At 41.6% G+C, this 72,089-nt stretch overlaps 2 protein-coding genes across 2 annotated transcripts; both read left to right on the top strand.

Moving 5' to 3' along the window:
* The first annotated feature begins 28,034 nt into the window (after positions 1-28,034).
* On the top strand, positions 28,035-58,613 carry LOC127227992 (T-cell ecto-ADP-ribosyltransferase 2-like). The gene is made up of 4 exons (XM_051192392.1): positions 28,035-28,145; positions 55,004-55,075; positions 55,540-56,242; positions 57,260-58,613. Exons 2-4 carry the CDS (start codon positions 55,022-55,024, stop codon positions 57,337-57,339), a joined length of 837 nt encoding a protein of 278 aa, XP_051048349.1. The 5' UTR covers positions 28,035-28,145; positions 55,004-55,021; the 3' UTR covers positions 57,340-58,613.
* LOC127227991 (T-cell ecto-ADP-ribosyltransferase 2) lies at positions 30,303-33,515 on the top strand. Its single transcript, XM_051192391.1, has 3 exons — positions 30,303-30,366; positions 30,807-31,545; positions 33,103-33,515. Exons 1-3 carry the CDS (start codon positions 30,316-30,318, stop codon positions 33,183-33,185), a joined length of 873 nt encoding a protein of 290 aa, XP_051048348.1. The 5' UTR covers positions 30,303-30,315; the 3' UTR covers positions 33,186-33,515.
* Positions 58,614-72,089: the final 13,476 nt, after the last annotated feature.

Below are 72,089 nucleotides of genomic sequence, written 5' to 3'. Positions count from 1 at the left end.
ACATCATGAAGTAGAAGAGGGGGTATTTCCTACCAAAGCCCCCAGGGCAGATAATAGGGGGCAGCAGTGAGTGGCCGGAGAGTAGTAGGTTCCTAAAAGGCAGGGCTACTGCAGTGGGATAGAGAGCAGGGCTCACAATGATAGCTCTTTGAGAGACTCAGGCTGAGCCAGGCATGGCAGTGCACACCTAAAACCCCAGCACTGACAAGAGAAGGCAGGAGCATCAGGACTTGAAGGTCACCCTTGGCTACATATCAAGTTCAAAGCCAGACTGGGCTTCATGAGATTCTTTGGGAACAAAACAAGACACCTGCCGTTTCCAGTCCAGCAGAGCTCTGGATTTCCACTGCCCTTAAAAGACAGAAAGATCTGCATACCAGTTGAAATGGGCCACTAAAACTGCTGGTATGTCTAGGGATATACCAAAGGGTCGAGCGAGTCAAGAAACCTGATTCCAGGCAGAAAAGTGTGGCTACTAGAGTTTTCTGGGCAAGTATCTAGGCATCTGAACTGAGCAGGAGGCCAGGGTGATGGGTAGAGGTCTGGGTACCAAGCACCTCTATGAGATGCTCTGGGATAAAGCAAGTACAAGCTGGACAGATTGAAGAGTGTGGCCAGAAAAAAGGGTGGGATAGGGGTGGGGATGGGGAAATGGCCCAACGACCTGCCTTTGGATCCATTAAACCCATATAAAAGCCAGTCTCGGTAGTTCAGGTGTCTGCAAACCTAGCATGCCTATGGGAAATGGGAGGTAGACACAGGAGAATCTCCAAACCTTTAAGGACCAGGTATCCTGACTTATGAAGTGGCAAGGAGACCCTGTCTCAAACAAGGTGGAAATGTGAGAAGCAGAAGCTGTCTGGATTCTCTCCATGGTCTTTTTCTGAAATTTCTCTGGAAAATAGAAGCACTGTAGACACAGGAAACAAAAATTCAAAGGATGATTCCAGAGAGAGCTTTTCCAAGGAACTTCTGCAATCTTTGAAAATTCACATCACGCCTTAGAGGGAACAGAATGATCAGGTAAACAGGAAAGGAGAGGAAAGATGCTTCCCATCCCAGCCTGTGTGGATCAAATGATTCTCACCAGATACCAAAAAGAAGCAAGGTCTCACCAGGCAGCAGAACATCCATTAACATATGAATAGAACTCAAAGTAATATCTGTCAGCACAAGTTATTGATTTCCTGAGCTAGAGACTTGAGAGTGAGGAGCTTGGAAAGCACACTCCCATCCCCAGAGGAACGGCCTCTCACCTCACACAGAGCTGCACCAGGATATCCAGGCTGCACACAGATGGGGGCTAGGAGGCCAAACACAGAGTCAGCAGCGGTGACAGGTACCCATCAGGTTGGACAGTAGAGATTTTTATGACCCCCAAGGATTTCTCTGGTAGGTAAGGAGAGTCTAACCAGGCATTTACAGGAGGGGGGTGGGAAGCTCCTCTGCCTACTTTATTGATTATAATGCAGTGCTGGAAAGGTTTGAAAGATTCATATTCTGAACCTTTTATTCTCTTTCCAGGCTCAGAGAGTATGGTGCATAGACATGTCTCCCACCTGGTCACCTGGTCCTGCTGCATAGACCCTCTTATGCATATTTGTTGTCCATTGCTCTTCAATACAGAACAAATGTAAAAGAAAAGGCGGGACCTCAGTGCTTCCTAAATTTGTTACAAAAATGTCAGAGTGTGAGAAGTAGAATCTCTTCTCAGTTCATAGTGTGCTGTCTTGTTTTTCTTGCACAGAAGGCTGTAGCTCTCCTAGTTTACACATATATTTGCTTAAAATTTTTCTTTTTAGGTTTGCTTATTTTATGTGTATAAGAATTTTGCCTATATGTATGTATGTGTACCATGTGCCTACCTAGTGTCCACAGGAGTCAGAAGAGGGTGTCAGATCCCCTGGAACTGGAGTTACAGATGCTGGGAGCCACCTGTTGGTGCTGGGAACCAAACCCAAGTCCTCAGCTCTTAACTGCTGAGCCATCTCTCCAGCCCTACATAAATTTACTTTTTGATGGTGAACCTAAGATCTTGAACTTGGGGCTGGAGAGATGACTCTGCAGTTAAAAGCACTTGCTGTTCCTTTAGAGGACCTAGATTTGGTTCCCAGCACCCACACGGTGTCTTACAACCATATGCAAACCCATTTCCAGGGGATCCAGTACTTCTTGTGACCTTCTCAGGAACTGCACACACATGGTGCACATACACACACACAGGCAAAACACATGAAATAAATATAGGTCTTTAAAATACGATCTTAGATGTTGGCACTAAGCAAACATCCTGCTGTTAGCCCCCTCCCCAGCCTCAGGCTCTCCTTACTGAGCTTCGTGAATAAATGACCTATTTGGGGACTTTCTGACTAACACACAATCTGTGCATAAGTTCTTCATTGTGATTAGTGACTTTGTACACCTTCAGTGATAGCACTGAACACGTGTGTTGTAGGCCACAAATAGAAGTGAAAGAAATGAGTGGTCTACGAGGACCCTTCCATGTCTTTGGAGAGTTCCCTAAGCTATGCCAATTCCTAGCTAGCATCTTCCTCCCACTTATACGAAATGGATAGACAATACTGACAACTCACACGACAACATTTCCATGGCTTTGGGCATTTCCTGATGCCCAAAATGCCCACAGGAGGTCTAAACAATCCCCTAGACCTGAGTGTTTGACCTTGGTGAAGTGTGTGACCTTAGAATATTTGGCAGCATGCTTGGTCTGTATACTCTAGATACTACACACCATGCCTCCTCAAGTTATGACAGCCAAAGGCATCTTCAGATATTGCCAAATAAATATCCCCTTGTGGGCAAAATCACCCCTGGTTGGCAACCACTGTCTTAGACAAACCATACACCTTCCCCACTGGGATGTGTAATTGATCACTAAGTTTTATGAATTAGCTGCAAATTCCATTTCCTCTCAATTTCCAATGTCTCTGGTCTCCTAGGGAAATGTACAGGGAAGAGTATCCTTAAGGCATGAATGGAGCCAGGAAATCTTACCAGAAGCTGAAGTGCAGTGGCAAATGTCAGCCACTGGGTGGCGTCTGTACATCACCAACTCTTGGCAGGGCCAATTCTTTCCAGATGCAGACAGATAGAACTGTCCAGAACAAAGCGCTAGATTAGGCCTCACCCACTTACAGAGTATCTACTGTGTGCCAGGCACTGCAGATGGCATTTCACCTATAATAATAAGGAGTCAACCTTTACTGAATAATTGTATAGAATACACCAGACCTTTAGTTCTATGTAATGTGTGGTTATCACTTTGAATTCTAACAATAATCCTAAATGTAGAATTAGTCATTATTCATTATCTTATTTTATAGACAAACAAATGAAGTACAGGGGAATTAAGAACCTTGAGTACTGGAATGTAGCTCAGTGGTAAATCATTGCCTGGCACGCATAAAGCCATGGATTCAATTCCCCAGCATAGCAATAAACAAAACAAGCAAACAACAAATAAATAGAAAAATGTTTAAAAATGCCTAGTTATTGCAAAAATACTCAAGAAAGTCAAGTAACTGTTGAGCATCTACTACCTTATAGGTGTGAGTTACTGTTTGACTCAATGTTACAGGAAAGGATCTAAGAATGTGAACACTAAAATCCGCACTTGCACAGCTTGTCTAGTCCATGTCCAAACTCAAGAGATAGGTATCGGCTTCCAGCACCGTCCACTGCATCATCCTGGAACACACAGAAAGGAGCCTGAGTTTGAATCTCTTTCTGACATTGTCTCCCTGACAATCTGCTCTGTGACAGGCCCTTTAATACACCTGCTGTGTGGCAGGACCTGCTTGCTCAGGGCATCTGAAGGTGAACCGACAGACCAGACCTTGCTTTCAAGGAGCCTGCAGTAAAGGATGTGGAAGGGAGACAGCTGCTGAATAGCCCACTCCAGAAGTCATGAGGCATCTGTGCTGAGTGCTGGAAGGCAAGAGGAATGCAGCAGTGAGTCCTGGAAGACGAGAATTGGTAGTGAGCCAGATGTAAGTAACAAACAGGCCACGGAGACAAACACAGCTGCTATTCTCACTTATAACCAGCATGGACTTCGAACTGGATTGCCTGGATTTGAACTCTCTGTCCACTGGGTATTCATGTGTCACTGGGCAAGTTTATCATTTGTAAATTGGGAGCACTTGACTCACCCTTTAAGGCTATTGTGAGGATTAAATGAGTTAGCCAATCTAAACACTTAAGAGCCACGGTACATGGTGCTACCTATGACTTGCAAAATATAATTATACCATTTTACACATTTATATTTGATTTTCTCCACTTTACAAGTCAATGTTCTCCACATCATTAGAAACTTCTTTGTAAATATAGACCATGTGAGCATTGATGTCTGATAAAGCATGGAGGGGAGATAAATCTCTCCCCAGTGGCTTTGTGGTCACCCTGGAGAGAAAAGGTGGGAGGACTTTATCCTCGCTTCCTCTATACAGCTTTTTATTGCTGTTCTGGGAACATCACCACCAACACCAACAAAGAACAAATCAAACTAAAAATAGAATAAAGAGCCCAGCAGCAGATCAACATGGTATTTATGACAGACTCCACCCCACTTTTTTGGGCTAATTAAAAAAAAATGGGTTGATGAGATAACTATGTTAGAAAAAGGGTCCTTGACCCCTTTACACAGTCATCAAACGTTAATTTAGAGTGGGCTATAGACTTCAGCGTGGAGCTAAAACAAGGCAATCAAGTTTCTTGGAGAACATAGATGGAAAAATTTACTAAGAAGGGCATAGGTAAGTTGAATTTCATTAACATTAAGAACTTCTGTACACGGGCAGTGGTGGCACACACCCTTAACCCCAACACTCAGAGGTAGAGAGAGGCAGAGGCAGAGGCAGAGGCAGAGAGGCAGAGGCAGATGCAGAGAGGCAGAGGCACAGGTAGAGGCAGAGGCGCAGAGAGGCAGAGGCAGAGGCAGAGAGGCAGAGGCAGAGAGGCAGAGGCAGAGGCAGAGGCAGAGGCGCAGAGAGGCAGAGGCAGAGAGAGGCAGAGGCAGAGGCAGAGGCAGATCTCTGTGAGTTTGAGGCCAGCCTGGTCTACAAAGCAAGTTCTAGGATAGCAAGGGCTACCAAGAGAAACCTTGTCTCAAAAACAAAAACAAACAAAAGAACTTCTGTGTAGCTGGAATTTTCTTTGAGCCACCAGCTAGCTTCCAAATAAAGACATGAAAACTTATTCATTTTGAATGCTTGACCTTAACTTGGGCATATTTAACTTAATTTAACCCATTTCTATTCATCTATGTTTTGCCTCAGGGCTTTTTGTTTTGTTTTTGTTCTTTTGTTTTTTTGAAACAGGATTTCTCTGTGGCTTTGGAGGCTGTCCTGCAACTCGATCTGTAGACTAGGCTTGTCTTGAACTCATTGAGATCCCCCTGCCTCTGCCCCCTGAGTGCTGAGATTAAAGGTGGTATGTGCTACCAGTGCCCAGCTGCCTCAGGGCTTTTTAACCTTTCTTTCATTCTGTTTGTCTTACTTTCCTACTCCCTCTGTATCTGTCTGTCTGGCCCCTGGCATCTCTTTTCTTTCTTCCCCAAACCTAAATTCCTCCTCCTACTTACTCCCCCTGCCCGGAAGTCCTACCTATACCTCCCCTCTTGCTATTGGCTCTTCAGCTTTTTATTAGACCAACCAGGAGCCTTAGGAAGGTAAGGTAAAATAGCAACACTTCTTTACACAATTAAACAAATATTCCACAACATAAACAAATGCAACACATCTTTGCATAGTTAAATGAATATTCTACAACAAACAAATGCAGCACATCTTTGCATAAACAAATATTCTGCAACATTATCCCCTTTCAGGTTTTAGCTTTAACATACAGAGACTGTATACAATAAGAACAATTATCAAGTAAGAATTACACTTACACTACCCAGTCCATATGCACTTGGCAAATTCAGAGAAAACACTCCATTATCTATCCTATCTTGGTGAGTCCAAAGTTGTGTACCTGATTTACTTTCTATCCTAATTTGTATTACCAACCCAAAATTATCTTTTTAGGCCTCAAAACATTTTTTAGATAAATAATTTAAGCTTTTATGTTTTTCAACCTTATAAACTTTACATCTCTTATTTAAGTTTCTTTTCTGAATTTGGTAAATAGGAAACCTATAACTCTCTCATCTTCAACTCCATCAAAGACTCAGGAAAGTTATAATATTACTTGAGTAGAAAGGAAGTGCAAAGCAAGCAATTTCCAAAATTATAGAAATGCCTAGACAATCACCCAAGGTCTGCCTTCAATGTTGAGGCATCCATCTTCCTCCTGCAGGTCTAGAATATCTGACAGGATTTTTCTGTGCAGCCTGAATTTTGAAGGACTATCCCACTTTGCCTTGGCAAAGTTCAGCAGTTGATGGGGGATGTCCTTCTGTATGCTTGCCTTTAGCTTAGGCTTGTCACACTAGCTCTTTTAACTTAAATTGTTTCTATTCATCTATGTTTTGCCTCAGGGCCTTTTAGATTCCTTTAATTCTGTATGTCCTACTTTCCTACAAGAATAACCTTAAATTTGTATCAATATACAAAAATCTATACCAGTGTAAGATATTTGAGATGAATAGTTGTCTTTTTTTATCCTATAATCCTATATCCCCACTAAATGATGACAAACATCCATAACCCACCAAATGACCATAACCCTACCTTTTGGGTATGTGGGCATTGTGTTCTCTAGACTGTTTTCTCTTGTCTGGGGGTGATAGCATCCCCAGGGGACCCTGAGAAAATTGAGATAATGGTCAAGTACTAAGAAAACTATCCATAACATTTGTTGTTCAGTCTCTGTGTAATGGGAAAATGTAGGCTTATTTGAAGTCCTAGTTGAAGTAGTATGTGAGGCTGGACCATCTCAGCCAGCAGCCTTGAAGTTGTTCTGAATGCAGAACTCTGAGGAAATGGCAACAGAGGCTGGATCACCTGGACCACTGTTTTCATTAGTTCTGGCCCCCTTGCTCTGAAAATACACAAACTTTCATTGGCACAAGTATGGACTGTTCATTGTACACAAACCAGAAAAAGATGATTTTTTGTTTTGTATTTGAGCAGGTAAAAGACACCTGTCAACTTTATAAATTTGAACATATAACCAGACCTTTATTTGTGCCATATGAAAGGATGGAATGCAACGATAAGTCACGAGGACTCTGTAACCAACATTTGTCATGTCTCATCCGGTCTCAGAGCTGTTCCCATATCAAGGGATCAGCATATGTCACCTGTCTTGTAGTTTTTCTAGATTTACTTCTTTGTGTCTGTAGCCAAGGTTTTCAGGGGGTCTCCCCCAATCAAATCTGGTCTCTATTAATTTTGAAGAAATCCACAGTCTTTCATTTCCTGTGGAAACAAAAGGATAACTTCCCCCCCAACACAATACATTTTCTGAATTCCATTTTAAAGCTAAGACATCTCTAAAGTATCTAGGCTGATTTAATCCAGCAGTTCTTTTTATAATCCCATGTCTTTCAGTAGCTGCCATTTGTTCATCAGCATTTAAAAAATTCAAAGTTAACAAAACATCATACAGGATTCAGACTCCCTGTATATTTCCAATCTTTACATGGCTTATTCTTTTTTATTCTTTTAAAAAAAAGACTATTTAGTTATTTTTAAACTATTTTTTCTTGTGACTGTCTATATTCATTTTCTTTTCTTTCTTAAGCACCTATGCATACTATAACCTGCTTAGAGGAGTTTTTATTCTGGGCCTGTTTTACTGTGCACCTTAAACTTCTAAGTGGCATCTAGGCCTTCTGCCACGAGGCTCTGGCTCTGCTTGCTCCTTGGGTCCGTGAGAGCTGAGGCTTAAGCCTGCCAGCCAGTCCGGGAGCTACATTTACCTAAGAACTGCATTTAACTACCCCAGTTCCAGGAAGTTGGTATCGACACTGTGGCAGACATTTTTACTTAGCATGCTGGCTACTCAAGTATTCTGCTGCACAGTAGCGCCTCTTGAATAAGCAGTATACTTTCTATCCTTTCCCCTGCCAGATTTCTCAGGCTCTATGTAGAAATTCAGGCCTCATGTTGGGTGCCATTTGTAGCTGAAATTTTCTTTGGGTCACCAAATCAGCTCCCAAATAAAGACATGGAGAATTATTAGTTATGAATGCCTGGCCTTAGCTTGGGCTTGTTACACTAACTCTTCTAACTTAATTTAACCTGTTTGTATTCATCTATGTTTTGCCTCAGGGCTTTTTAACTGTTCTTTCATTCTGTATGCCTACTTTCCAACTTCATCTGTGTCTGTCTGTGTGGTCCCTGGCATCTCCTCTTTTCTTTCTTCTCCAAGCCTAAATTCCTCCTACTTACTCTCCCTGCCTGGAGGCCCCACTTATACCTTCTCCCTTGCTGTTAGCCATTCAGCTGTTTATTAGACCAATCATGTGCTTTGCTCAGGCAAGGTAAAACAGAAACACATCTTTACATAGTTAAACAAATATACTGCAACACTTCTGCACATCAAAAGACACCATTAACAGAGCAAAAGAGAGGCCACTATATAATGAAATCATCTTAGACCACTTAAACATATAAAGTGTATTAATATTTATATACTGTAGTATATAAATAAATCATATATATTAAGCTGTCTATCAACTTTCTATCACCAAAACAAATACCTGAGTTAATTAACTTTTAAAGTCAAAGGGTTTGGCTGTATATATAGACAAGAGTAGAGCCTGAGAGGGAGAAAGAAAGGTTTGTTTTAGTTCATGGTTTCTGAGATTTCAGTCCATGACTGCTTGACTAGTGACTTTGGGCCCATGACAGCACATCATGGTGGGAGCATGTGGCAGAACAAAACTGCTCACCTCATGGCCAGGAAACTAAAAAGGAAAAGGGAGGCCCAGGTCCTATTGTTCCTATTGAGGACATGTTCCCAATGTCACAAAGATCTCCCATTAAGTCTCATTTCTTAGAGATCTACTACCTTCAATGATACTACTAGAGACAAGGCCTTTGGGTGTACTTCAAATGCCAAGTATAGCAGAAATATTATCAGCGAGGAATAGTGAACAACTAATATGTATGAGAAAACAGACGAATCTCAAAGACTTAGTGCTAAGGAAAGTTGCTGTGCTCTAGCCAAGCACCAAAGGAGGGAGAATCTGTGACTTTATCACCCGTATGCCAGCAAGTGCTGAGTGGGATTGTTGATCCCACCCTCATCTGCAGTGAGGCACCGAACTCCCTGCTCGAGGGACAGCAGGGAAGGTGGAGTAGTGAGCTGCTGTCAGCTCATTCCTGCTGAACCTTAAGATTCCCTCACCCTGCAGTTAGTGCAGAGACCATGCAGGATGCCAGGGCTTTTGTTTCCCAAAGGCACTCATGGGAAGCTCCCCTCCTTTTGCACAGATGGAACATGGGGGTTGGAGGCTAGGTAGAGAATTTTGTACCTACACTTGGCAACGATGAAGTGGAACCTGTAGCCCCTTATGCCGCTGGAACAGGATTAGAGTCTCAGCATGCAAACACCAGAGATTTCTAGGTTTAAATCACCTACTTGCTACACCACGATGTGCTTGCCTGCTCAGGTTTTCACTCACAAACACCCCCAGTCTGGGTGTCATGAACACCAGAATTTATGTCTCAGCCATGGTGACTGTGACATCCATGCGTCTCCCTTCCTGGGCTTGCAGATGCCCATTTCTTGCTGGATCCTCCATCACAGGTAACTCTGTTCTCTAATGAGAGGCAGAGAGAGAATAAATGTCCAGTGAGGCTTGAGTCCTGGACCCTGACTGGGGTGGTGAAGGAACACAGACACATGTACAGGAAAGCTGGGATCCTGTGGGGGTCTGGGCCCTGATGGAGGTGTACCTGCTACTTCCAGCTACCTGGAACCACAACTTGAAACCTTAGTGTGTTTATTAAGCATAGCACAGGAACAAATTATCTAGTCTGGGTAGGAGGTACAGATGAGCAGTCTCAAGCTGTAAACACCCAGGAAGATCAGTTTTTGTACACACTGGTAACACCACTCTCACTGGAGCCCCCAAGGAAAGGTTTGACATCCTTCTTTAGCCTGGTCATTCAGGGGAAATAGCTCTGCCCTGCCCATGTCAGAACTTCACTCACTCAGGACTCCTTACAATTCTCTCTCTATCTCTGTCTGACACTGTCTCTCTCTGAGACAGGGTCTCCCTTTCTAACTCAGGCTGGCTTCAAAGTTGGGATTCTATAGAGTGAGGAATAACAGAATTTGTCACCATAGCTGTTTCTTCTTCTGAGAGCATTATTCTCAGCAGACCGCAGCCCTACCCTCATAACTTCATCTAACCCTAGTTACCTCCCTAAGGCTCCTATTTCAAATGCTCTCACATTGGGCGTTAAGGGAGTTAAGAGATGAATTTAACAGGGAATCAAGCATTTAGCCTACAGAATAAACTGGGAACAAGGAAAACCCCAAATTGAGCATTGAAAAGACAACCTCTATAGTGCCTGGGGAGATGGCTCAACTTGTAGTGTTTGCTTCACAAGTGTGAGGATCTGAGTTCAGATTCCCAGCACCCACATAAAAAGTCAAGTGTGGGAGCAGAGACCTGTAATCCTGTGGCGGAGGCAAAGTCAGTCTCTCAAGGCCAGCCAGACTGCTGAATTAGTGAGACAGAGGTTCAGCAAGAGACTATTTCAAAAAGTAAGGTGGAAAGTGGCTGAGAAAACACCTGACATTGACCTCTGGTCTCCCCATGAGCATGAGTAGACATGCATACCCCCACAACACACACATTCTCATTCTCTCTCTCTGTTTCTCTTTCTTTCTCTGACACACATATACACACCAGCTTATTAATACCAGCAGCAAGATTACAACAATTTTAGAATTATCCAGCAAGGAATAAGGAATGAAATTATGTTATTTGCAGGAAAATGGATAAATAATAAATGAAGGAAAATATAAGCAAATAAAAACAGACTTTCCTTCCTCTATGTTTGTATACAGAGTTAATTCCAGGACAGGTGAAAGTTACACAGAAAAACACTGTCTCAAAAAATGAAAAAATAGAAGTAGAAGAAATTGAGTAATAAAAAAGCCACGTGAAAATGGAAAGCACACAGAGAGTCTGGATACTGTATGCTATTGTGTTGTCTTTGAATTGTTTGACTGTGGAGGAAATAGCAACAAATGTTAAAAAGAAATGCTGCTGGATTAATCCAATTTATATATTTTAAAAATGCTTTGACTTCAAAATTTAAATCCAAGGACAGGTTACTGGGGAAAAGATTTCTATTTTTGTTTCCACAGAAAATGAAAAGCTATGGATTCCTTCCAGACTAACATGGTTTGATCAAGCAAGACCTCCTGAAGCAGTGTCCCAGGTGATCCAACATTCAAAACAGCTGGGACATGTAGTGAGATAGTCCTTCTGTGGCACTGACCACGCCCATTGGGGGGTGGAGCCATGGGCGGAAATGACCTGTGGAAGGAGGTCGGAGGAAGAGCCCGGAAAAGCTCTCTTGCTGGCGGGACTCAGAATTCCTTGGTGTTCATCTGTCTAGGTTGTAAGTTATTTCTCCCTGAATAAACATCTATTCGGCCTATTTGTTTATCCTGATCCTTATTTAACCGCAATAGGGACAAGGTAGCCTTGCAGACTACAGCCAGGTTTTCTGCATCTTCATAGGATCCCCAAGATAGTGCTCTCTACCAGCAGGAAGCACTTTGGAAAGAACGATACCCAAATTCCCAAATATTGTTTATAAATGTTTATTTTCATTTAAATGGGGTTGGTTATAAATGGTTAATGACCACAACCAATATTTTTTAAAGGCAGAAAGGGCATTATGGTATAGAAATGAATACTTCGTTTTGGAATGGATTTTCATTTATTGATACTATTTAAGGTCAATTTTGTGATTATGTATATTTCTCCTCTTGTTTAGGTATTGTATTTATATAGCTCACTTAAAAATATAATAGAGATTATAGATAGTCACCTATAATAGTCAAAACTTATAGTTAAGTTTTCTAGATATACAGAGGTATATTTCAAAAGGGTAGGTATTCTTCAAACCTTTCAAAGACATACAAAATATGCCATTTAAAATGCTTTAGGGTTTTTCTTAACAGTGAGGCCCAACTGCTCCTGGCAATACCACCTGTGTCAGAAAGGAAGGTGGACATCAAAGAAACTTGTTATGGACCTTGCTTTCAATATGGCAAGACTATTTGGGCAAGATAATTCTCTTGTCTGGACTGTTTAATTTTATGCTGTATAAACTGGATACACAGGACCAAGAGAAAAGTGACTGCTGAAACAAGATGGACATTGCTACAGGATTCCTGCTTCATGGAAGAGTCTGCCAGACAGTCTTCAGGACACAGAGAAAAGTGACTGACAAACTGACAATACAGGTGGAGTGGACTTTCCTGCTTTGCTGAGGAGTCTGCCAGACACACTATGGCCTACAGGCTGAAGATGGAACATTAGAGAAGAACTTTGGGTGACTGACTAGGCGAGTTGTCTCTGTCATTTCTAGAGTTTATATATTATCCCTCTGTGGTCTTTAATGGAGTTGAAGACAGATAGTTATGGTTATAGTTTTCCATAGTTAGGATTAAAGATAAGTTATATGTAGAACTTTAGACTCACAAAGATAGAATAGATGATGGAATATTTTCTTTAAATCTTGCTAAACGTTAATGAACTGAACATTGTTAACTGTGGTTCTTATTTGATAACTGTTTTGTTATATATTTTGCTATTTAAGGTTAAAACCCTTTTTATTAGACAGAAAAGAGGAGATGATGGTAGATGCCATTCTGTAAATATGTTTCTCTTATAGGTTAATGAATAAAGCCCTACTGGCCAATATGAAAGCAAGATAGGCAGGACTAAGAGACAAGGAGGATTCTGGGAGATGTAGTAGAGGAGAGTCAAAATGTAGGGACTTGAGAAGAAGGTTCAGACCCTCTCTCTGGTAAGATAAGACCATGTGGAAACACTCAGATTAATAGAAATGGGTTAATATTTAAGACAGAGTTAGCCAATAAGAAATACTAGTAACAGGCCAACAGCTTTATATCTAATACAGCATCTCTATGTACTATTTGGGGCTGATGCAGCTCTGGGTCCAGGTTGGCTGGGAAAAACTGCTCATAACAGTTTTGTTTAGATAATATTTTATATTTAAATTTGAAACAAGCTTGTTTTATATATCAATTCCCAATTGCCTAACCCTCTCCTCCTCCCTGTCCCCTCCAGCAACCCCCATCCCATTCCCTTTCTGCTCCCCAGAGAGGGTGATGCCTTCCATGGGGGATCTTCAAAGTCTATCATATCATTTGCAGCAGGGCCCAGGCCCTTCCCCATGTGTCTAGGCTGAGGGAGTATCCCTCTATTTGGAATGGGCTCCCAAAGTCCATTTGTGCATTAGGGATAAATACTGATCCACTACCAGAGACCACATAGACTCCATAGTCCTCCTAACTGACACCCACATTCAGGGAGTCTGGGTCAGTTCTATGCTGATTTCCCAGCTATCAGACTGGGGTCCATGAGCTCCCCCTTGTTCAGGTCAGCTGATTCTCAGTGGGCTTCTCCAGTCTGGTCTTGACCCCTTTGCCCATCACTCCTCCCTTTCTGCAACTGGATTCCAGGAGTTCATCTAACCAGCTTTTCTTAAATTATCCCATCTACCATTTGCCTCTGGGCTTTCACCTTTCTCTATTCTATATATCTTTCTTTACTTCTTACTCTGTGGTTGGCTGTGTGGCTGGGTAACTTGTCCTTGGTGTCCTCTTCTCCTTCTCCTTTTCTCCTCTACCTTCTTCCCCTCTCCTTCTCTTATTTATTCTCTTTGCCTGCCAGCCTTGCCTATCCTTCTCTCCTGCCTAGTTATTTGGCTGTTCAACTCTTTATTAGACCAATCAGGTGTTTAGACAGGCAAAGTAACATAGAGTTAAACAAATGCCACACATCATTGTATCATTAAACAAATATTCCACAGCATAAATGAATGTAACACATTTTCAACTAATATTCCACAACAGGGATTAGAATATATATATATATATATATATATATATATATATATATATATATATATCAAGTCTGGGGCCTGTTTGGCTACCCTGCCCCACCTGAATTTTTAAAAAGCACTGTAAACAAATAGAAATAAATATCTAAAAACCATTTCAAAGCCGGGCGTTGGTGGTGCATGCCTTTAATCCTAGCACTGGAGAGGCAGAGGCAGGCGGATCTCTGTGAGTTCAAGGCCAGCCTGAGCTATAGAGCGAGTTCCAGGACAGGCTCCAAAACAAATCAGAAAAACAACAACAAAAAAAAGCAAAACAAACCATTTCAAGTAATTATAGGAAGGTAAGAAAAAGAAAACGAGGGGCAGGATACAGAAAACAAGAAATAAAATGTTAGATTTAAGCCTTAACATGCTAATAACTATGAGATGGAAGTGATTGAAGGACAGCAGTTAAGATGCATAAATAGCCAGGGTAGGCTGTAAAGTATGACTCAACTATATGCTCTCTACAAGAAATTCACTTAAAATATAATACTTTAGGTGAGTTAAAAATAAATGGATGGAAAAACTATATGTATTCACATATATATTATATATATGTGTGTGTGTATGTATGTATGTATTTATACATATGAGAATAATTTTAAAAAGGTAAACAGGCTAGAGAAATGGCTCAGTGGTTATGAGCACTTGTTCTTGTAGGGGATCTGGGTTCAACTCCCAAAACCCATTTAGAATCTCACAACCGTCCATAACAGAGAACAACAGAGTGCAAGTGCTCATCTCCAAACATTCATCAGCAACCCAACACTTACACCTAAGGCTCCGGGAGCATCTTAGAAGGGGGTGGTGGTGGAAAAGGCCATAAGAGCTAGAGGGCCAGAAGTCTGCTACAAGACTGTCTTCTAGATCTGACAGGGAAGCTACACCCATAAAATCTCAACAATATACCTAAACAAGAACTGAACAACGACAACTCCAGTCGATGTGCCAAAGTGGATGGGTAAATCTTATAAGGTTCCACCCCTAGATGAAGAGTTACAGGCAGTTAAACACTGCTGAGAGACAGAGAAATAGTCTTCCCCAGGGATGAGCCCCCTAAATGGTTATCCATTTTTAAGTGATCATACAAGTAACACTGAATGGATTCAGTTGGAAAATGTGCGTGCATGCATGCGTGCGTGAGTGCATGCGCGTGTGTGTGTGTGTGTGTGTGTGTGTTAATTGGGGGGACACAGGAAAGGTTGTAGAAAGAAGGAAGGGGTAAATGCTGTAATTTCATTCTTTTAAAAAGCGAGAAAGAAAGCCAGGTGGTAGTGGCACATGTCTTTAATTTCAGCACCTGGGAGGCAGAGGTAGGTGGATCTCTGTGAGTTCAAGGTCAGCCTCGTCTGCAGAGTGAGTTCTGGGACAGTTATGACTGTTTCATAGGAAAGAAAAAAGCAAAACAAACAAAAAACCAGAGAGAGAGAGAGAGAGAGAGAGAGAGAGAGAGAGAATGACAGTCTAAAGAGAATGGCCGAAAGTAGCCTTTGAGGGTAAGCTAGCTGTGATGGTACTAAAAACTTGACAGACTCAAGAAGACATATAAAACAAGTGTTTGGTGTGACTTGGAGAGAGCATCTTACCTGGGTTAATGGAGATGTATATTTCAGGGGTGGGAAGATGGCTCATCTATTAAAGTGCATGTTCTACTCTTACAGAGGACCATCTAGTTTGGTTTCCAGCACCCATGTTAGCAGGCCCACAATCACCTGTAATTCCAGCTCTGTGGTATCTGATATCTTCTTCTAGCCTTTGAAGGCATTGCAGTCATGTGCACAACCCCTCCACAGACATACACATAGTTTAAGAAATGTGCAAAAATGTAAGCATCATCCCAAATGGGAAAATCCTGGAATCATTTCTCTGAGGTCAGGGAAGATACACAGGAATGCACTCATCCACCACTTCTAGTTAACACATTGGAGACTCTAGCCAGAGCAGCATAGGAAGGAAAAGGAATATTAGGGTCAAAATATTGATAAAGAAATTATGAAAATTCCATTGTCTGAGACTAACAAGTGCCAAAAAGTGGTGCTACCAACTTTCTACAAATATTACAGTGTTTGTAGATATAAGAGTAGCAAAAACAGTGGTTTCTCCACAGTGGCAGCAAGCTGCTAGAAAACATGGGCATAAAGAAACAGTACAGATGCTGGGTGTAGTGGCGCACACCTTTAATTCTAGCACTCAGGAAGAAGAGGCAGGCGGATCTCGAATCCAGCGTGGTCTACAGAGCGAGTTCTAGGAAGCCAGAGCTGTTATTCAGAGAAACCCTGTCTCAAACAAACAAACAAAAACAGACATGATTGAGAATTTCAAGCCCTTGGGACTTGATAGATCAATAAGGAAGTCTTCAAGATTTCTGCTTCAGAAATTATAGAGGCCAGTTCTTCCAAAATTTATCTGAAAACTTAATGTGATTCAAATATGTATCTCAACTGAGTTAGCACAGAACTAAGATGCCTTTAAAGATGTATGTAAGATGCCTTTAAAATAGACTTGGAAAAGTAAAGGTCAGACACGCTCACATGTGCCTGTAATCTCAGCATTAGGGAGGTTAAGACAGACCGCTTTGAATATAAGCCTAGCCTGGGTTACATACTGACTTCCAGGATAGCTTGGGCTACAGAGGGGACTCTGACTGAAAAATAAACAAACAAACAAACAACAAAGCAAGCATTCAACAGTGACAGGCCACAGTTCACTGGGCTGTTAATTCAGCAGCTAGATGGAAGGGAAGTAGAACTTGAGAAAGACCAAAAGAGGAGAGACCCACAGGTTCACAAAGAGTTCATCCCCAGGTTCTGTAAAGAACTTCCTGTCTCAGTTGACCAATCAGCTGCCTTGGGATAGAAACCAGCACAACATTTCCCTTTATATTGTTGATATACTGGTTCCAATCCAAAGAATGAAGTTGGGGCAGGAAATGACGAGGTCAGAACAGATATCCTTCACCCACAATTGACAGGGTGCAGAGAGACCTCATAAGATCCCAATATGTGGTTTCTGTCTTCTGTTTGGGGGTTGGGCTTGCTGGCAGGTGTAGAAGAGAGTTAAAAACAACACTTTCAATATTTGTAAAAGAACCAACTCAGAGCGTCATGTAAAAGAACCTGTATTTCACTCATAAGTCCAAGCCTGAATAAATCCATTTTTATTGCCTGTTTCTTTAGTTTCACTTTCTTTTTTTATTTTATTTAATTTTATATAACAAAGTCCAATTAAATGAAAATAAACATTTATACACAATATTTGGGAATTTGGGCATCGTTCTTTCCAAGCTACTTCCTGCTGGTAAGGGGCGCTGTCTTGGGGGGTAGTTTCACTTTCTATGTGTAACTACAAGCACCCACTTTGTTTTTGTTTGTTTGTTTTGCATGGTCACCACTTTATTTATTCAGTGTTGGGAATTTAACTTAGGGCCTCACACGTTAGGCAAGTGCTCTACCATTGAACTATAGCTCAAGCCTGAAGCCATCACTTTATTTTTAATTTTTAAGATTTACTTATTTTATTTATCAAGATACAGTGGCCATGCAGAAGCAGGAGAATCTCCGTGAGTTCAAGGCTAGTCTGTTCGACATAGAGAGTTCCAGAGAAGCCGGGCTACATAGACACCCCCCCCAAGATTTATTTTATGTGTATGAGCATTTTGTTTGCATGTATGTAAGTTCACCACATGCATGAAATACCCACAGATGCTAGAGACAGAGTCAGCTCTCCCAGGGCTGGAATTACAGCTGATTGTGAGTGGAGAATGTGGGTATACGAATCTAAGCCAGGGTCCTCTGCAAGAGCAGCCAGTGCTCTTAACTGTGGTGATATATTATTTATGATTTATTAAAGCTTGCCTGAAAATTCAGAAAGCAAAGTCAGTCACAAGTCATAGAAGCCAGGCACACACCTTTTATTCCAGCAGCCAAAAGCTAGGAGGTGAGGTATACACTTTTAATCCTAGGACTCAGGACTAAGAGGTACACAGATCTCTGGGAGTCCAAAGCTATCCAGATCTACACAAGATTGAATCAGTCTAAAAGGGAATTATAGTTCATACCTTTAATCCCAGGACTCATGAGAGGAACATAGGACAGGAGCAAGGTCTCCATATACAGCATTCATTCTCCAGCCACATTGAGAATAGGAATGCCCCAGCCCTGTTAGAGGTAAGAGCTCTCTGGTAGCTTGGCTGCTTTCCTTTCCTGATCTTCAGCTTGAACCCCAATATCTGTCTCTGGGTCTTTTATTTATCGTGTTAGTGAGCCATCTCTCCAGTCATCATGCGAGACTGTGAATTCTGGTTTTAAGCACTCATGATGCTTTGAATTTTTGTCACCAACACCATCATAATCATTATTATTCATTATTTTTTTTTGTTTTTTAAGATAGGGTTTCTCTGTGTAGCCCTGGCGGTCCTTGAACTCACTCTGTAGATCAGTTTGGCCTCAGACTCACAGAGATCTGTCTGCCTCTGCTTCCTGAAAGCTGGAGTGTGTTACTACTGCCTGGCAATTGTCATGTTCTTTGTCATTTCAAAACCAGGGCCAGAGAGAGAGAGAGAGATGCAAGTTTTCTAGTAACCTTTCTGTCTTATGAACCTTCATCAAAAGGCTCTATTTATTTATCAAACTCTCTAGATAGCCTTTCCCTGCCATTTACTTATTACTGTCTGTATTAGTATAATTCCAGTTTCTACAATGAATCCTGACCATTAAGTGGCATTATTTAAAATAGCTCCTAGCTAAGAGTCGTTGATAAAGCAAACAGTAATTGACATCAGCTACGTGATGGGGGAAACACCAAAGAAGGACAATCACAAACAAGTATCTGGATTACTTATAATTCAGAATATTTCCTAATCTTTGGTCTGTGATTATGTTCATGGAGCTTTTGATAAACCTTTATGCCCAAGACCAAAGCTTGAGAGAAACAAACAAGGCCTGGTTATCCCTGCTCTGATGGAGTACATTTGAAAGAGTGAGCTCACCATGAAGATTCTCCTTCAGACATAAGGGTAGTGGAATGATACAGCAGAGTGTGGGGAGTGAGGAGGTAGAGAAGCCTCTTCAGATATTTGTGAGTAATGCAACCAACATTGCTCCATTTCATTTGAAGAAGTTACTTTTAACCCAACCCTTCTCCTTTGGGTTTCTCCAGGACAAACAAAGTTGATGTTCATGATGTTGCTGATCAGGATCAAGAATAGCAGTAGACACTGTGAGCCCAAAGAGGACAGTCTGCCTTTGGCTGGCTTGCTTCTGAGTCATATTAAGGTAAAGGATGAACAAGTGAATGTAGTTGGACTTTCTTGTCTGAGTTTCTTTTGGGACCACCAGACCCCAAATAATGACATGGGGATTTACTATTAATAATGAAAGTTTGACTTTTAGTTTAGGCTGTTCTCAACTAGCTCTCATAACTTAAATTAACTTGTTTATATTAATCTACATTCTTCCATGTGCCTCTTTACCTCATCTCCATTCTGTATGTCCAACTCCCTCCAGGTCTCACTGGCTTCTCCTACACCAGAATCTAACCCTGAGTTCCTCTTTCTGCCCAGAAGTCCCACCTAGTCTTTCCTGCCTTAGCTATTTGGCCATTCAGCTCTTTATTAAACCAATCATGTGCCTTAGGCAGGTGAGGCAAAATACAGATACATCTTCACTCAGTGTAAACAAATATTCTACAAATGAGTCCAGTCTATATACCAACACCTGCAATGTGAAGTTTGATCCTAATTAGTCAGATATTAGGGTGTGAAAGTGGAGAGATTGGAGGAGCAGAACAGTCAGCCACTAAAGAGAGCTTTTACCTCTACAGAATCCTCAGACCAAAGGGGCAATCCTGTCTCTATGAATCCTCAGACTGAATGCTCTGAGCTCCTGTCTCCTCCCACCTTATATTTCTCTCTCCACCCAGCATATCACTCCTGTCTCCACTTCTCTAGTGCTGGGGTTAAAGTTGTGCAATCCCAAGTGCTGGGACCAAAGGTGTGAGCTCTGTTTCTCTTTAAGACTGATTCAGTCTTGTGCAGCCCAGGCTGGCCTTGAACTCTCAGAGATTAATCTGCCTCTGTCTCCCAAATGCTGGGACTAAAGGTGTGTAGCACCATACTCTGATCTTCAGGCAAGCTTTATTTTGTTGTTGTTGTTTGTTTTCTTTCTTTTTTTCTGTCTTTTCCTTTTTTTTTTTTTTTTTTTTTTTTTTTTTTTTTTGAGACAGGGTTTCTCTGTATTGTTTTGGAGGCTGCCCTGGAACTAGCTCTGTAGACCAGGCTGGCCTTGAACTCACAGAGATCCACCTGCCTCTACCTCCCAAGTGCTGAGATTAAAGGCATGTACAACCAACGCCCAGCAAGCTTTATTTGTTAAAGCACAAACAAAATATCACCATGCCAATGCCAGTTCCTTATGGCCTTATTTTTGCATATACAGATACACTGAAGAAACCAGACCCTCACTCAGCACCCTGCTTTAGCAGCCATGACGGCTGCAGAAAGACTCAGCAAGATGTAGACCTCTGACTCAGCACATGTCTGACCTTGCCAGACCTGCCCCAGTCACTAGGAGGTCAGATACCATCCTTGTGGCAAAGAACCAATCAGAAGTTAGCTGGTGGGTTCTGGACATACTTTATGGTATAAATGGCATAACGGGTGTGCAGAGCATAGCAACTGCCCTGGGAGGGCCTACAGGTCATAACAACCAGTTGACCAATCAACACAGGACAGGTTGCCCAAGCCTGGAAGTGTACTAATCCCGAGACTGTTACATACCCTCACTCCCCTCACTCACCTCAATAAATTCCCTGCCTCTTGACCCTCCAGGTCCTTCTACCTCTAAATGCTGTGTCGAATGAACAGAGGGCCCGAGTTAATACAGTTAACTTGTTAAATAATAAAACAGACTCTTTTCTTTTGCATCGGAACAGGTCCATTGGTGATTTTGGGGTTCCAAATTTGGACACAACATGAAGAAAGTCCACAAGAATAAAGAAAATGACCAATTGTGCTGGCTAGTTTTACATCAATTTGACACAAGCTAGAGTTATCTGACAGGAGGAAAGAAACCTTGATTGAGAAAATGCCTCCATGCCCATTCCCTATGGAGGGATACTATTTCAGCCGGGATACATGGAGGATGGTCTAGGCCCTCCCCCAAATGATGTACAGACTTTGATAATCCCCCATGGAAGGCCTCACTATCCTTAGGGAGTGGATGGGGGTGGGTTGGGGGTGGGTCAATGTGGGGCATGGGAGGATGGGAGGGGGATTGATATGTAAAATAAGATTGCTTCTAACAAAAAGAAAGAAAATGCATCCCTAAGATCCAGCTGTAGGCAAGCCTGTAGGGCACTTTCTTAATTAGTGATTGATGGTAGAGGGCTCTACCCACTGTGGGTGGTGCCATAATCACTGAGCTGGTGGTCTTGGGTTCTATAAGATAGAAGGCTTGATGATGAACAGTGATCTGGAAGTGTAAGCCGAATAAACCTGTTCCTCCTCAACTTGCTGTTTGGTCATGGTGTTTCATCACAGCAATAGAAACCCTAACTAAGATCCCAATGTAGAATGTTATACAAACAGAAGAACTGGGGAGTTTATAGGGTATAGGGTATTGAGGTTTAAGAGATGCTTGTGTCTATGACTCTCCACTTGTTTGTGAAACCAAAACTGCTCTTAAGAAAATAAAGAGCTTAACATGTTGATGCTGGTGTACAGAAGAGGTTCAATTAAAAGCCTAGAAGGATGTCTTGGATTAAAAAATATTTGTCAAAGACTAGGGCTGTAGCTCAGTGGTAAAGTGCATACCTGTAAGGAGTAAGGTTTTCCCCCCTGCCGGCCTGGACCCACCGTGGCACCAGCCCCAAATAATACACAGAGAGACGCTGTATTAGATATAATGCTGTTGGCCAGGTACTAATTTCTTATCAGCTAGCTCTGTCTTAAGTATTAACCCATTTCTATTAATCTAAGTAGTTCCACGTGGTCTCATCTTACGGGGGAGTGGGGCCGGCGTCTGGTCTCCCCAGTATCTCCATGCTGACTCTTCCTTACTACTTCCTCCCTCCTCCTAGTCTCCTAGTCCCTCCTATCTTGCTTTCCTATTGACCAACAGTGCTTTATTCATTAACCAGTATGAGAAACATATTTACAGAACGACATCTCCCATCATCTCCTCTTTTCTGTCTAAATAAAAATATTTTTTTAAATCTTGTTAAATGTTAATGGACTAAATATTGTTAACTGTGGTTCTTATTAGATAACTGTTGTGTGATATATTTTGCTATGTTAAGGTTAAAACCCTTCTTTTTATTTAGATAGAAATATTTTCACATGTAGAAGATATAATATTTTTCAAACTTCCTCCTGCTTGAGATTATACTTAAATAAAATAAGTCACTTGTTTAGCGAGAGTTCCTGAAAGTAGAGCTCAAAGCCAAGATTTACCTTCAAGTAATTTATTTGTTTCATTCCAGAAATCAAGGGTCATGCTAGAGAAAATACAAAGAATGAAGTGGGAACAGTGATGTCTTACTGAACTGGCCACTGTGAGTGACTAGTTGGCTACTATTTAATGAAAGAATATTAAACCATCCAATGAGATAAACGGGGAAAGCAGTTATTACCAAGTCCTCACTTCCATCACTCAGAACTGCTCCAAGAGCACAGTAATTTCCCAGCACTTCTGTGTGGCACATTTGTGAGTGTGGGATCTACGGACGCTGTGTTAGGGAGCACCCTATTATTCCAGCACTTTTTAAAAAAAATCTGAGCCTCACCCCTAGAGACAGTGGCTATTCACTCTCTCTTCTTGATTTTTCTATTTTCTGTCATGCTTCTTGGAACACAGATGACCCCATATGAGCATTGAATAAACCCTGCCAGAGGATGGAGGAATAGTAATGATTAAAGAAGCCTGGGTCCCTGGGATCTCACGGACTTGCCAAAACATAACCACTAGAGGGACTGAGGCAGACAGTTGTCAGAAAGCTTAGCAGCCAGGGGTCAATTGTTTTGGCTCAATCTACCTTTCCCAACAATGCTCTTAGTGACCTGCAGCCCTGTCTGCCTTGAGCTTTGTGGACATCCCACTGCAAACAATGCATTCGGTCACTCATCCTTGATTAATCCCCTTTTTGTGGCCAATCACACACTAAACCACAGTGTTACATGTATACATACATAGCTATCCCTTTGAACATTGCCTCTATATGGTGAAATGTCCAAAAACCGTCTTTGTGGCTTTGTGAAACCTGAAGCACATTTTTATTATCTCTAGTACTTTTTATATGTTTATTTTTATTTAGTTCTCTCTCTCTCTGTCTCTGTGTGTGTGTTTGAGAGAAAGAAAGAGAGAGAGAGAGAGAGAAAGAGAGAGTATGCCATGAACATGGGGATGGTGGTGTTCACAGGGGTCAGAAGAGGACATCTGATCTCTGTGAGCTGGAATGTTACAAGTGGTTATGAGTGATCCAACATGGGTGCTGGGAAACAAAGTATGGTTTTCTAATATGCTGTCTCTCCAGCCTCCCTTTCATATTTGTCAATTTAAATAAACCAAGTTTAGTGTTTATGTTGACAAAGAATTTGATCTCTACAGGGTCTTAATGGGGTTTCATCAGCTGATTGCTGCTGGATAATTTTGAACACCCATTTTGATTATGTTTCTATCTATATCTATCTATCTATCCTCTATCTATCTATCTATCTATCTATCTATCTATCTATCTATCTATCTATCATCTATTTCTGTCTGCCTGTCAATCCATCCACCCACCTACCTATCCATCCATCCATCCACCTACCTACCTGACTTGCTATAAATTCTTATATTTTGGCTTGCAGTATACTCAATAAACTAATTCATTCAAATTCTCTAGACTGTACAGACCAGCAATAATGTGCTAATTTTGTTTGGTTCAAATAGACAGAAAACCATCTCTTTCACATTTATTCAGTACTCCTGAAGAGCTCACACCTGTGGTCAAGGAGAGGCTAGGGACAAGCATGAGGCTTTATCTGCTAAGATGCCTTTGAGATTCTGGGATAGCTGGTTGTCTCCCCAGCATCCCTCCCTGGAAAACTTTCACACAGCAAACAAAGACAGTCTCAGATTGGCTCAAGTAAATTCAATGTGAAGAACAATAGACCTGACATTAACCTATGGCCTCCATATGCTCATGTACAAGTAACCAACCCTCAACAACAGAGCGCGCATGCACACACACACACACACACACACACACACACACACACACACACACACACAGAGAGAGAGAGAGAGAGAGAGATTGACTTTGTAGATAAGGTGTTCAGGAAGCGCTTTTGTGAAGGAAGTGATAAAAGTAAAATGACAAGCTATTCCAGAATGCAAAAGAAGTTTAGGATGCAACCAAATGAACAGAAATATATATAGAAAGCAAAACAAAAGAAACTCATAGAAAAAAGTTATGTGTCATGAGTACAATAGACCAAGTTGTGTGGGCTTATTTATAGAGCTGATGAGAAGGGAGCTTTAGCAGAGACACAGGCCTATAATCCCAGCACTTGAGAGGTAAAGGCAAGCAGACCAGGGATATAAAGTTCTCCTACGACATTATAGCTTTAAGGCAAGCCTAGGCTATCTGAGATCCCATCTATAAACAATCAGATTCTGCCATTATTAATGTTCTTTACATTATTTCTTCCATTATGAATTGTGGATCATTAATATACACACAGACTCGATCTTACTTTGTAAAATGTAATTAATTTTTGCTATGGAGCAACCAATTTTGGTATCTACCTATGAATTTTATTGAATCTTCTTATCATGCCCAAATTGCCCATACTTTTATCTTTTTGAGACAGGGTCTCATTGTGTGGTCCTAGCTCGCTTGGAACTGCTATGTAGACCAGGATGACCTAAAACTCACAGAAATCTGCCTGTCTCTGCCTTCCAAGTGCTGGGACTAAAGGTGTTCGTCACCACCACCTGACCTTCAACACTCACCAGATTTTCAATTCTTCCAGTTTATCTCAGTATCTGACTACAATTCTTCAAATTCACATTCCAGTATTTCTCCCTCTTTCCCACCTTGCATCTGTGACAACTAAACAGATAGCTCACATCCTTCTGAGGAGTCTAAATTACCCTGTCCCTGACTTTTCCCCTCTTAGAACCTAAGAATCATTGCAGGCTACAATCTGAAGACTTCCCATATGTTTCAGGCTGGAGTTTGGGAGCTGTGAACCAGCCAATCAGATCCCAGGTTTGTTCCTGAATCAAGGTGTGTGGAAGAGGGAAAGGCTAGCTATCATGTTGAAAGAAAGAGACATACCCATACCTCAAGGACCATCTATCTCTGCTGCAGACAGAGATGGGACGAACTTCTGAGCTACTAGGTAAAATGCTGGGAATTGCATTCTCCCACTTCATAAGGGCTTCAATGTCTTAGCCTCAGGAAACAAGCAGTGCCATAGAATCAAAAGATTTTGATCTGTCTACCTCTTGGGATCCACTTTCTGGATACCCTTGGGTTTCAATTTTTACTTTACTATGACATTTTTGTTTTAGGCATTAGATGTTTAAGATGCTGGATCTGTAGGCCCTCTTAGAGTCCAGGCTTGTTTCAACACATCAACAGATGCAATGACCAGCCCTCCTGGAAAATCATCACCAAGAGAGACCCCTCCTAGATTTCCCTTTACCAAGAGTTATAAAAGGACGACCCCTCTGAGCCAGTCTTGGGCAAGAAGGTGCACAAAAGAGGCTGGTCAGAAGTTCTGATCGACAGGTATGGTTTGAGCTGAATTTGGTGTGAATATCCTACAATCTAACTGCCTATACCACTGAAGAACTGAACTGCAACCATGTGCCTAAGCACTAACACCATGGCTAGCTCCTACCGTTGGTTAAGGTATGCCCATGCATTGTATTGAGTGTTAAAACATCCTCATGACATTTTTGTCACCTCCTTCTTTTCACAGTGACCTTGGCATATGGAGGTTTTGTCTACCCACTCCCCTCTTCCCAGGATTTTTTTTTTTTTTTTTTTTTGATTCAGGCTTTGAGCATCTTCTTACTGCAGGGACCTTTCTTAACATTCTCCCACCCACACTGTTTTTGAGATAAGTTCTCAGGTAGTCCAAGCTGGTATCAAACTTGTTATGTAGTCAAGGCTGTCCTTGAATTCCTGGTCTTCCTGTCTCCATTTCCCAAGTGCTGGGATTACAGGCACATAGGTCATCACACCCGGGAGGACTTGCACAATTTTCAGGTTTGCATTTCTCTGCCAGTAGGATTTTGTGCCTTTAGTTCAATACTAATCATCAGGACCAGACAATGATATGTTTTGTCCAATATAACATTGTGAGATTATCCAATAGTGTGGGAACAAACCAAAGCACTGGAGTCTGTGGCACCATGATTATCTGAGAGATCTAGACCAAAGAGAGAACTAGAGCCAGAGCAATAATGTGTACAGTCTCAGCCACTGAGGAGGCTTGAGACGAAGCCTTTGTACCAGCCTGGGAAACACTGCAAGACCCTGTCTCCAAAAAGGAGGGAGAGGAAGCAGAGACATAGGAAAGGGAAATAAGAGGAGGAAGGGGGTTAGGTTTCTTATTTGTTAGATCCTCCAAATATACGCCAGCATAAGTATACACTTCTAAGTTATATTTCTAAAAGTTCAGTTATGAAAGCTGAATGACAAAAGGTTCCAGGGAATTATTTTGGTGGAGCATCTTTATTTTATCTCTTCCATAAATATGATGGAATAGGAGGTTATAGGTTTCTGGTCACTCTGTCTGTTATGGTGTTTTCTACCTAATACGTTTCCCAGTGACTTTGTCTTAGTGACCCAAGAAGCTGATGAATTAATTACATGGATCTAGGATCAATCCTGAAAGAAGCAGGTAGTTCCCAGAGGAAGCTCCAACATCAACACTTTGTTCATATGCTTTAGCCAGCATACAAGAATATTGTAGCCAGGGGCAACTAAGGATGTAGAAATGAGTCTTAAAATTGGTCACCACTCAAGCCTGATGGGAATGGTGTATGCTTTTAATCTCAGCACTTGGGAGGTAGAGGCAGGTAGATCTTTGTGAATTTGAGGACAGCCTGGTCTACAGAGTGAATTCCAGGCCAACCAAGACTAAACAGAGAAATTCTGTCTCCACTCCCTCCCCCTACCCACCAAGATAGTCACCTCTCTTCACCTTTACCTAATTCCTATAAAGCACTCAGGCCATTTGGTGATGGTTTTGTTTTGTTGACAGGGTCTCACTATGTAGACCTGTCTGATCTAAAATTCTTAGAGATCCTTCTGCCTTAGCCTCCCAAATGCTGGGATTAAAGGTGTGAGTCACCACACAAAGCTTACATGTAATTTGAAAAACTGGTATATAGGCCAAAGGCCAACCAAGTATCCACATATCGCACACATACACACACACAGTCATCCATCCCCATCAGTCCAGTGGGGGATAACAGAAAGGAAGGTCCTGACTCATTGTGGTACAGACAAAGGAAAAGATGCAGGATGAGAATGCAGTTTGGTTGGTAGAGTGATATCCTAGCATCATCGGGTCCTGGGTTCTATTTTTGCAGTTTTAATCAAGTTCCACCATGTAAGCTACACAGATTTCCAGGGGGAATTTTAATTGGCAGGCACAATGCAGGAGTTCATCCTGGGGCTGAAGTGACTCAGATTGTATATCTTCAGTCTGTGTGGGGTGCAAGGGGCATCAGGGCCAGTGACACCCTGTGGCAAGGGACTCAGGAGTTCAGGTTATCCTCATAGACATAAGCCAGGAAGAGGTTAATCCATGCTAATGGGACCTTGTCGCCAGGAAAAGCAAAAATGAAAAACTTAAAACAAAAAAAGAGATAGAGAATACAAAAGGTATAGTAACAAGACACAATTTATCTAATTTAAGTAGTTCATAAACCATCTGGGATCTCTTTCAGATTTAACCTGAAACTGAAACCACATCATCCACAGGATGATAAGGTCACAGCACTGCCTTCTGCAACACTTGCTTTTAGAAGAGACTGGAGACCCAGCCACCAAAGACATGCTCAGGTACCTGACAAATCTGAACTCTGTCCACTGAAGGGGAAGGTCTCTAAAGTCGAGGGGATTCTGAGAAAAATCCGAGGGCTGCAGAGAGTGTAGTAGTGGGTGGGGGGGTGGCCTATGACTTGAGGGTTAAAGCCAGAAGGTCAGTCCGGGGCAAAAAATAGCCCATGTAGGGAGGTGGAGTCAGATCTAGATAAAGGGAGGACAGAAAAGAGGCTATGGATCTTTCCAGAAACTTAAAAATGTAATGCTGGACCACTGGCATCTGTGCACATAGGCACTTATGTATATAGACTTTTTCATTCCTGTACTTCCTGGGTTTTAAGGACAGTACAGGGATATGCTTAATTAATCCCATTTTCCTCCCAGCTCCACACAAACATGAGTTTCTATCTTCTTTTTGGTTTTATTTATCCATTTAAAAAAAAAAGTTTTAAAGACTATGTTCTTGCTATATAGCCCAGTCTAATCCAGACCTTGAGGTCCTTCTGCTCCATTTTCCTGCATGTTGGTGAACATAGGCTTTTTTGTTGTTGTTGTTGTTGCTGTTGCTGTAGGATCTTGCACATATAAAGCAGAATGGAACGAGAATGGAGTGAGTGAGGAATGAGGAGATGGGAATGAAGAAAAAGAGAGAGATGGATGTCTTTATTGAGGTCCGAGGTGTTAGCTACACAGATTTCCAGGGGGAATTTTAATTGGCAGGCACATATTGCAGGAGTTCATCCTGGGGCTGTAGTGACTCAAGCTGCATATCTGCAGTCTGTGTGGGGTGTGAGGGGCATCAGGGCCAGTGAAGGAGGCTGTACTTAGCTGTCCTAAAGAGAAGTAGGCACCAGACTTGTCAAAGGCAAATATCTGAATTAAGCACATGAGGAACTAGGGAGGGGAGGAGAGAATTGGAAACTTACTCCAGGCTGGCTGAGCCATGCTTCCTGAATGAGAAAGTCCCTCTGCGGACTGACCAACCCTACAGGATGGCTTTCTGTGAGCACCTACATCTGGGATTTCTCATACATGCTGTCTTCAAAGCAGAGTTATGAAGCTTAAGTTTTAAGACAAGAAAGGGATGGTTGTAGCTGAGACCAGAGAAAGAGCTAGAAAGTGGAGATATCTGCTATGTAAATCAGATTCACTGTCCAGCCGGCTATAGCTGATCCCGCTGTCCAGCGAGTCTAGGGTATCTCAGAGCCCCATCTCTCTCCACAGCCCAGTGCAGGAGTACAAGTGCATATCATCACACCCCACTTCCCCCCCATGGGTTCTGGGAATCAAACTCATCTCTATAGTTGCAACTGAATGTTGTCATCAGTTTTTGTTTTCTATTACATTACAAAATGCTTGGTACTGGAAAGTTTATAAAGTAAATATGCTTACTCAGTTCACATTCTCATAGCTGGAAAGTCTAAATATCATGACAATGCTGGCTAGTTAGGGTTTTCCTGGCAGAATCACAATAGGGCAGAGAAGCCATTGCCATGTGCAGAAGGGAATACATGGCAATAGAGGGAGCCAGAAAGGTTCTGGGGTCAGACTTGCTCCTGTAGGAACTGAGCAGGATTGCACATGTGAAATGATCTCTTCTGAAGGTGATTTTCTCCAGGACCTGGTCACTTCCCAGCAGACCTCACCTCTTAAAGGTTTCTCTACCTTCATATGGCCACACTGGGGACCTGCAAAGGACAAACACATCCAAATCACAGAACATGGTGAATATTAGTAATGATAGTGATAAACACTGACAGCATTAATGACATTTAAATGTACTGAGCTGAGTGTGAGCCACAAGCTAATCAAAAATATAGAAGAATGTAAGTATCTGTGCAAAGTAAAACTTCAGGGCTGATGACAGATCTGCTAAAATATGGCTGTTTTTCCCTGGAAACTACATGATACATAGTTCTGTGTGTTACCAGGACTGATAGATTGTAGATCCTTATTAGGGAGCAAGGATAATGGCCACATTTTTGGAAAGGAATCCAAGCAAAGCTGTTCACAGAGTCCTGATAAGCTATTCTTGGAGCAGTGTGAGCAGGAGCCCAGACCTCCAGATGTGAAATGGAGATTCAGTCATTAACCCAGAGCTGATCCATCAACAGACTGTTACAGTACTCTGCACACCCCTATTTCATTGTCTTATGTTTGCTTGCAGCTGCTGTTTTTGAACTTGAAGATGGCACCAAAAATTCACACGTTTCTTCTAACTTGGTTGTTAACCAAGCAGGTAATATTCTCAACCCACATCCTGTTGACCTTGCTTTCCCCTGCCCACATTTTCGTGATATTACACTTCACAGGGCCGAGGCTGTGGCTACAGGATGTTAGAGAGCATTAATCTTGAAGGTAAAGATAAAATCAGTAAGGGGCAAGGTTGTGTGTGAGTGATTACAGTAATATACCATGATATATGTATACGAAACTGAAAATGAGGCCTGTTATTTTGACTAAAATATTGAAGAAGAAAAATTATAATATCATAAACACAAAAGAACCAGAGATCTCAGCCTTGCCTTTTTGTACCCCTAAAAATATAATAATACTGTGCTCATGCATGTGCCATGTATGAAGTTGGGGTATGTGATATCTCATGCACCCAGCACCCAGCACATGCTGATAACTTAGCAAACTTAAGTTGTAACAAAGAACCCTACTTCTTCCTTTCAGGTGACAGGCCTGACTGAGCCTTCCAATCTGGACATGGCTCCCAATGCATTTGATGATCAGTATGAGGGCTGTGTCCAAGAAATGGAGAAGAAAGCACCCCAATTGTTAGAGGAAGACTTCAACATGAGTGAGCAATTAAGACTTGAGTGGGAAAGGGCAGAGAAAAAATGGAAGGCGATGAAAAAGACAAGAAGCTATCCAGAAGGTTTCCATGATTTCCACGGAACGGCTTTAGTAGCCTACACTGGGGACATTCACAAAGATTTTAACAGAGCTGTTAGAGAATTCAGGAAAGATTTCCATAACTTTCATTACAAGGCCTTCCATTACTACTTAACAAGAGCTCTTCAGCTTCTGAATAACAAGAGTTGTTACACAGTTTACCGAGGCACCAAGAACAAGTTTCTTTACAGCGGGAAGGGCTCTGTGCGGTTTGGGCAGTTTGCTTCCTCATCTTCAGCTAAGGCCGTAGCTGTTTCAAAGTCATTTTTAAGTGACCATGGGACATTGTTCAGGATTGAAACATGCTTGGGGGTTGATATTAAAGAATTCTCCTTCTTATCCTTTGAAAAGGAGGTGTTAATTCCAGGTTATGAAGAGTATCACAAAGTAATTGTAACACAAAATGAAAAAGGGTATGATGAAATTTCTCTGGACTCTCCCCAAAGAAAGAAGAGTAACTTTAATTGCTTCTATAGTGGTTTTACGAACATAGTCAATAGTCATTTGAGAAGTTCAGGTGAGTTTGGGACTGTGTTAGAGGTGGAGCTGGTGGGGACATCATGAAGTGGAAGAGGGGGCGCTCCTTACCAGAAGCCACCTGGTAGACCACATACATGGCCAAGGTGCCTAGAATGACGAAGGGTAGCATCGGTAAAGCCAAGGGCACACACCTCCGGGAAGGTTTATCAGACATGGTTGAGCACAGTGAGGGATTCAGGAAAAAGCTATTTCCAGGCCCAAGCAGTGCCATCAGTGAGTAGGTATTTATCCATCCTTTCAAATCAAAGCTTCCCTGGGGTTGGGGATCTCTATGGCTATATGCCCATTATTCCTTGTGGCCTGGGTTTTCTCATCATCCCTTCACCATGTGTCTCTTTCTAAATCATCAATATAAGTTTGGTAATTACTTTTAAGGCATCGTTCAAATATCACTTATCATAGTAATACTTCCCTAATATTTCCATAGAAAATTAATGTACCCTGCTCTCTGTCATAGGTCTGGAATCAGAAACAATGATAATCTGGAGTAATCAAACATCACTGGTTCTGTGACTCTTGGCAAGTTACCAGATATTTGTGCCTCCATTTTCCCATTTGAATGATAAAGACCCAAATGACAAATTTGAAAATTTAGAGAGAGGCATTCAACACATATGACTTGGCATGTAGATACGATTTACTCTTTAAACATGAATACGTATGTAAACATCTCAGTCATCAGATCCAAAGCCATGCTGGGAGTTGGCCTCAACACTCACAATAAGATCCCTTGGGTACAGTCTGGAGACCTTGTCTCCTACTTCCCACCACTCAGATATGCACAGTGTCTTGCTTACTTACGTCCAGGCTCCACTCTATGTTGTCCTAAGAGATTAAGTTTGACTGAGAGGCCAGGGAGCCATCCTGAAATGAGTTACAGTTAGACTACTGAGTGCTGAGAAATCATTGCTCTAATCAGCCCTGACACTCAGAGGGGTTTCTGGAAACATGAGAAGTCTTTGCAGCTGGAAGTGAAACTACAGGAAGTGATCACAGGGATCTGATGCATTTACATAGAGAAGTTCAGAGTTAGGATGAGGCCTGAGGAAAGCAAGACCCAACCCAGGTACACAGTCTAGCCAGAAAGACGCTGTCCATCTGGGAGAAACATTGATATCCAGTCCAGGCAGGCTGAGCTTCTCGTTCACACCAGCTGACATAGAAGGAATACACATTGCTGTAACAATGGACTTTCACAAGGTTCACATTCAGAAACCTCTCCTTGGGTGAAGAAGGAAAAGCACACAGGGCTCCCTAGAAGGCCAGGAAGAGTCCAGATAGAAAAGGTTTTTCTCCCCAGCCAGTGTCTTAGAGCACAGAACCCTGGAAGCTGTCAATCCATCAGTTTGTTCACCTCCTGGTACTTGAGTTCTTTAGGAATCCTGAGAAAGCCAGAGGAGTCTACCCTGACACACTGGCCCCTAGAGCCTACTCCCCTGGGTTTTGAGCTGGATGTAAAGTTCTGAATGTTTCGGAGACATCTGTGTCTTAAGACATCTCACATGGAAACCTTTCCTTCTCCTCCCATCTACAGGAGCCAGAGACAGCCCTGCATTCCTGCTGCTTGTGGTGCTACCTGGTCTCCTGGTCCAGCTGTTTTCTCTTGCTGAGCTGTAGTCATCTCCTGCCTGTAGTTCATGGTGCTGAGTGTTGAAGGGAGGCCAAAGGGCTAGAACTTGGCAGGTTCTCTAAGGTCTGTGGGAGAAAGAAGGCTGTGATCATTCTGGAGAAGATCTACTTTAACATTAACGAAGTCCATAGGAATCTAAAGAACTTACTGGATCTGTGGGTGAAATTTTATGTTCTGACTTTAAATTTACTACTCTTCGACACTTTTCTATCTTCTATCTATCTATCTTCACCTGCATTTATAGCAGTTATAATTTTAAAGCACACAATATGTGATGAATGATACAATATAGAGAAATAAACTGTCTATAACCACACCTTGATTTCTGAGACTGGGTATTTCTATAGGTCTTATTATTTGAGAAGCTCTCCTAAGGTATGAGGTCTGATACTCACACTGATACAAATGAAGAAGTTCATGTCGTATCGTACATTTGTCACAGATGACCCTGCAGGACAAATTGAGTGGATTATAAACATAAGTACTGATCTAGTGCCCCGAAAATCAGAAAGGCTTAGACTTACTTCTCATGAGACAAAGGGGATTGATTATATGTGAGTTTGGGAGAAACCTGTTGCTTATATGCTGGTTGTTCAGGAGTAAATACAAAAAATCACACTGGAGAGAGAGAGGAAGAAAGAAAGAAAGATAGATAGATAGATAGATAGATAGATAGATAGATAGATTAGATTAGATTATTGGTATCAGTCTCTGTTCTCTTGGCCCCCTTCACTAACTACTCTGCCATCAGCACTGACTATCCCTTTCATTCTCCTTCTGATTGGATCAATGTAGGTAACCTGAATCTGAGAATATTTGACTCATTCACTTAGATTAGTGGGGAATGTAACAGGCCCCCAGACCTTGGCAGAAATGATTCTGTGATGGAAGCACCATTAAAGCCATAAAGCTCAGAATGTAGACAGAACCACCCACCAAAACAAAAACAAACACTCAATGCATCAAAGTCCATAGTTCTAGGAAAGTGTCTAAATGTACTAACCTAGCTTTTTTGGCTTCTGTAGTTCTCTTTTTGGGTAATTTACTTTGTTAACAGAATATGTCAACCCACAATATGGTTTTTGTGTCTAAAAGCTCACAATGAGAAAGGCTTGGGTCTGCATTCAACTACCAAAAACCGACTGTAGTCACTGGCTGCCTAATAAAGACTTTTTATTGACTTAAACCAATGTCCAGTGTAACAGGACTTAGCACAACTGACTCCATCATGGAAGTAGCATTCAGACTGTAAAACTCAGCAGGCAGACAACACAATCTGCAAAAACTAAAACAAAGGCCTAATCCACTAAGGTCAAACTGTACTAAATCTTGCTTTTTAGTTTCTGTAGTTCCACTTCTGGCCAACTGTCCTTATTAATTGAAGCATGCAAATCCCCGGCATGGTTTTTGCCTTAAAAGCTCAGAGACAGGCTTAAAACCCTGAGAAAGGCTCAGAGCTACACTGAGCTCCTGAGCACCCAGTGGAGTCTCTGGCCATCTAATGAAGACTTTCCATTGGCTTAAACTCATGTCTGAGAAGTATTCTCTGATGGATAACCCACTATACCACAGCCTCTGTTTTGTGTCCTTGACTCTAAATCCAGAACCAGGTGGTCTAAGCTGCCAAGTTCTGTTGATTGTTGGGCTGGAACTTGGTCTGCTTATTCAAATACATTTTCACCAGCTTTCTGTTTTTTTATGGTTTTCTTCACTGCTTAAGTACAACTAAATAATAAAAGATCCAGAAATTGATATTGGGGTTCAAGCTTCAAGCTGAACAAAAACTTTTAATCTAATCCCCTTTGTTCACTTTCTTCCTGACCATAACCCAGAACATTTTGTATCCAGTCTCCCTAAACAATAACAAATATTCATAACCCAATGAGTTACTACAAACCACCCTCTCTATCTCTTGAGAATGCAGGTATCATGTTCATAAAGTTATTTCCTGCTGCTTGGGAGTGGTGGCATCTTTAGGGAACCCTGGAAAAAAATCTGGGTTGATTGTTGAGCTGTATCATTTTTGTCCAGTATTTTTGGACAAGTATAGGGCTTGTCTCAAATCTAGGGTAGAGCAGTCTGTGAGGCTGGATTACCTCAGCTAGCCACATCAAAATTATTCTGGGTAGTGTCTGTGAGGCTTGATCATCTCAGGTGGCTTCCTCAAAATTGCTCTGAGCAGTTTGTAGTCTCAAGCCGATATTTAGTTGGAGTTGTCCTGGTTATTGGTGCTGTCATAGTCCTGGGGTTGCATCTGTGGGGTTGCACCTTCGTTTTTGTTTATTTGTTTTGTTTTTCAAGACAGGTTTCTCTTGTGTTAACAGTCCTGGCTGTCCCAAAACACACTTTTTAGACCAGGCTGGTCTCAAAGTCACTGAGATCTGCATGCTTATGCCTCCCGAGTGGTAGGATTAAGAGCATGTGTGATCTCCAGCTGGCTTGGATCCAGTCTTCCTTTTGGAGATTTTAGAAAATGAATTAGGTAACTTTTTTGTGAGTAATTCTCCCCCCCCCTTTTTTTGGATGCTTATTTGTCAAAAGGTCTTAAAATTCCTCAACATGGTCCTTTTTATTTTCCGGAAAAGACAGAAACAAAACCCTTCTCCAACCCTAACTTTGGGGAGCTTCCTAATCTAATCTTTACCAAATTTGATTCATGGTTTCTTTTTTTTTTATTTTTCATTTTTTCAATTTAATTTATTATTTTACAGTTGATCCCAGTTCCCTCTCCTTCCCTTCCTCATTCCCTCCCTCCCTCACTTTCACCCTCTCTGCCCTCTCATATGCACCCTAACCACCCTCCCCTCCCATCCCCCCACCCCAATTCCATATGTAGGGGAATGCCATCCAGTTGGGGTCATGTAGATCTGACAGGTCATGTGAAGTAGGGACTAGGGCTTCTCTCCTGTCTTTAGGTTAAGGCAGTTATGCCTCCGTGGGGGATGTGTTTGCAAGATCCTTTTGTCCACCAGGGATACATCCTGGCTCCATGTCTGAAGTCCCTTAGACTGCTCAGTCCCTTTGGCTGAGACCCATATTCAGGGGGGCCCGAGTCAGTCCCATGCTGGCTTCTGGGGGTCCATTAGCTCCTCCATATTCAGGTAAGCTGTCTGTATGTGTTTCTGCAGCCTGGTCTTGTCCTCTCCATCTGCATCTGGGTTCTAGTTCAACTCAGTGTTTATGTATGGGTGTTTGCTCCTGTTTCCAGGTATTAGATGAGGGCTCCATGGATAAGTTAGTTGTTGATCTCACTATCCGGGAAGGGCATTTATGGTAGCCTTTCCACAGATGCTCAAATTGTTAGTTGGCAGCAGTCTTGTAGTTCTCTAGACCTTTCTTTGTGTTCAATTTTATCTTCAAACCAATATTGGCTCCCTCTTTTATGTTCTCTCTCTCTCTCTCTCTCTCTATCTCTCTCTCTCTCTCTCTCTCTCTCCTGTCTTCTATCCCTAACCGGGCTCAATCTTCCTGGTTGCATGTGTTTTCCTCTCCTCCCCCTCGCTTTCTCCTACTTCTCTCTCCATTCACTGCCCCCCCCACTTCCCCTGTGCTCTGGGGGACTTGTACTTTCCTGGTTCTGTGAGGAACTTTATATGAATCTCTTAGAATACACCTTGTATCCTAGTTCCTCTGGTGGTGTGAATTATAGGCTGGTGATCCTTTGCTCTAGGTCCAAAATCTATATATGAGTGAGTACATACTATGTTCCTCTTTTTGTGACTAGTTTACCTCATTCAGGATGGTTTCTTCAAGTGCCATCCATTTGCCTGCGAATTTCAAGATAACATTATTTTTTTCTGCAGAGTAGTATTCCATTGTGTAGATGTGCCACATCTTCATTAACCATTCTTCAATTGAGGGGCATCTAGGTTGCTTCCAGGTTCTTGCTATTACAAATAGTGCTGCTATGAACATAGTTGAACAGATGTCTTTGTTGCATGGATGTGGATCATTTGGGTATATGCCTAAGAGGGGGATTGCCGGGTCCTGTGGTAAACTAATTCCCATTTTCCTGAGGAACCACCATACTGATCTCCAAAATGGCTGTACGAGTTTGCACTCCCACCAGCAGTGGAGGAGTGTTCCCCTTTCTCCACATCCTCTCCAGCATGAGTCCTCATTGGTGTTTCTGGCAGGAGTAAGATGGTATCTCAAAGTTGTTTTGATTTGCATTTCCCTGATAGCTAAGGATGTTGAGCACTTTCTTAAGTGTCTTTCAGCCTTTTTGATTTCCTCTATTGAGAATTCTTTCTTCAGTTCTGTACCCCATTTTTTAATAGGGTTATTTGGTGTTTTGTTGACTAGTTTCTTGAGTTCTTTGTATATTTTGGAGATCAGCCCTTTGTCGGATATAGGATTGGTGAAAATCTTTTCCCAGTCTGTGAGCTGCCATTTGGTCTTGTCCATTGTGTCCTTTGCCTTACTAAAGCTTCTAAGTTAGAAGAGGTCCCATTTATTAATTGTTGCTCTCAGTGTCTGTGCCCCTGGAGTTATGTTCAGGAAGCGGTCTCCTATACCAGTTTGTTCAAGGGTACCTCCTACTTTCTCTTCTAAGAGGTTCAATGTGGCTGGATTGATGTTGAGGTCTTTGATCCATTTGGACTTGAGTTTTGTGCATGGCGACAGACATGGGTCTATCTGCAGTCTTTTACACACCCTCATCTAATTGTGCCAGCACCATTTGTTGAAGATGCCGTCCTTGCCCCATTGTATAATTTTAGTTGTTTTGTCAAAAATCAGGTGTTCATAGGTGTGCGGGTTAATGTCAGGATTTTCAATTCGATTCCATTGGTCTACCTGTCTATTTTTGTGCCAATACCAGTCTGTTTTCAGAACTATAGCTCTGTAGTAGAGCTTAAAGTCAGGAATGGTTATGCCTCCTGAAGTTCTTTTATTGTATAGGGTTGTTTTGGCTATCCTGGGTCTTTTGTTTTTCCATATAAAGTTGATTATTATCCTTTCAAGGTCAGTAAAGAATTGTGGTGGGATTTTAATGGGGATTGCATTGAATCTGTAGATTGCTTTTGGCAAGATTGCCATTTTTACTATGTTTATCCTACCTATCCAAGAGCATGGGAGATATTTCCATTTTCTGGTATCTTCTTTAATTTCTTTCTTTAAAGCCACAAAGTTCTTATTATTATTACTTGTTTTGTAAGCGTTACACCAAGCTATTTTATGTTGCTTGTGGCTATTGTAAAGGATGATGTTTCTCTGATTTCTTTCTCTGTCTCTTTGTCATCTGAAAAAAGTAGGGCTACTGATTTTTTTTTTTTTTTGAGTTTATCTTGTATCCTGCTAGTTTGCTGAAGGTGTTTATCAGCTGTAGGAGTTCCCTGGTAGAGTTTATTGGGTCGCTTATGTAAACTATCATATCATCTGCAAACAAATAGAGACAGTTTGACTTCTTCCTTTCCAGTTTGGATCCCCTTGATCTCCTTTTGTTGTCTTATAGCTTTAGCTAGAACTTCCAGTACGATATTGAAGATATATGGAGAGAGAGGGCAGCCTTGTCTTGTTCCTGATTTTAGATGAATTGGCTTAAGTTTCTCTCCATTCAGTTTGATGTTGGCAGTTGGTTTGCTGTATATTGTTCTTATTATGTTCAGGTATGTTCCTGTTATCCCTGATCTCTCCAAGACCTTTATCATGAAAGGGTGTTGAATTTTGTTGAAGGCTTTTTCAGCATCTAGGGAGATAATCATATGATTTTTCTTTTTCAGTTTGTTTATATGGTGGATCACGTTGATAGATTTTCGTATGTTAAACCATCCCTGCAATCCCAGGGATGAAGTCTACTTGGTCATGGTAGATGATTTCTCTGATGTATTCTTGAATTTGGTTTGCCAGTATTTTATTGAGTATTATTGCATCGATGTTCATCAGGGATATTGGTCTGTAGTTTTCTTTCTTAGTTGTGTCTTTGTGAGGCTTGGGTACCAAGGTTATTGTGGCCTCATAAAAAGAGTTTGGTAATGAACCTTCTGTTTCTATTTTGTGGAACAGTTTGAGGAGTAGTGGTATTAGTTCTTCCTTGAATGTCTGGTAGAATTCTGCACTGAATCCATCTGGCCCTGGACTTTTTTTGGTTGGAAGGCTTTCGATGACTGCTTCTATTTCATTGCGGTTATAGGTTTATTTAAGTTGTTTGTCTGTTCTTGATTTAATTTTGGTAAGTGATAGTTATCCAGAAATTTGTCCATTTCCTTTGAATTTTCAATTTTTGTGGAATACAGATTTTCAAAATATGACCTAAAAATTGTCTGGATTTCTTCTGTGTCCATTGTTATGTTCCCCTTTTCGTTTCTGATTTTGTTAATTTGCATGTTCTCTCTCTCTGTTTTTTCGTTAATTTGGATAAAGGTTTGTCTATCTTGTTGATTTTCTCAAAAAAACCAACTCTTCGTTGCATTGATTTTTTTTTTTTTTTTTTGTATTGTTTTCCTGGTTTCTATTTTGTTGATTTCAGCCCTCAAGTTGATTATTTCCTGGTGTCTACTCCTATGGGGTGAATTCGCTTCTCTCTGTTCTAAGGCTTTCAGTTGGGCTGTTAATTCTCTTATGTGACTATCCTCTTTTTTCTTCATATGGGCATTTAGTGCAATGAACTTCCCTCGTAGCACCGTTTTCAAGGTGTCCCCTAAGTTCGGGTATGTTGTGTCCTCATTCTCGTTGAATATTAGACAGTCCTTAATTTCTTTCTTTATTTCTTCTTTGACCCAGGTGTGGTGCAATTGCACATTGTTCAGTTTCCACGAGTTTGCAGGTTTTCTGCTATTTGTATTGTTGAATTCCAATTTTAAAGCATGGTGGTCCGATAAGATACAGGGGACTATTCCTATTCTCTTGTATCTATTGAGGTTTGTTATGCCACCTAGTATGTGGTCGATTTTAGAGAAGGTTCCATGTGGAGCAGAGAAAAAGGTATATTCTTTTATGTTTGGATGGAATGTTCTATAGATGTCTGTTAACCCCAGTTGAGATATAACTTCTGTTAGTTCTTTTGTTTCTTTGTTGATTTTCTGATTTGTGGTCCTGTCTAGTGTTGAGAGTGGTGTATTGAAGTCTCCCACTATAAGTGTGTGAGGTTTTATATGAGCTTTGAGTTTTAGTAGCATTTCTTTTACGAATGTGGGTGACTTTGTATTAGGGGCATAGATGTTCAGAACTGAGACTTTGTGTTGATGGATTTCTCCTGCGATGAATACGAAATGACCGTCTTCATCTCTTTTGATTAATTTTGGTTTGAAGTCTAACTTGTTAGATATTAGGATAGACATGCCTGCTTGCTTCTTGGTTCCATTTGATTGGAAAATCTTTTCCCAACCCTGAGGTAATGTCTATCTTTGAAGCTTAGATGTGTTTCTTGCATGCAGCAGAAGGATGAATTCTGTCTCCGTGTCCATTCTGTTAGCCTGTGTCTTTTTATAGGTGAGTTAAGACCATTAATGTTGCGGGTGAGTAAGGACTATTGATTGTTGATGCTTGTTTGTTTTAGGTTTGCTGTTGGCAGTGGTATTGTTCTGCTTTACCCTTGGTTTCTGGTGTAGTTAGATTATCTGTTGCCTACATTTTTGTGGGTATAGTTACCTTCCTTGGGTTGGAGTTTTCCTTCCAATACTTTCTGTAGGGCTGGATTTGTAGATACGTATTGGGAAAATCTGGTTTTGTCATTAAATATCTTGTTTTCTCCATCTATAGTGATTGAGAGTTTTGCTGGGTATAGTAGCCTGGGCTGGCATCCGTGGTCTCTTAATACTTGTAGAACATCTATCCAGGACCTTCTGGCCTTGAGGGTTTCCATGGAGAAGTCAGGTGTAATTTTGATAGGTCTGCCTTTATATGTTACCTGTCCTTTTTCTTTCGCTGCTCTTAATATTCTTTCTTTATTCTGTATGCTAGGTGTTTTGATTATTATATGTTGAGGGGTCTTTTTTCTTTGGTCCAGCCTATTTTGTGTTCGGTATGCTTCTTGTGCTTTCATGGTTATGTCCTTCTTCAGATTGGGAAAGTTTTCCTCGATGATTTTGTTGAATATGTTTTCAGCACCTTTGAGCTGGGCTTCCTCACCTTCCTCTATGCCTATTATTCTTAGGTTTGGCCTTTTCACGGTGTCCCACATTTCCTGAATGTTTTGTGTTAAGTATTTGTTGGATTTATGATTTTCTTTGGTCGATGAATCTATTTCTTCTAGTTTATCTTCTGTGCCTGAGAGTCTCTCTTCCATCTCTTGAATTCTGTTGGTTATGCTTGCATCTGTAGTTCCCGATTTTTTGCCCAGTTTTTCTATTTCCTGCATTCCTTCAGTTTGTGTTGCCTTTATTTTCTCTATTTCAGTTTTCAAGTCTTGAACCGTTTCCTTCACCTGCTTAATTGTTCTTTCTTGGCTTTCTGTACTTTCTTTACTTTCCTTAAGGGATTTGTCCATTTCTTCCACCTTTTTGTTTTTTTTGTTTTTTTTTTTTTTTCTTCCATTTCTTTAAGGGATTTTCTCACATCTTTGAGGGCCTCTATCATTTTTATGACGGTAATTTTTAAGCCGTTCCCTTCTGCTTCCTCTGCTTTGTTGTTGTATTCCGTTCTAGTTGGGGTAGATTCCCTAGATTCTGGTGGTGTCATGCTTGTCTTTCTGTTGTTAGGTGTTTTCTTGTATTGCTGTTTTCCCATAGCTTCTTCCAGTAGGTGTTGGTGGGGTCTCCCTCTCTCTCTATGGTACTTTTCTAGTGGGCTTATGTCGGTCAGAGGTTCAATATCTGTAGCTCTGGGTGGTCCAAGCTCTATAGGAGGTCTCTCCACAGACAGGGACCCGGGGATGGGGTCAGGGATGAGGATCCAGTAGAAGATGCCTGCAGAAACTCAGAGTGGTCCTGCAGAGATAGGCTGGTCTCTGGGAGGGGCCCGGGACTCCAGCAGAGGACTAGAGGTGGGGGTCAGAGACCAAGCAGGTGGGAATTGCGAGTGGTCTGCGTGAATAGGCAGGTCTCCTGTGTTCAGATTTGCTCCGAGAAGTCCCGCGAAGTAGTGTGGACTCTAGCCAATGGCTCTAGCCAATGCCTGGCAGAAGAGGACAAAGGCTGGGCTGATACTCTGGATGTTTCTGCACCATAGTAGGATCTCACTGGGAACTGGCACTCTCCACCTGAGGCCTCTTTCTTTAGCAGAGGCCCTGCTTTGGGAGACAAGGATCTTGCCAGCAGTGGGAACTCAGAGTGGACCTGCAGAGATAGGCGGATCTCTGGGAGGGGCCCTGGACTCCAGCAGAGGACTGGAGGTGGGGGTCAGAGACCAAGCAAATGGAAATTGCAGGTGGTCCTGTGGGGATAGTCAGGTCTCCTTTGTTCAGAGTTGCTCCGAGAAGTCCCCAAAGTAGTGTGGACTGTTGGCTCCACCCTCTGTCCCAGTGCTCAACCAGAGCGGGTGCAGGACAGTGGGCAGGGTAGGGCACCTGGTAGGGGGGGGGAGGCTCGAGGTGGGGATGGGTGGGGGTGTATCAGAGCTCCAAGGGTGCTCTCAATGGGGACAGGACACAGGAGCAGCGAGGGATTCATGGTTTCTTCTAAATTTTTGTTTTATCTTCTAAAGTTCTTTTATCATCTGGAGCATCATGCTTTTTTTACTATAGGCATTAGGATTTTTAATTGCTCTGGGAAGGAGTTTTCATGGTGACAGGAAATGATTGAATTGAATTTGGGATAGGGGCTTTTGAGAAGCTCCTCAAGGCATTTCCCAAAGGTAAAGAATTACCTTGAATGTCTCTTGTTGACCTATATTCATTATTCCTTTGCCACACCATCTGCATAATCAAGAATGATGGCAGTATCTAGGAATGCCCTGTTCACAACACCTTTTAAAGTGACCCTGTTTGTCACAATTAAAACATTCAACATTTCAATTTTTCTTTAAACCTCTTGAAATTACCTCTCCTATCCATGTATCACCATCATGGTTATAAGCTTCAATATTAATTGTATCTTGGATCCAATTTTCCAAAGGTGCTGACTTTGCTTTTAAAGGAACAATTATCCTTATGCATTGAGAATTACCATTTTCAAAAGCCATATTTCAATTATTATTTTTCTAGCTTCTGACTCTAATATCATTCTATTGACTGCTAATGACAGTCTTTGAAAGAAGTCTGTGAATACTTCCTTTGAGCCCTGTATAACTTTTGCAAATGATTCAATTTTATTTCCAATTTCTTCAGTTCTGTCCCAAACATTCAGAGCTGCATGCATGGCATAAACCCAAGAGGTGATCATCATATTGATATTCTAAAGTAGCAATTTCCTTCTCAAAGACTTAGAACTTGGGAGATAGTCATACTCCTGGCTTTAGCCTGTTGTTCAATAGTCTTATCCTCTTCTCTGAACCAGGAAGCCCGTTTTAATTGTGGTATGGGCTCTAAAACAGCTTTAATCAGCTCTATTCAATCTATATCGATAACTCTATTACAAGCTGACCACATGTTTATCATCTGCTTCATGAATAGTGAATGGGTGCCATATGAGACTACATCTTCCTTGAATTTCCCTAAATCTAACATTGTCATAGGCTTCCAAGTAGTTCCTATAGATCCTCTGTCATTTGGCAATTCCTGTAAGGTTACTGGATATATTAAAGTTGGTTCTCTTAAAACCTTAGATTCCCTTTTAACCTTAAAATGTAATGCTAAGTTTGGTTCCCCATTAAATTCCTCTGACTGTCTCTATGATCTGTTTTAATAAGTTTTTCTAAGACCTACATCTTGGTACTCATATCAACCAACTTTTTTAGAGATAAATCAAGAATTATCAAAATGTCTCTCTTAAGGTACTCCTTTTTTCCTAACTTCTCTGGAGGTGTAGATTGTAGGCTGATAGTTCTTTGCTCCATGTCTAATATCCATATATAAGTGGGTACATACCATGCTTGTTTTTCTGTAACTGAGTTACCTCACTCATAATGGTTTCTTCCAGTTCTATCCATTTGCCTGCAAATTTCAAGATTTTTCTCACCCCCCCCCCCGAGTAATACTCCATTGTCCAAAAGTACCACATTTTCTCCATCCATTCTTCTCTTGAGGGGTATTTAGGCTGCTTCCAGGTTTTAGCTATTACAAACAATGCTGCTATGAACATAGTTGAACAGATGTCCTTATTATATAATGTGCATCCTTTGGGTATATATCCAAGAGTGGAATTGCTGGATCTTGCAGTAGACTGATCCCCATATTCCTGAGAAACTGCCATACTGATTCCCAAATTAGCCACACATGTTTGTACTCCCACCAGCAATAAAGGAGTGTTCCCCTTTCTCCAAATCCTCTCCAGAATAAACTGTTCTTGGTGTTTTTGAATTTAGCCATTCTGGCAGGTATAAGATGGTATCTCAGAGTTGTTTTGATTTGCATTTCCCTGATGGCTAAGGATGTTGATCAATTTCTTAAGTATTTTTCATTCATTTTAGATCCCTCTATAGAGAATTATCTATCTAATTGTGTACCCTACTTTGTAATTGGATTGTTTGCTGTTTTGGTAACTAGCTTCTTGAGTTCTTTATATATTTTGGAAATCAGCCCTCCAGTACATGTGGGATTAGTGAAGATCTTTTTCCATTCTGTGGGCTGCTATTTTATCTTGCTGTTGACTGTGTCTTTTGCCTTACAGAAGCTTCTCAGTTTGTAGAGGTCCCATTTATTAATTGTCGATCTCAACGTCTGTGCTACTAGAGTTACTTTCATGAAGTGATCTTCTGTACCAATTTGTTCATGGTCCCCCTTAGAAGGGGAAAGGAACAATAGGTCCTGAGCAAATTGGGAGCACAGGGTGGAGGAGGCGGGGGTGGGGAGGTAGGAAAAAGAAAAGAGGAGAAAAGGAGCAGGGGAAAAGAACATGAGGGATCAGGGAGACTGAGTAGGGGGAAGAATAGAGGAGAGCAAGAAAAGAGATACCTTAATAGAGGGAGCCATTATAGGTTTAAAGAGAAATCTGGCACTAGGGAAATGTCCAGAGATCAACAAGGATGACCCCAACTAAGAATCTAAACAATAGTGAAGAAACTACCTTAAATGTCCTTCCCCTATAATGAGATTGATGACTACCTTAAATGCCATCCTAGAGCCTTCATCCAGTAGCTGACGAAAGCAGAAGCAGGCACCCATAGCTAAGCACTGACTGTACTCCTGGAATTTAGCTGTAGAGAGGGAGGAAGGTTGAGCATCAGGGTCAGGACCATTCTGGAGATACCCACAGAAACAGTTGACTTGACCAAGTGAGAGCATAGGGACCCCAGTCGTAAAGCGGGGGAACCAGGATTGCCTTGAAGCAAACCCTCTAAATGTGGGTCTGGGTAGTCTCTGGGACTTCTGACAGTAGAACCAGTATTTATCCCTCATGCACAAATGGACTTTGGGAGCCCATTCCCTATGGAGGCATACCCTCTCAGCCTCCTCCCACCACCAAATAATGTGACAGACTTTGATGATCCCCATGGAAGGCCTCACCATCCCTGGGGAGTGGATGAGGCAGTTGGGGAGCATGGGAGGATGGAAGAGAGAAGGAACTGGGATTGATATGTAAAATAAAATTGTTTCTAAATTAAATAAATTTTAAAAAATTATCAAAATGATAATTAACAGTATGGCAGTTCCTGTTAAGTGGAGTATCCCTTCATTTAATTGTTCCATTTTAAAATCATTCATTGCATAATCATACAGAGACCTAACTTTCTCAATTGTAATAGTGTTTTCCATTTTTTTTAATGTGGGAAGAACTCTTTTTAAACCAGTCCCTTCCTTTAAGAATTTCCAATAGACTTACTCGATCTGCCAACAGCATCAGTGAACTGTGAGGCTTAGCACATCCGATCTGTGAGCACTACCTCGTGGACATGAGCTGAGAGTATCAGCCCCCCATGGGGGTGGGGATGGGGGAGATGAATCCCAAAGTTGTTCAAAGTTTTGGGGAGAAAACAAAAGAGAACCAAGCTGGCAGGGCAGGAACTCAAGCAGGAGCCCCACCTGCAGCTCAGGCCTGGGCCTTGGCCAATGGCTTCAAGCAGCTTCCTCCCGAATTTGTAGCCCCCTGTTGGGCACCAATTTGAAACAAAATTAATAAAAGACCCAAAGATTCAAACTGAAGTTCAGAAAAGCAAAGCAGCCAGCCACTAGCTCTTAGCTCTACCTCAGTTCAGACCAAAGGTGTAATCCTCAGACTGTTCCTGACTTCACAGCTCTTCAGAGTCACTCAGTCTGCTATGCTTTTCTCAACATGGCTAAAGACTAACCCTTTCATGAGAACCTTTGTTTTTCCTTTTCTACCTCCCTAGTGCTGGGATTAAAGGCATGTGGTCCCAAGTTCTGAGATCACCTTTGAGTGAGTTGTTTCTCTTTAGGACTGGATCAATTTAATGTAGCTTGGTGTGGCCTTGAACTGACACAGATCCATCTGCTTATATCTTGAGTCTTGGGATTAAAGGTGTGTATCACCACTGCCTGTCTCTATGGCTTGTGGCTGGCTTTGCTTTCGGAACCCTCAAGTAAGCTTTAATAAATCATAAACAATATATCACCACACTATGCTTCTCCTTCATTCCTTTTCACAAGTTGGGAGTTTAGCTGGGTGGGGTCTTGCCCTGAGGTCTTGCCATTTATTCTACTTAACATCAGGCCTTTTTTAAAACTTTTTATCTCCTTGAGCACTAGAGTTATCGCCATTACAGTTCCTGGTGCTCTTCTTCTTAAAGTACACTTGAAATTTTCCTTTCTCACCTTCCTCCTTTGTATATCTGCATAAGAGTGACCACTAATCACCATATGGCACAGTCAATACCAGTCTGTCTTGAAATCTCTTCTGCCAATGCCATTAAACCAAAACTCTTCCATTTAGCCTCAGGCAAAATTTTTGGACAATGTCAGAAAACAGCCACATTCTTTGCCAAACTATCAAAACAATGGCCTTTTGAAGCCAAGGATGTAATTATTTCACTAGACCCAAGGTAAATGATAAATGGGTGACTACTGGAGAACAATTACACAGAAAGATACAAAGAACCATGGGAGCATTTCTTTGCCCTTCTTACTGGTTTGACTAACCCACCAGAAAGACCGGACAAAGGAAAGCCATGCCTCAAACTTTCCTCTTTCCACTTCTACCTGTCTGAGGCCATGCCCAAGGGGATGTGGCCATCATTACAAGTTCAGGGAAAGACCACACTACAGCCTTTGGGACACTTAGTAATATTCTTCTCCTCTCAAACTTCTTGGGATAGGGAACCACCAAACTTCAAATCATCCTCAGCACCACTGTCTCCCATGCTCATAGGAGTATGGCCATTAAACCTGCTTAAAGCATTCAACTGCTTTATTAATCCAAATTCCACATTCTGCCAACAAGCAGCATGATCAGATTTATCACCTTGTTTCCTGGTGTCAACTTCCGTCTAAGTCATTGTTTTATTGTTGTGAAGAGAAGCCATGGCCACCACAATTCTATTTTTGAGATAGGGTTTCCTGTAGTTCAGGCTCAAACTTGCTATGTAGTCAAGGCTGTCCTTGAATTCCTGGTCTTCCTGTCTCCATTTCCCAAGTGCTGGGATTACAGGCACATAGGTCATCACACCCGGGAGGACTTGCACAATTTTCAGGTTTGCATTTCTCTGCCAGTAGGATTTTGTGCCTTTAGTTCAATACTAATCATCAGGACCAGGCAATGATATGTTTTGTCCAATATAACATTGTGGGATTATCCAATAGTGTGGGAACAAACCAAAGCACTGGAGTCTGTGGCACCATGATTATCTGAGAGATCTAGACCAAAGAGAGAACTAGAGCCAGAGCAATAATGTGTACAGTCTCAGCCACTGAGGAGGCTTGAGACGAAGCCTTTGTACCAGCCTGGGAAACATAGCAAGACCCTGTCTCCAAAAAGGAGGGTGATGAGGAAGGGGAAGAATGGGGAGGGGGAAATTGGAGGAAGAAACTGAAAAGGAAATTGGAGGTGGAAGGGGTTAAGTTTCTTACTTGTAGCATCTGAAAAAGTGACTTACCTTTAAATATACTCCAGCATAAGCATAAGTACTTCCAAGTTCTATTTCTGGGAAAGTTCAGTTATGAAAGCTGGATGCACAAAAGGTCCCAGGGTATTATTTTGGTGGAACCTCCTCTTTATTCCTCTTCCCTATACATGATGGAACAAGAGATTGCAGATTTCAGGCCACCTTGACTGTTAATGGTGTTTGCTACCTAAAATGTCACCCAGTGGTCATTTCTAAGGACCCAGGAAGCTGATGCATTCATTAGAAAATCTAGGATTGAAAGCAGCAGGTAGTTCCCTGAGGAAACTCTAAGGCCACATACTCCAGCCAGCATAAGAGAAAGTTGTAGCCAGGAGCAAGTAGGATGTACAAATGAGCCTTAAAATTGATTGCCTGACACACTGCCTGGGGTAGTTTGCCATGGGCAGGTGGGAAGAAGCTAAGAGACTACTTAATGCCCCTAAGACCAAGTGGCAGAGATGGATTCATGCACAGTGCCCGAGTAGTTTGCCCTGTGTAGATATGAAGAAGCTAAGTGCCTGCTGTATGCCTTGCAGGGCCTGGTGTGGAGGTGGAGAGGTTAATTTCCTGTGGAGAGAGGCAGATCTGGATGGGAAAGATGGTAAGAAACACACTTATGTGGGAGGCCTGCTTCCCACCTGAGGCCATGGTGTGCAGTCCAGGGCTGTGGCCAAGGGTCTATGTTGATTGACTCCAATGATTCCAGTTACCACCTAAGGCTATGAGGACACCTGGAGTTTCGGATACCACATGTGGCCATTTTGGTGGCCAAGGACCATACCACCACAGGTACAACTCCTGTCTGAGTGGCTTGAGCTGTATCTAAGGGCAAGGTCTGTGTCTGTGACCCACACAGTCAGAGTCAGTATCAATGTCAGTGGCATGAGTTACTAGTGAAGGCAGTGCAGATGCCCCAGATATGGCCAGATGCCTGAGACCTCAATCTGCCATGGGGACCATGAAGATGGAGGGGAGCTGTCATGTTGCCATCCAGGGCCATGTTGACTTCCATCCTGAACTATGGTTGGGGGCCATATCTGGGTCCTTTGGTCTACTGAAGCCACAGGATCTGTGGCCCCCTCCATTGCCATCAGGTCCATGAGACTATTCAGAGTCTCTCTACTATCACCTGGGAATATGTTGGGGTCTGGGAACCTGGATGCTGCTGGGCCCATGCCAATCTGAGAGGTCTATGATACCACTTGGATCATGGTGAGATCCAAGCCAAAGGTATCTTCTGATGCCAAGCCAAACGAATCTTCTGATGGCCATGTCTGGGTCCAAGGTCCTGCTACAGATTGTGTCTGTGTTGATATCTGTCACCCCTGTTACCACAGGGGTCCAAGTGAACTGTGTGTTGAATCATGAGTTGAAGCACAAGGTTCTTGCTTGTTGGCCTCTCCCCGTCATTGGCCTGAGGAGAGCTGACTTGATTTTTGCTGGCCTTGGGATAACAGACTTTGATGACTGTGACATGGGAAAGACGGCCATGATCCTAATAGGAGAGCTGGCTCCCCACATTTGGGAAAGATGGCCCCAGCTCACAAATATGGGTGAGCTGGATCTATCCCTCAACTGGGGGGAGAGGTCCCACCAGCCTGGACTGCAGCCACTTGATACACATGCAGAACTTTGAGCTGGCACATACCAACATCTACCCCATCTACGACCTGCTGAAATGTGTGAAAGGACTGGTCCTGCAGAGCCATGACCACATGGTCTACATGACCCAGGGCAAAAGTGGGATGTGAGGAGTTCAGTTGCTATGCTGGAGGCCAGGAACATGAACAACAACACAATACACAATGAACATCTGCAAGGAAAGCTGTTTGGACAAGAGTATACCACATGATACACACAGCAGCTGCCAGGGCCAGTAAGATGAATGAAGAGGTGATGGAGAGGTAGAGACACAGGAACAGTGCTTTGTTTTGTTTTGTTTATTTTTCCTTGGTTTTGTCATGTGTGCTTGATTATTTTTTTTGTTATTTCATTTGTTTTTTAATTGAAATAGGTATTTTAATTGTATATTTTTATTCTTTAACATTTTTATTTAATTGATTTTAGCACTCTTTTCTTTTTTATCCTTATCTTATTTTTATTATAATCTTTATCTTATTTTTATTATTCCTGTTTTAGTTTTCCTTTGGGTTGAAACACTACAAGAGTGAGGGGCTGATGCAGAGGGGTGACTGGGAAATATGTGATATTGGAGTGCACACTGTGAAATTCTCAAAGAATTAATAATAATAATAAAATAAAAAAAAACCTTGGTCACCTCTTTTCATTTGGTGGTGACTTTGTTTTGTGGATAGGGTCTTACTATGTAGACCAAGCTGGTCTCAAATTCACAGAGATCCTTCTGCCTCAGCCTCCCAAGTACTGGGATTAAAGGAGTGAACCATCACACAAGGTTTACATGTAATTTGTAAATTTGTAATTTGTAAAATAGGACAAAGGACAGCCACCTTCTGCTTTCTTCACTATCTAGCACCCAGCTCTCTCCTCTCTCTCTCTTTCTCTCTCTCTCCTCTCTCTCTCTCTCTCTCTCCCCTCTCTCACGCATGTGTACGCATGCTACACACACACACACACACACACACACACACACACACACACTGTCCTAAGTGGAATATAACAGAAGGGAAGGTCCTGACTCATTGTGGAACAAAGGAAAAGATGCAGGATGTGATCTCAGTTTTGTTGGGAGAGTAATTGTTTAGCAGCACCAGGTTCTGGATTCTATTTTTCTACAAATAAATCTATGGCAGAGATTCAGGAGTTCCGGTTTTCCTCAGCTACATAAACAGTAAGAGGCCAATCCTGGCTGATAGTACCTTGTTTCAAAAAACAAAACAAAATCACCTCAAAACAAAAAAATTAAAAATATATACTAATAAGACACAAGTTATGTAATTTAAGTAGTTCACAAACAATCTGGGATCTCTTTCAGATTTAACCTGAAACTGAAAGTACATTGTCCACAGGTTGATTAGACCACAGCACTGCCTTCTGCAACACTTGCTTTTAGAAGAGACTGGAGACCCAGCCACCAAAGACATGCTCAGGTACCTGACAAATCTAAACTCTGTCATCTGAAGGGGAAGGTCTCTAAGGTTGAAGGATTCTTAGAAAAAGTCTGAGGGCTGCAGTGGGTTTAGCATAGAGGGTCTGTGTCTATGATTCAAGGGATATAGCCAGAAGATCAGTTCTGGGCAAGAAATAGCCCATGTAGGGAGATGGAGTCAGAGCTAGATTAAATATATAAATATATAAATATATAAATATATATACATATATATATATATATATATATATATATATATATAATGCAGGACTACTCTATTTACCCCCCCCAGGTCCTATAGGAAGCAACTGCCATCTGTGCACATAGGTGCTAATGTATATAGACTTTTTCATTCCTGTACTTCCTGGGTTTCATTAATCCCATTTTCCTTGCAGCTCCGTGCAAACATGAGCTTTTTGGCTTTATTTACCCATTTTAAAAGAGCTTTAAAGACTACATTCTTGTTATGTAGCCCAGTCTAACCCAGACCTTGAGGTCCTCCTGCTCCAGATCTCTTGCAAGTTAGGGAATGTTGACTAATTATTGTTGTTGCTGTTGGTGTAGAATCTTGCAGATATAAAGCAGAACTAAAGGACAGTGAGAAGGAGTGAGGAAAGGGGAATGGCAATGAAGGGAAAGAGAGATGGAATTTTAATTGGCAGGCACATATTGCAGGAGTTCATACTGGGGCTGTAGTGACTCAAGCTGCATACTTTCAGTCTGAGTAGGGTGTGAGGGCCATCAGGGCCAGTGAAGGAGGCTGTACTTAGGTGTCCCAGAGGGAAGCAGGCACCAGTCTTGCCAAAGGCAAATATCTGGATCAACCACACGAGGAAATAGGAAGGAGAGGAGAGAATTGGAAACTTAGTCCAGACTGGCTGAGCCATGCTTCCTGAATGAGAAAGTCCCTCTGCTGACTGACCGATGCAACAGGATTCCTTTCTGCTAGCACCTCCACCTGCGATTTCTCAGACTTGGTACTGTCAATACAGAGCTTTGAAGCTGGGTATAGATCAATAGAAATGTGTTTGCCTGGCACGCACGAAGTTCTAGGTTCAATCCTCAGCAATGATGAGCTATAATCCATGCTGGGTGATCGCTCCCCAAAAGCAAACTGTGAACTGCAGATGGCTCCTTGGTTAGAGCAAGTGGTTCCTCTTGCAGAGGGATCAGAGTTCAGCTCCATCACCCATGTCAGGTGGCTCACAAGTGCCTGTAACTCCAGCTCCAGAGAACCTGACATGTCTGACCTCAGAGGGCACCTGCACTGAGATGCACAGTATCCCCAAACATAAGATGTACATACATATACATTACTGAACATAAGAAAAATAAATCTTTTTTTAAAAAAGCAAATTATATCAGAATTGATAAGGAGCTCATTAGAAACTCTAAATGTATGGCTTTGGGACTGGGTCCAGAAATCTCTTGGTGACAGGTTTCCAGAGAAATTCTTATACAAGCTACTTTAGGAAACATTTTTAATAAGTAACAGGATCCTAAATATCTCAGGTTGTTCAAAAGGCCAAAGGAAATCAACCCTGTTGGTATGGTGACCAGAGCTTAATTTTACCTTTGTTTTTGTTTTTTGAGGCTCATTACATCCTAACCTTGCCTGGGACTTTGGATGCCCCTGCCTCTACCTACCAAGGGCTGGGATTATAGGTGTGTGCTTCCATAATTGGTTGTCTAAGAAGACTTCAAGTATTTAGGTGGCTATCTTATGTAGCAGAATATGCTTATTTTACAATAAGTAATGGTGTGTTAAGAGTTGAGAATGTACAGAGGTGGAAACCTTCACTGCAGTGTAGAACTTAGGTCTGTTGTTTCCACAGCATCCCCTAAAGGCTCAGGGCAGGAGAAGCCAAGCTGTGGAGGAGGAGCCTTCCAAAGAACAACTAGTTAGCCATGGCATGCAGCAACTTTCTGCCATTCTCAAGTTGTGGGGAGAGCATTTTGTTTCCAGCTAAGTCAAGACTCTGTGGAAAGGAACACAACAGGCTTAGATAAGTGTGGGGAGACTTTCCATGAATTTCCAAAAGCCAAAGGCAGGAATGAAGGGATGGGTCCATACCAATGATGGGAAGTGACCTTTCTTGTCATTCCTTGTCTTGCTTTCGGTGTATATATTAAGCTCCACCTCTCAAAAAGTAGCACAAGCAATACATTCTCATAAGATACAGCTGTTAATAAGGCTGACTGTGTTAATCTGCTTTCTTTCTTTTGGTTTTTCTTTTATTGTGTGTGTGTGTGGGTACATGCACATGTGTGGGCATATGCTGTTGTGTGGGCACAGGCATATGTGTCAGAACATGAATTTGGAAGTTAGAGGACAATCTCTGGTGTCATTCCTAAGGCACAGTCCACCATTTTTGTTAAGACAGGGACTCTCAGAACCTTAGGACACACAATGTAGGCTGGTTTGTCTGCCCAGAGAGACTAGGGGATCTCAGGGACCCATCTCTCTCCACCTCCCAGTGCTAGAATACAAGTGCATACCATCACACCCCACTTTTTTTCCTATGGATTCTGGGAATCAAACTCAGATCTATGTTTGCAAGGCAAGTACCTTATCCAATGAGCTACCTCCTCAGTTTGTGTCTATTACTACCACAAAATCCTTGATACTGGAAAAGTTTATAAAATAAAGGTGCTTGCTAAGTTCATGGTTTGATAGCTGGAAAGTCTAAATATCATGGCAATACTGACTGGTTAGGGTTTTCCTAAATCACAATAGGGCAGAGAAGCCATTGCCATGTGCAGAAGGGAATACATGGCAATAGAGGGAGCCAGAAAGGTTCTGGGGTCAGACTTGCTCCTGTAGGAACTGAGCAGGATTGCACATGTGAAATGATCTCTTCTGAGGGTGATTTTCTCCAGGACCTAGTCACTTCCCAGCAGACCTCACCTCTTAAAGGTTTCTCTACCTTCATACGGCCACACTGGGGACCTGCGGAGGACATATCCAAATCTTAAAACATACTGACAGCATTAAAAGTCATTCAAAGGTAGCTAGTTGAGTGTGAGCCATCAGTTATTCAAATATGGAGAAGAATGTAAGTATCTGTGCTAAGTAAAAGATCAGGGCCTATGACAGACCTGCTGAAATATGGACTGTTTGCCCCTGGCAGGCTACACACTACCTAGCTCTCTGTGTTACCAGGATTGATTGATCCCGAGGACAGAGGATGTCAGTCACCTCATCTCTAGTAAAGGACCCAAATGGATATATTCAGAGTCCTGATAATCAATTCTTGGAGCAGTGTGAGCAGGAGCCTGGACCTCCAGATGTGAAATGGAGATTCAGTCATTAACCCAGAGCTGATCCATCAACAGATTGTCAGTACTCTGCACTGCCGCGCCCGTGCAGCCAGAGTACCGAACTTGGCAGAGGGTGTCCGGATCGAAACACTTAACAGACCACCACAAAAAGTGAAGAAGAAGCTGCTGCCATTTATTACAGAGAGTAATGGGCTTATATACCCAAGCCAGGGGATGGGCTAAGCATAGGAGGAAGTCATGCATCACCCACACCTGGGGTCAAGGTATAGGCACTGCACACCAGAAAGTTCTGAAAACAACCTTGTTTGCATGGAAGTTCTACAGCTGGGTGGGGAGGAAGAGAGCTGTAAGGGACAAGTACTTAAATCTCCCAACATTTCATTGTCTTATACCCCTATTTCATTGTCTTATATTTGCTTGCAGCTGTTTTTGAACTTGAAGATGACACCAAAATTTCACATGCTTCTCCTGACTTATTGGTTGTTAACCCAGCAGGTAATATTCTCAACCCACACTCTGTTGACCCTGCTTTCCCCTGCCCACATCTTCATGATATTACTGTTCCCAGAGCTGAGTACATAGTTAGACAATAGTGGAGGGCATGAATCTTGGAGACACCATGTAAAGATATCAGTAAGGGAGAAGGTTGCGTGGGGATGATTGTGAGCAATATACACTGATATATGTATGTGAAAATATCATGATAGGCCTGTTGTTTTGTATACTGACTAAAAATGTGGTTGAATAAAGAAGAAAAATGTAGTACCCATAAACACAAAAGGATCAGAGATCTCAGCCTTGCTTTCTACAAATCTTATAATAATATTGTGACCATACATGCATGTGCCATGTATGAGGTTGGAGTAGGTGACATGCTATAGACTTCAGACAGCACCCAGCACATGCTGATAACTTAGCAAACTTAAGTTGTAACAAAGAACCCTACTTCTTCCTTTCAGGTGACAGGCCTGACTGAGCCTTCCAATCTGGACATGGCTCCCAATGCATTTGATGATCAGTATGAGGGCTGTGTCCAAGAAATGGAGAAGAAAGCACCCCAATTGTTAGAGGAAGACTTCAACATGAATGAGCAATTAAGACTTGAGTGGGAAAGGGCAGAGGCAAAATGGAAGGTGATGAAAAAGACAAGAAGCTATCCAGAAGGTTTCCATGATTTCCACGGAACGGCTTTAGTAGCCTACACTGGGGACATTCACAAAGATTTTAACAGAGCTGTTAGAGAATTCAGGAAAGATTTCCATAACTTTCATTACAAGGCCTTCCATTACTACTTAACAAGAGCTCTTCAGCTTCTGAATAACACTAGTTGTTACACAGTTTACCGAGGCACCAAGAACAAGTTTCTTTACAGAGGGAAGGGCTCTGTGCGGTTTGGGCAGTTTGTTTCCTCATCTTTCGATGAGAGAGTAGCTCTTTATACCTTTAGTAGTGCTAGTGGGACACTGTTTACCATCAATACCTGCTTGGGTGTTAGCATAACTGGATTTTCCTACTACCCTAATGAAAAGGAGGTATTAATTCCAGGCTATGAAGTATATCACAAAGTCACTGTAACGCCAAGTGAAAAAGCAAATTACAATATTTTTCTGAATTCTACCAAAAGAGGAAAAAGCAACTTCAATTGCTTTATAACTCAGGTGAGTGTGGGTCTGTGTCTGCCTTTCAAGGCATAGTTCAAGTATCATTTGTAGTAACCCTTCCTTAATACTTCCAGAGAAAATTACTATACCGTGTTCTCTGTCATAGGTCTGGGGTCAGACTCAATTGTAATTTGGTTCAAATATCAGTAACTCTGTATCCTTGGCCACTATCCAGAAACTGTGTCTCAGTTTCCCCATTTGAATGATAAAGACGCAAATGACAAATATTCTATGATATTGTTTGAAAATTTAGAGAGAAGCATTCAACACATATGACTTGGCATCCAGGCTCCACTCTATGTTGTCCTAAGAGATTAAGTTTGACTGAGAGGCCAGGGAGCCATCCTGAAATGAGTTACAGTTAGACTACTGAGTGCTGAGAAATCATTGCTCTAATCAGCCCTGACACTCAGAGGGGTTTCTGGAAACATGAGAAGTCTTTGCAGCTGGAAGTGAAACTACAGGAAGTGATCGCAGGGATCTAATGCATTTACATAGAGAAGTTCAGAGTTAGGATGAGGCCTGAGGAAAGCAAGACCCAACCCAGGTACACAGTCTAGCCAGAAAGACGCTGTCCATCTGGGAGAAACATTGATATCCAGTCCAGGCAGGCTGAGCTTCTCGTTCACACCAGCTGACATAGAAGGAATACACATTGCTGTAACAATGGACTTTCACAAGGTTCACACTCAGAAACCTCTCCTTGGGTGAAGAAGGAAAAGCACACAGGGCTCCCTAGAAGGCCAGGAAGAGTCCAGATAGAAAAGGTTTTTCTCCCCAGCCAGTGTCTTAGAGCACAGAACTCTGGAAGCTGTCAATCCATCAGTTTGTTCACCTCCTGGTACTTGAGTTCTTTAGGAATCCTGAGAAAGCCAGAGGAGTCTACCCTGACACACTGACTCCTAGAGCCTACTCCCCTGGGTTTTGAGCTGGATGTAAAGTTCTGAATGTTTCGGAGACATCTGTGTCTTGAGACATCTCACATGGAAACCTTTCCTTCTCCTCCCATCTACAGGAGCCAGAGACAGCCCTGCATTCCTGCTGCTTGTGGTGCTACCTGGTCTCCTGGTCCAGCTGTTTTCTCTTGCTGAGCTGTAGTCATCTCCTGCCTGCAGTTCATGGTGCTGAGTGTTGAAGGGAGGCCAAAGGGCTAGAACTTGGCAGGTTCTCTAAGGCCTGTGGGAAAATGAAGGGTGGGATCATTTGGGGGTGTTGTGCCTATGGGTTTTCTCAGTTTCCAAGGAAGTGATACCAGACTGCAAAAGTAAAAGGTTTTTATTGTTAAGAACAAAACTGGCTGGGATCTCACTGTATCGGAAGAGTAAGGCACCTGCTTACAATTGGGAAGCATTTTTAAACGGGAAAAGGGAAAGGGAGGCTTGAGACTGCTACTCAGTTCACAAGGTTTTCAAGGTTATAGACATTTTATAGGGTACAGAGTTTCAGGGTTAGGGGGTTTTCTTATGTTTGTTGTTTATTTCCTGAGAACAACATGAGGCTCTGTACTCTGTAGTCAGTTATCTACTGGCAGAATTTCTTGTCCCTTCTTGCCATAAGCTCTAATTTTTAATCTTTCTATCACAGGGGGAGATGGACTTTAGTATTTACAGCTTCTTTGACATCCAATGAACCTACTAGGTCTGTGGGTGATATTTTGTGCTCTGACTTCTAATTTACTACCCTTGGACACTCTGCTAGGATCAAGGCTTGTTTGCATGGTCCACAGGCACAGTTTTAAAGTATGCAATATGGTGCTGAAGGCTGGAGAGATGGGCCAGCCTTACAGAGCACTGACTGCTCTTCCAGAAGATCTTGGTTCAATTTCCAGCACCCATATTTCAGCTCACATCTGTCTGTAACTCAAAGATCTGACATTCTCACACAGATATACATGCATGCAAAATAGAATAAATACATTAATTAAAAGAAGTTCAAGTTCATCCTTGACTACATAGATTTTTGAGGGTGACCCAGTCTGCATACGATCTTGTCATTCAAACAAACAGAGCAATATGGTGCTGAATATTACAATGCAGTAAGATAAACCATTTATAATCACACCTTGATTTTCTGTGACTATGTATTTCTATAGGTTGTATTATTGGTTTGAGAAGCTCTTCTAAGGCATGAGGTCTGATAGTCCCACTGATAACAGCTGAGAATATTCATGCTGTACATTTCTCACAGATACTCCTGTGGTTAAAGCCATTATGTTACCCCTGGGAATAGTGCATAAACGTGTAGTGAGATATTCACTTAGTCCCTACCTGTGGCACTGACCACGCCCATTGGGGTGGGGATAGGGGCGGTTGTTACCTGAGGGAGCTAGGTCTAGGGAAGGGGCCCAGAGCTCTTTCTTGCTTGCAGCACAGGGACTGAAGAGCATCTGGAGGCATCTTTGGGACCAGGAACCTGATGGTTCATATGTCTCTGTTATAAATTATTTCTCCCTGAATAAACATCTAATCATCCTATTTGTTTTTCCTGATCCTTATTAAACTACATTATAAACGTTGTGCAAATGGAGCTCCTCCGATGGCAAGGCCCTTTGCAGAATCCCATCCATTTGGCAAGGACCTGTGGAAAAAATACTACAAAGTCCTGTCCTGATCCTAGGAAGGTCATAAACTTCAGGCCTCTCTAACTTTTGATATGTTTATTCTTTTTTTTTTTTTTTTCAAGATCAGATAAACTATTTGTTTGGGGTTTTTTTTTTGGTTTTTGTTTAGTTTAGTTTTGTTTTTTGTTTTTTGTTTTGTTTTGTTTTTGTTGTTTGTTTGTTTGTTTTTGGCTAGGCTTATTCTTATGGAAACTCTTAGTCTTGATTGTGCCTGAGTTTATGGGGAACAAAAACCTTTACAGAAAAATTAAGTCTGTCTGATCTGTTACAGAAACTGGTCTCTCTGGTTGCCCCTGGCTGCCTTTGCTGTCATCCTGAATAAGCAGAAGGAACTCACAAAGGTTAATGATTCTTGGTTATCCAGTTCCAAAAAGAGAAAGATATACTCCAAAGAACTTGGATGATTTCCTAAAAGACATTAAAAACTTATAGGAACATATAAAGAAATGATACAGGACATGAAAGGTCAGACATCTCTCTGGTGCCAGGACATGAACACTTAGGAATATAAAACTCTCGATTTCCTAAAAGTACATGAAGAAATTGCCAGGATGAACAGAAATTTAGTCCCATCAGTTTAAGAGTTAGGTATTAATCATTACTATAATGTGGTAATCAAATTACTTAGAAACTGGCATACATCTAGACTTGACAATACACTTAGCTGATAATAAAAATATAAAAGTATCATATTAAGAACTAATCGCAGGGCTCAAATCTCTTTTACTTTGTAACCACATGTTTGCTGCCAGCTAGGGCACAGTATGAACAAATGTACCTGGCTAGATGCAAACATTTGGTTTGCACTATAATGACATGGGGTAAAGGTCAATGATGTCAAGCGAGTGAGAAAGAAGAGGAGCAACTAAAATGAATAAATGTTAATGATTCTTAGGAAATGATTAAAGAGAAATGGATTTGAAACTGCTTAGGCTGGAATGCATCAGAACTTGCGTAAATAAAGATGCCCTGAGCCAGTCAGTTTGAAAGACAACCAATGGTCAGACAATTTCATTCTTTACTGACATCACACATCTGTCCTGAGGCACAGAACCCTGCTGGAGCTGGACTCTGGCACTCTTGTGGGATGAATTGAGTGGGCCATAAATGTAAGGGCTGACCTAGATAAAGCCCACTCCCCACTCTATCAGGAATACAGCCAGCTACTGGCCTGTCAGCCAATTTCTGTAACGCTGATCATCTCTGAGGATATAGATAAGCACATTAAGTTTTTTTTAAACAAAAACTGGATTTCTCTGTGTAACATCCCTGACTGCCCTTGAACACACTCTGTCTACAAGACTGTCCTTGAACTCACAGAAATCCACCTGCCACTGCCTCATGATGGCTGGGATTAAAGGTGTGCGCCACCACAGCCCAGCTAACCACATTATTTTTTAAAAAGTTATTGTTACTGTATGTTTATGGTGTTTGTGCTCATGTTATGACTCTTACACATATACTGTGGATGGACAGCTGGCTACCCTAGTCTAGTTTTCAAGCAAATGCTTAGGGGTTCGTTATTTTTAGAATTCCATTGTGAAGTCCCACTACCTTCTCTGATGCTACATGATGAGTGGCACAAAAGCAACTAATAATAGATAAGGATGATCTGAGCTTAAAAATAAACCTTCAGAAAGCTTTCTGAACTCTGACAACAGACAGTACCTCAAACTGCAAATGTGCATCTGCGTATTAAAATGTGCTTGGGCAGCCAATGTGTCCCTTGACAACAGCAATGAGAATAATTATCCCCTGGACTAGGGAAGGTTTGGGTCTTGTTAGTTTTTCTCATATTGTTCTGATACCTCTAGCACACTTCACACTTGCTATAATTCCCTGGAAGTCTTTTGTGTCTATGGGAGCAGAACTAGGTTGTATGTATATATGCATGTGTATGTATATGTGTATGTGTATGTATATGTGGTAGATTATTTATTTTTCTGTTGGTGGGATAAAATACCATAAAACACCAGAATGGAGAAAGTTTTTGGCTTACAGTTCCAAAGGGTAGAGTCAATAAAGGGAGAAAAGGTATGGCAAGAGGTGATCAGAGCTGCAAGCTGAGAAATCACATTTCAACTGCTTTTAAGAAGCTGAGAGAACTTGTTTGGAGGCTCTAGCAGAGGAGTGCAGCTACTCGTATACCCTTGACCAAAGACCTTTTTTTTTTTTTTTTTTTCTTTTGGGAAAGGTCATCCTCTTCGACCAAGCATGCAGCTTCTGGGGGAGGGGAGGGCACACATGGAGCAGTGAGGGAAGAAGGGAACACCCGCCTAGCCAGCCAGATCAGCTGAATCAATGGCGATCAGTGGGGTGACAGATGTTGCAGCCAGATTGTTCTGGAACCAGGATGTATCCCTAGAGCACGAACAGACTTCAGGAGCCCATTCCCTATGAAGGGATGCTGTCTTAGACTAGATACACAGGGAAGGGCCTAGGCCTTACCCCAAATAACTTGACAGATTTTGAAGATTCCCATGGAATGCTTCACTTTCCCTAAGGAGTGACTTGGAGATGGGATGGGAGGGCAGTGGGGGCATGGGAGGGTGGGAGGGAGAGGGAACTGGGATTGATATATAAAATAATTTATAATAAAATATAAAAAAAATTTTTTAAAAAGCTGAGAGAGCACACTAAAAGTGAAGCCCACACCCTATGACTTACTTCCTCCTGCAAGCTTCACTGTCCTGAAAGTTCCATAACCTCCCCCAGACAACATCACAAACTGGGGACTAAGTGTTCAAACACACATGCCTATTGGAAACATTTCTCATTCAAATCACTACAGAGTATCTTGATGTTACCAACTAATTCTCTTTTGGGAGCACTAAAAGATGGCTTGGGAGGAAAGTCTGATGATTGTAGCATGATTAACAAACACCCAGAGAAAGATATTGGTGTTCAAGATGAAGATCAGATATGCAAAGCAGCCAAGCCACCAGAGAACTCTTACCTCTACCAAGGTTGAGAAGATCCTATCTTCAACGTGGCTGGAGATTAATTGCCAGAATCTGGGACCCTGCCCCTACACCTCTCTAGTACTGGAATTAAAGGTGTGAGCTCTGTTTCTCTTTTAGACTGATTCACTCTCATGTAGCCCAGGCTGGCCTTGCACTCACAGAGATCCATCTGCCTCTATCTCCTGAGTTCTGGGGTTAAAGGTGTGTGCCACCCCTGCCAAGCCTCTATGGCTGACTAGTGTGGCTGGCTTTGCATTCTGATCTTCAGTGGCTTTATTAAGATCATAAACAATATGTCACCACAAATGGTTCTAAGTATAGGACCTACTCTTAAAGTAGGAGAGCCTATGAAAGAAGAAAAGTTGTTGGTTGATTATCAGTGGCATTGAAGTATGTGAAACCAGTAAAGGGCTACAGCTTACTCAGTAATTAGCCAGAGTATCAGGATTTTATGGTAGCTATGGAAGAAGGTAACACAGTATAATGAGAAATTGTAACCCTTCTTGGATTTTTTTAGTTTCTTTAAATCCCATAAGAAGGTGTTGTCACCTGGGAAGACTATAAATAAGAATTTGGCATGGAGATACAGCTCCATCTAATACTGGCTACACAAACTCAAGGGTCTGGGATGGGGCTGGAGAGATGGCTCTGCAGATAAGAGCACTTGCTCTTGCAGAGGACCTGTGTTAGGTTCCCAGTACCAACTTGGTATCTCACATCCACCCATAAATCGAGTCCAGGAGGTCAGATTCCCTCTTCTGACCTCTTCAGGGACCTGGAACAACTGTGGTACACATACACACGTACAGGCAAAACACTATACAAATAAAATACAGAAATCCAAAAGGGGGGAGGCAAGCCAGAAATAATGGCTCATACTTAGAATCCCAGTGCTGGGAAGGCAGAGACAAGGCATCCCTGGGGTTTGTTGGCAGCCAACCTAGCTTAATTAGGGTCCTAGCCCATGGAGACTATCTCAAAAACCAAAGTTGACTGACCCTGCAGAACAGCATCTAAAGCTGCTCTGGCATGTGTGCACGTACACACACACACACACACACACACACACACACACACACACACACAGACCACCACCACTGCCGTCGCTGCCACTGCCACCACCACCTCAGGGGAGAGAGAAGGAGAATTGTTATGAGCAGTTTCCCTACCACCCTGGTCCCACAGCCGCATCAGCCCCAAATAACACACAGAGACACTGTATTAGGTATAAAGCTGTTGGCCTGTTACTAGCGTTTCTTATTGGCTAGCTATGTCTTAAATATGAACTCATTTCTATTAATCTAAGTGTTTTCACGTGGGAGGGTCTGGACCTCTTCTCTCTCAAATCTCTACATCTTTAATCTACATCTCCCAGAATCCTCCTTGTCTCCAAGTCCTGCCTATTTTGCTTTCCTATTGGCCAACAGGGCTTTATTCATTAAACAATAAGAGAGACACATTTACAGAATGACATCTCCCATCATCTCCTCTTTTCTATCTAAATAAAGAGGGGCTTTAACTTTAACATAGTAAAGTATATAACAAAACAGTTATCAAATAAGAACTATAGTAAACAACATTTAGTCCATTAACATTTAGCAAAATTTAAATATATTCCATCATCTATCCTATCTTTGTGAGTCTAAATTCTTATATGTAACTTATCTTTAATCCTAACTAAGGAATACTATAACCATTACTATCTGTATTCAACCCATCAATGACCACAGAAGGATAATATATAAACTCTAGAAATGACAAGAGACATCTTGCTGCCTGGTCAGTCACCCAAAGTTCTTCTGTAATGTTCCATCTTCAGTCCATATGCCATAGTGTGTCTGGCAGACTCCTCAGCAAGGCAGGAAACTTTAAACTGGCTGCCTGTATTGTCAGTTTGTCAGTCACTTTTCTCTGTGTCCTGCAGACTGTCTGGCAGACATTTCCATGAAGCAGGAACCCTGTAGCAATGTCCATCTTGTATCAACAGTTACTTTTCTGTGGGTCCTGAATGTCCAGTTTATACCTCATAAAGTCAAATAGTCCTGACAAGAGCAGTATCTTGTCCAAATGGCTAGTCTTGCCATATTGAAAGCAAACTCCATAATGAGTTTTTCTTTTCTTTTCTTTTCTTTTTTTTAATGTCCATCTTCCTTTCTGACACAGGTGGTGTTGATAGGAGCAGTTATGTCTCACTGTTAAGAAAAACCCTCAACCATTTTAAATGCTACATTCTTAGGTCTTTGAAAGGTTTGAAGAATCTTTATCCACCTCAAATATATGTCTATATATCTAGAAAACCTAACTAACTTAACTCTAAGTTTTGACTATCATAGATAACTATCTATAATCTGTTATTTTTTGTTGTGAGCCTAGCCTTTAACAGCTGAACCATCTCTCCAGCTCTGTTCATCACCTTTTTAAATGAGCTATATAAACACAATACCTAAACAAGAGGAAAAATATACTTATCACAAAATTGACCTTAAATTTGTATCAATAAGTGAAAATCCATTCCAAAACAAAGTATTCATTTCTATTCCATTATCCCCTTTTTACCTTTAAAAAGAGATTGGCTGTGATCATTAACCATTTATAACCAACCCCATTTAAATGAAAACAAACATTTATAAACAATATTTGGGAATTTGGGTGTTGTTCTTTCCAAACTGCTACCTCCTGGTAGGGGCGCTGTCTTGAGGATCCTAAGAAGACCCAGAAATCCTGGCTGTAGTGGTCTGCAAGGCTGCCTTGTCCCAGCTGTTTTGAATGTTGGATCACCTGGGACACTGTTTCAGGGGGTCTTGCTTGATCAAATCATGTTAGTCTGGAAGTAATCCACGGCTTTTTATTTACTGTGGAAACAAAAATAGAAATTCTTTTTCCCAGTAACCTGCCCTTAGATTTAAATTTTGAAGTCAAAGCATTTAAAAAATATATAAATTGGATTAATCCAGCAGCATTTCTTTTAACAGTTGTTACTATTTCCTCAGCAGTCAAACAATTCAAAGACAACACAATAGCATACAGTATCCAGACTTTCCATCTTCACGTGGCTTTTTTATTACTCAATTTCTTCCACTTCTATTTTTTCATTTTTTGAGACAGGGTTTTTCTGTGTAACTTTCACCTGTCCTGGAATTAACTCTGTATATCAGGTTCACTTTGAAATCACAGAGATCTGCTTGTCTCTGCCTCCTGAGTGCTAAAAATAAAGGTGTGTGCCACCACACCCAGCTACTCTCTATTTTTTTTTAAAACCACTTTATCCTGTTTCTTTTTCTCTCCCAAGCCTAAGTATATCTTAAAATACACTGTAAACCTTTAGAGGATTTCCTTTATCTGAATCTGTATTCTGTATTTACTGTAAATCTTTATCTTTTTCTGGCCATGAGTTTTTCATCTGCTTAAAAAAAAAAAAAAGAAAGAAAGAAAGAAAGAAAGCCACACTGGTTTAGCCTCGGTCTATCCAAGATGGCGGTAGTACGTTTACCACCAGCACTAAGAGCTGTGCTCACTGCCTTGGCCTATGCTGCCATCAAGCAGCATGCTGCCAGCTTGGTGATGTGGTCACTGCCATTGCCAGCTCTAGTACACACCATTCAGTTGTTAGCAGGGTTTGCTGGTCATGCTGAGTCAGGAAAGCTACCTTAAAGGAGCCACGCAAACCTCTGCTTATCTCTAGCAAAACAGAGTCCAACCGAGAAAAATGCTGTTACCAAGAACCCTTACTTGTCTCTGTTCTTTTGTTTCTAAAACCCCTTTCAAACTTTTGTCAGGTTTTAAGTAAAAGTTCTTGGGTCCCACGTTGTAGGAGCCATTTTGTTATGAGCAGTTTTTCTGCCAGCCTGGTCCCACAGACACACACACACCAGCCCCAAATAACACATAGAGATGCTGTATTAGATATAAAGCTGCTGGCCTGTTACTAGCATTTCTTATTGGCTAGCTATGTCTTAAATATTAACCCATTTCTATTAATCTAAGTGTTTTCACATGGTCTTATCTTACCGGAGAGAGGATCTGGACCTCTGCTCTCTCAAGTCTCTATATCTTTAATCTTCTCTATTACATCTCCCAGAATCCTCCTTGTCTCCTAGTCCTGCCTATCTTGCTTTCCTATTGGCCAACAGGGCTTTATTCATTAACCAATAAGAGAAACATATTTATAGAATGACATCTCCCATCAGGGAATTGTTAAAAATGAAAAGAAACAACACAAATTTATTTCTTGGTTCTGAGGGCTGGGAAGTCCGATAGCATTGCACCACTGAGTTTGGTCTCTGATGAGGACCTCTTTGCTGGTCCTTCGTCAGCCATCATTCTGCTGTGTTCTCTTATGATGAAGGGACAAGTTAGTTCTTTAGGGTCCTTTTGTACATACTGCCACCTATGACCTAATCACTGCTTTCTGTCCCCTAGGCTCTCTCTCTCATATAGAGGCCCAGGATACCTGGGAAAATCCACTTTGCATTCCTATCTGTAACCCTGAAATGTGAGAGGCTTCAAGTTACCTAGAACATTAACCAATGGAGGGTAGAGTTAAAAGATTAAAGCATGTCACTTTTGCTCCCCAGGAAGCCAGGTCTCATATGGCTCATACGGGAAGGTCACAGCACTGGCCTGGGTATATTCACACAAGGATACACTGTTGTCCCTTGTTGTCCCCTCCTGATCCCATCCTGCTGATTAGAGTCATTTTCCTCATAAATTACCTACATACAAGTCTCGGGCTGTATACCCACTCCTATGTAATAATACAAAAACTATCAAATGACAACAGTGTTTTTAAAATGTTTATGGATATTCTCAAGCATATTTTAAAAAGAGTTTATGTCACATGGATTAATTTTACTCTCTTAATTTGAAAGTTTCAGAGACCAAAAGTGTTATACACAGGAAATTAAATACATGGGACAGAAACCTGTCTGGGATTATGTAGGATTTTTATTTGTTTGTTCTGTTAGTTTATTTTTGGCCTGTTTGTTTGTTTGTTTTTGAGGCAGCCTTACTGTGTAGCCTTAATTAGCCTAGAACTCACTATGTAGACCAGGCTAACATCATAGAAATGGGTCTACCTCTGCCTCCTCAGTGCTTGGATTAAAGGCATGAACCAACACACCTGAGGATTATGTAGTTTTTACACATTTACTTTAAAAAATAGGTGTATTTATTTATTATGTATATAGTGTTCTATCTGCATGTTTGTACATACACCAGAACAAAAAGGGTGTCAGATCTCATTGTAGATAGCTGTGAGTGGACATGTAGTTGCTAGGAATTAAACTCAGGACCTCTGGAAGAGTAGCCAGTGCTCTTAACATCTGAGCTATCTCTCCAGCCCTTACATGCTTACTTTTCTTTTGATTTTTATTTTTTTAAAAGTTGAATCATTTATAATTAAGAATCATTTGTACATTTTAGAGAAAAAACTATTAAATCTATCATTTTGATTATGAGGATTTTTTTTCCACCGGTAATACTAGGGACTGAACCTAGGGCATCATGCATGCAGCTATGGTAATAGGAGATTCTAAAAGAAATACAGTGACAAAATTATCTACTTTAAGTGGAATGTTATGGATATGTATTATATGAACATAAAAGAGCCAGTTTATATAATATTGATTCTTCCAGATAATTCAGCTAGTTGCATTCACAATCTCTCAAATGTCAGTACAGGAAATAAAAAATAACCAGGGAATTTGTATAGTCCACTTAATTTGTTTTCTCAAACAATAAAATTTTAAACTCAATGTCCTTCAGGAACTAAAATATCACATTTACATTTTTGTTTCTACTGTGTGGGAGGAAGACCCATAGTCATCTTTTAAATAAAATTTGTGGTGCATTTTTATCAACTCTTTTGCTTTAATGAAGACTACTAAATGCACATGCACTGGCATTTAATTTCTTTGTTGTCTTTAATTTTTCCCACTCCATGTCTGTTGCTTTGAGAGCTCACCGGCCAAATCCCACTTGATGAAAGTGCATTGTTGGGAGATACCCAAGGGACCAGGAGACAATTAAGCAGGTCTCCATCTGATAAAGGGCGTGCCTGGGCAAGATTTGATGGCTTTTATTATTTTTCTTTTCCTTTTCTTCCTCAACCTTCAAAACAGAGCAAATCTCAAACAACAGCTGATTGTGAAATAAATGTGTTGCATGCAGCCCACCCTCAATGTGAGGGCTTCTGTTACACGCATTTAAAATATCCCTCGACTGGGACGGATTACAGGACATGCATATTCATACTTTAAACACTCTCTTCCTCCTGATATGAGCATTTTGGGGTACCCACAAAGCTAGAACCCTGCTAAGGTTCTTGGTCAAACAAAACTAACACCCAAAGACAGTAGCGCCCTAGGGTGGAGTTAGAGTTGCTGAACCCACAGTAAGGTAGTAAAAAGCACACACCACAGAGCAGGGCTGTGAAAGTCATTGCCCTGTGACACAGGGAAAGCTGAGATAATTAAAAACCAGATGACCACTCAGCAGAAGCTGACCTTTCTCCTTTAGAACTAAAACAATTGAATCGATACCGGTTTTTCTTTAGAGAAAGATGAAGTGAAAGCTATTGATGAATAAACTGGCTGACGTGTGTTCAGGAGAAGATGACACAGTTCCCCCTCACACAGTCTTTTTTGTGTATAGATTAGAAATTATTCTTTTGAATCCAGGGAGCCAAGGCCTAGGTGCTTAAATACTTGCTGGTCTGGGATAAATATAGTCTGCAAAGAGCACTTTCAAACACTAGGGGACGCTGTGCATATTTAACAAAGCCTTAGTGAGTGCGGACATCTTTAAGTGGGATCTAAAACTTCATGCTCAAATCCCCTTCTTTGAGGGACCATGTATGAATCTCTTTGAATCCTTGTATTCTAGTTTCTCAAGGCCTGGACAGTCTAAGGGACCCCTAACAGTGGAACCAGTATGTATCCCTGATGCACAAAAGGACTTTGGGAGCATGTTCCCTATGGAGGGATACTCCCTTAACCTAGAGGCAGGAGGGAAGGCCTAGTCCTTATTCCAAATGACTTGACAAATTTAGATGACCCCTCCAGGAAGGCATCACCCTACATGTGGAGTGGGGGTGGGTGGGATGGGAGGGTGGTGGTGGGGCATGGGAGGGTGGAAGAGAGGGAGGAAGGGACAGAGAGGGAACTGGGATCGATATGTAAAATAAGAAAAATAAATTAATTAATTAAAAAACAAAAAACCTTGCTTCCCAGGCAGGGCTTGCAAGAGAGGTGGGTTACCAAGAAAAGGGGAAAGGAAAGTATTCTTGAAGGCAGGAAACGAGTAAGTATGTGTACAAACTATCATTTACCTATAGATTTTCCAGATACTTAAACAGGTCCCTGATAATGTCAAGCGCGAACACGAGAGGAAATAAGAAACCTTTGGGAATTTCCAACAGAATTCAAAGACTGGAATCTCTACACATTCAATAATTTATGAATGGAGTCAGATGTCATGTGCCACAGACTTGGAGGAAGCATCTGGCCGAGGCTGCACACAGGCCACTTGACAGCGAGGCTCGAGGGCCCCCATAATTGTGGCTTCCAGATTTGTGGATCCAACTATAACAGTAGATTGAAAATATCCAGAACACACACACACACACACACACACACACACACACACACACACACACACACACACACGGAAAATACCTGGGGGGGGGGATTATGTCTCTAGTAGCCATGTACAGAATTTGGTTCTGTTGTTGTTTTTGATTCCTAACCAATACAGGCTAATGATGACTTCCATAGTATTTACAGTGTATAAGTCATTATAGTTTAGAGATGATTAAAGTACACACTGGTTATATGCAAATACTATTCAATTTATAGGATGGACTTAGGCCTAATTGGATTCCATTTTCCAAGGTGGATTATAGAACCTTGGATACTAAGGGACAACTGTAATAGAATTTGTGTGTGTGTGTGTGTGTGTGTGTGTGTGTGTGTACAACACACATGGGTACCATAGCACTTAGTGGAGGTGGTCAAAGGGCAACTTCATGTGTCAGTCATCACCTTCTGCTTTATTTGAAACAAGCTCTTGTTGGTTCCCACTGCATGTGTCAGCCTAGGCGGCCTTTGAGCTCCTGGGGATTCTCTTGTCTCTACCTCCCATCTCCATATGGGAGTGCTGGGACTACATAGACTCCTGTTCTTGTATCTGGTGGGCCTGGTCCTCACATTCATGCCAAAAACATTCCATCCAAAGCAAGAACTTTACCTACTTTATTTCATTTTGAGACAGGGAGTTATTATGTAGCCCTAGCTGGCCTGACCTGGAACTTGATGTATAGACCAGGCTGGCGCTTACAGAGATTTGCCTACTTCTGTCATTGGAAGCCTGGGATCAAAGGTGTATACCACCATGCTTGACTGTACTAGAATTCTTTAAACCGTGATTAGAAGGCTTCATTCCGAAGAGAGTCTAAGTGTTTCTACACTACCAATTTTTGACTTGACTAAATTTACATATTGTAGAGCTGATATGCATATTTATTTTATAACCAGGCTGGCACCTTGAAGGTATTCAACCAATGATATTATTTTCTTTTTCTATCCTAAAACATTAAGAAAGGGCTTAGATTTGAAAGCAACAATAGTGCTTAAATCAGTATTAACGACAGCTTAGTTTTTCAAGATTATTTTAGGAACAATGTTTTATTTTGTTCTGTAAAGATGTGAAATTTACCTTTTACTAAAAGGTTTTTAACCTAACAGAGCAAGCTCTTCTCCCTTTTCACTTGCTAGTTGTTTTTTTTTAAATAGAAAACTGTTAAAAGATTCAGCCTTTTGAAGACTAATTTCTTTAATCTTTTAAAAATGTATTAACATAAATTACAGAGTACAATTTGCAACTCACATTTCTTTGTAAATGTGGCTTTTTTTTCTTTTTATTTGATTTTCTTTTATTGTTCCCTCAGCCTGAAGGGCTTTCACACTTTAAATGTCAGAGGTATGCCTTCCTTCTGAATGTCCCCTACCCCTACCACTTCTACTCACACCCCCACCCTGCCCCAGGGAGACATGAAGTCCCTTTATCTTTGATTTATGTGAGCTCTTACTGGTCTCTTGAAACCACTTTAAGTGGGAAATCCATAGAGACAGGTAGTCCTAACAGCCTACAAGCCTACAGAGGAGGTCTAATTAATTCCAAGCTATCCTTGATATCAAATACATTCTTCCCCAGTCCTGGCCAGTCTTCCAGAAACAAGCTTAAATACCTATTGGCCTTCTAGAATCATCTTGGATTCTGTACTTCAAGGCCTTCCATTCAGATACATTCAAACCCTGTGGGCTTTTACATAGGATGGATATTTCTCAGTTAAACAAAAGCAATTGTTACAATATCAATCAATACAAAATTTAAGCAGTAGCATTTTTCCTTAGAAAAGAAAAGAATAGAATTCTTGCATATATTCGAGATTCACTGGCTCTCGAATATATGCACATATTTGTCTTCTGGGGGGGGCATGAGTTTCTTGTTTCTAGTGAATAACATGAGTTCATAGTTTGCTTCTTGGAGCCTCTGAGGGAAATTGATTTAGTTGGGTCTTAATTGGAATAGAAAAACAAAACAAAACCCACTCCAACTTCTAATCAGACAACATTATGACCCAGAACTTAGTTGCAGTCATTCCAGGGGTCAGAGACACAAAGTTCATTCAATCTGCTGAAGACTGGTGGCCTCACAGGGAAGACCCTGGGCTCACCCCCAAGAGCAGCTAGCCACGCCTCAGATAAGGGCAACAGAAAACAGCAGCGCGCACTCCACCTCCGATGCTGTGTAAATGATCTTGGAAGCTCCTGTACTGTACTGCGCTAAACCGAATATGTTAGAAATATTTCAAGAAGAGGCGGGCGCTCCGTGGTGACTCAAATGAACCACCTGTCATTACCAAGGTTTCCTTGAAAACAGCCTAAGTCAAGAAGTCTCCTCCAAGAAGATTTACTTAATTGGCGGTGTCAGGGTGCAGGAATGAGGAATGGTCACTTTGACCAGCTGTCCCTGTTTGTTGGACACTGGGAGGTTTTCTAAGAGGAAGACATTTTGTGGTGAAACCCAAGGTGTCCCAAGTAGATTTGAGAGGAGTGGTCACTGGTGGACCCAGAAGCCAGCTCAAGACTAGGCTTCTGGTTTGGTTTAATTCATAATACAGAGTATAGAATTGTTCATCTCTGGGGTAGGAGAGAGGAACCATTGGCTCCCATGTTTCTGTGTTGTTACTGCTTGGAACGTTAACT

Source organism: Phodopus roborovskii, unplaced genomic scaffold (assembly GCF_943737965.1).
Source record: "Phodopus roborovskii unplaced genomic scaffold, PHOROB, whole genome shotgun sequence".
Taxonomy (NCBI): Eukaryota; Metazoa; Chordata; class Mammalia; order Rodentia; family Cricetidae; genus Phodopus; species Phodopus roborovskii.
The sequence above is the reverse complement of the archived record's forward strand: the minus strand, read 5'-3'. Positions and strand labels throughout refer to the sequence as shown.

Bases quoted from the DNA above. Each gene is read 5' to 3' on its own strand.
- LOC127227992 (XM_051192392.1), top strand. From the start codon at position 55,022: ATGACACCAAAATTTCACATGCTTCTCCTGACTTATTGGTTGTTAACC. The intron at 55,076-55,539 runs GTAATATTCTCA...TCTTCCTTTCAG, and splicing joins ATTGGTTGTTAACCCAGCAG to GTGACAGGCCTGACTGAGCC. The intron at 56,243-57,259 runs GTGTGGGTCTGT...CATCTACAGGAG, and splicing joins TTGCTTTATAACTCAGGTGA to CCAGAGACAGCCCTGCATTC.
- LOC127227991 (XM_051192391.1), top strand. From the start codon at position 30,316: ATGGCACCAAAAATTCACACGTTTCTTCTAACTTGGTTGTTAACCAAG. The intron at 30,367-30,806 runs GTAATATTCTCA...TCTTCCTTTCAG, and splicing joins CTTGGTTGTTAACCAAGCAG to GTGACAGGCCTGACTGAGCC. The intron at 31,546-33,102 runs GTGAGTTTGGGA...TCCCATCTACAG, and splicing joins TAGTCATTTGAGAAGTTCAG to GAGCCAGAGACAGCCCTGCA.